At 36.7% G+C, this 70602-nt stretch overlaps 9 protein-coding genes across 11 annotated transcripts in view; 1 reads left to right on the forward strand and 8 right to left on the reverse strand.

Moving 5' to 3' along the window:
• The window catches only part of LOC116193504 (serine carboxypeptidase-like 18), a 3376-nt gene extending 648 nt beyond the window's left edge, over positions 1-2728 (forward strand). Inside the window, exons 3-14 of the mRNA XM_031522229.1 lie at positions 165-241; positions 328-450; positions 581-683; positions 790-827; positions 937-1038; positions 1161-1247; positions 1344-1496; positions 1591-1662; positions 1762-1880; positions 2033-2146; positions 2220-2274; positions 2367-2728. Coding sequence (XP_031378089.1) covers positions 165-241; positions 328-450; positions 581-683; positions 790-827; positions 937-1038; positions 1161-1247; positions 1344-1496; positions 1591-1662; positions 1762-1880; positions 2033-2146; positions 2220-2274; positions 2367-2450 — 1127 coding nt within the window. The 3' untranslated portion in view covers positions 2451-2728. The remainder of the gene's footprint in view (positions 1-164; positions 242-327; positions 451-580; positions 684-789; positions 828-936; positions 1039-1160; positions 1248-1343; positions 1497-1590; positions 1663-1761; positions 1881-2032; positions 2147-2219; positions 2275-2366) is intronic.
• A 1676-nt stretch (positions 2729-4404) lies between these two features.
• Positions 4405-10941, reverse strand: LOC116196026 (serine carboxypeptidase-like 10). The gene is made up of 14 exons (XM_031525533.1): positions 10722-10941; positions 10272-10417; positions 9017-9093; positions 8727-8849; positions 8474-8576; positions 8293-8330; positions 8053-8154; positions 7768-7854; positions 7430-7597; positions 5725-5796; positions 5502-5620; positions 5156-5269; positions 4952-5006; positions 4405-4715 (listed from the first exon to the last, which is right to left on the reverse strand). Exons 1-14 carry the CDS (start codon positions 10871-10873, stop codon positions 4632-4634), a joined length of 1440 nt encoding a protein of 479 aa, XP_031381393.1. The 5' UTR covers positions 10874-10941; the 3' UTR covers positions 4405-4631.
• Positions 10942-27444: 16503 nt separating this feature from the next.
• Positions 27445-31392, reverse strand: LOC116196027 (serine carboxypeptidase-like 18). The gene is made up of 14 exons (XM_031525534.1): positions 30962-31392; positions 30279-30424; positions 30108-30184; positions 29887-30009; positions 29636-29738; positions 29471-29508; positions 29265-29366; positions 29078-29164; positions 28817-28978; positions 28645-28716; positions 28347-28468; positions 28045-28158; positions 27861-27915; positions 27445-27694 (listed from the first exon to the last, which is right to left on the reverse strand). Exons 1-14 carry the CDS (start codon positions 31138-31140, stop codon positions 27611-27613), a joined length of 1464 nt encoding a protein of 487 aa, XP_031381394.1. The 5' UTR covers positions 31141-31392; the 3' UTR covers positions 27445-27610.
• Positions 31393-37100: 5708 nt separating this feature from the next.
• On the reverse strand, positions 37101-41870 carry LOC116197666 (serine carboxypeptidase-like 7). The gene is made up of 14 exons (XM_031527860.1): positions 41671-41870; positions 41294-41430; positions 41012-41088; positions 40752-40874; positions 40491-40593; positions 40325-40362; positions 40119-40220; positions 39900-39980; positions 39130-39303; positions 38830-38901; positions 38560-38681; positions 38311-38424; positions 37904-37958; positions 37101-37517 (listed from the first exon to the last, which is right to left on the reverse strand). Exons 1-14 carry the CDS (start codon positions 41823-41825, stop codon positions 37434-37436), a joined length of 1437 nt encoding a protein of 478 aa, XP_031383720.1. The 5' UTR covers positions 41826-41870; the 3' UTR covers positions 37101-37433.
• Positions 41871-46648: 4778 nt separating this feature from the next.
• Positions 46649-47110, reverse strand: LOC116193968. Its single transcript, XM_031522706.1, has one exon. The coding sequence runs from the start codon at positions 47108-47110 to the stop codon at positions 46649-46651; it is 462 nt and encodes a 153-aa protein (XP_031378566.1).
• Positions 47111-50136: 3026 nt separating this feature from the next.
• Positions 50137-50867, reverse strand: LOC116194305. The gene has a single exon (XM_031523087.1). It carries the CDS (start codon positions 50700-50702, stop codon positions 50493-50495), a length of 210 nt encoding a protein of 69 aa, XP_031378947.1. The 5' UTR covers positions 50703-50867; the 3' UTR covers positions 50137-50492.
• Positions 50868-52429: 1562 nt separating this feature from the next.
• LOC116198125 (ribosomal RNA small subunit methyltransferase E) lies at positions 52430-56799 on the reverse strand. 3 transcript variants are annotated; one of them, XR_004155152.1, is made up of 10 exons: positions 56403-56799; positions 56109-56182; positions 55388-55530; positions 55210-55256; positions 54951-55059; positions 54614-54675; positions 54222-54336; positions 53913-54081; positions 53101-53155; positions 52430-52893 (listed from the first exon to the last, which is right to left on the reverse strand). XR_004155152.1 is itself a non-coding variant. In XM_031528470.1 (9 exons), the coding sequence occupies exons 2-8, from the start codon at positions 56113-56115 to the stop codon at positions 53936-53938; spliced, it is 624 nt and encodes a 207-aa protein (XP_031384330.1). In that variant the 5' UTR covers positions 56116-56182; positions 56403-56799; the 3' UTR covers positions 52430-53155; positions 53913-53935. The 3 variants fall into 3 exon arrangements, 2 of the variants coding, with proteins under 2 accessions (XP_031384330.1, XP_031384329.1); XM_031528470.1 differs by having other exon boundaries at positions 52430-53155; positions 55388-55525; XM_031528469.1 differs by having other exon boundaries at positions 52430-53155.
• Positions 56800-57381: 582 nt separating this feature from the next.
• LOC116194573 (thymocyte nuclear protein 1) lies at positions 57382-58400 on the reverse strand. Its single transcript, XM_031523421.1, has one exon. The coding sequence runs from the start codon at positions 58223-58225 to the stop codon at positions 57641-57643; it is 585 nt and encodes a 194-aa protein (XP_031379281.1). The 5' UTR covers positions 58226-58400; the 3' UTR covers positions 57382-57640.
• A 5687-nt stretch (positions 58401-64087) lies between these two features.
• On the reverse strand, positions 64088-65439 carry LOC116194381 (phytosulfokines-like). The gene is made up of 2 exons (XM_031523193.1): positions 65250-65439; positions 64088-64516 (listed from the first exon to the last, which is right to left on the reverse strand). Exons 1-2 carry the CDS (start codon positions 65361-65363, stop codon positions 64388-64390), a joined length of 243 nt encoding a protein of 80 aa, XP_031379053.1. The 5' UTR covers positions 65364-65439; the 3' UTR covers positions 64088-64387.
• Positions 65440-70602: the final 5163 nt, after the last annotated feature.

The following is a 70602-nucleotide window of genomic DNA, read 5'->3' on the forward strand; positions in this document are numbered from 1 at the left end:
TGCATTCCTGTACAAATTTCATCTTGTCGCTTGCTACATGGTATATCAACACTCGAACATGAACTACCCCTGTTTTGCATCTCTCTTTTGGCGGAACATGTAACGGCTTGGCATGCTTGAAGTGGTTTATATGCCAAATCACTCTGACTGGTTGCCTGTTGCAGGTCCAATGGAGTTTGACATCGAAAACTATGCGGGAGGACTACCAAGGCTGCGACCTTACGAGTACGCATGGACAAAGGTAACGTACTCTGTATGATGATCTAACTGCGTTGCATGCATACAAGAGAGATGATTTATGATTAATTACGACAATGAATTCTTCAGACAGCTAGCATCATATTTCTCGATTCACCAGTGGGTACTGGCTTTTCCTATTCGACTACTGCTGAAGGTTGGTACTCTTCAGACTCAAAATCGGCATTACAAGCATATCAGTTTCTGAGAAAGGTATGTATGCACTAACCAATACATTAAAAGATATTGAACTTCCCTGCACAACTGTTTAAGTATTTACCCATAGCCATCTGGTCTGATGCCCAGTTTGGTTTCTGAAATCCTTCTCTTTGCTATATGATAGTGGATGGTAGCGCACCCTCAATACCTCGCATTACAGTTATTCATTGGAGGAGATTCGTATTCAGGAATGATAGTTCCACTCGTAACCAAATATGTTGTCGATGGTAAATTCTTATGCGGAAATATTTGCATGCTTATTCTGGTAGGTTAAGGTTCACATTTTGCTATTATTACTTACTATGATGGTTGTCTGGTGTATTGGATTATTAGGTAACAAGGATGGAGTGGATCCACATTTCAATCTCAAGGTATAGCATTAAGATATAGAGCATCAGTGACTTGATTTTATTCAATATGACTCTATATAGAAAGGTCACTATAACCTTTCTTGAGCAAATTCTGCGTCTAACATCTCAGGGATATCTTGTTGGAAGTCCGAGAACAGACTCGGTTATTGATGAGAACTCGAAGATTGTCTTTGCCCATCAAATGGCACTTATATCTGATGAACTCTATGAGGTAGTTTGATTCTCCTGTCTTTGCTTTCATATTTAGCTCTCCTGTTCAGATTGCTGAGGAGGGAATGTGAATATGCCGCCTCTTGATTTAATGGTGTGCTAAATCAAACAATCTGCTTTTAGGCAGCCAAAACAAGTTGCCATGAGAACTATGTGAGTGTCGATCCATTGAACACAAAATGCAATGCCACTCTTGCAATCATCGACAGGGTAAGTAGAAGAATTAAACACTTCCAATATTGATACAGCGCCTTCCATCAACATTCCCCAGAAGCAGAACTTAAAAGTAGTTGAGTGAATCCCCAGTGTGTCAAGGATATATTCAAGAATGACATCTTGGAACCAAAGTGTGTATTTGCATCCCCGAAGATGAATCCTGAAGTGGGCCGTCGATCAGTGCTAGAGAAGCCCGAAGATTTCATTCTTTCGCCTCCTAGAATTCCTGACTTGTGGTGTCGGGTAAGAACTTACAATGAGCCCAACTCAATTAGTTAGAATTCTACTATATTACCAGGCTTCGGCTTTCCAAGAGATTTTTCTCTTGTCTATGCAGACTTTTAACTATGCTATGTCCTACTGGTGGTCAAACGATATTCAAGTTCAAAAGGCTTTGAACGTCCGACCGGTTGGTTTATCATTGCTTCATTAATTCAGTTTAGTAGTTTTTTGGTTAATAATGGAATACTCTTTGATGAACTTGCTGGATTCGCTCGAGCGGTAACAGGGGACCGTACTGGATTGGAAGAGGTGTAACAAAAGCTTAGCATACACCAAAGATATACTAAGCGTCGTTTATGTTCACAAGGAGCTCAGCACGCTCGGGCTGGAAGTATTAGTCGAGTGGTAATTCAATGCAACCCATTCAATCTCAAAGGCTCATTTTCATTTTCTGAAATATACTTTCACACTAGAACAAACTTTCATGAAAGATTATTAGCTACCCGAATTTGACATCAAATTGCCTTTGCTTCTCGTTGATGGTTACTTTTGTTCAGTGGCGACCGTGACATGGTTGTTCCGTATGTTGGTACCGTAAATTGGATCACGTCTCTCAACCTGACCGTTGTAAATGACTGGAGGCCATGGTTTGTTGATGGACAGATTGCAGGGTGAGGGGCAGGTTTGCTTACTTCTGATCATTGCTTCTAGTTCTAAGATTCTGATCTTGATATCTAAATGCAGATATACAAAGAAGTACTCGGAACATGGGTTTCGTTTAACTTACACGACAATCAAGGCAAGTTGCGCAGTCCTCTCAATAGTTATTCTTAGCGGGGGCGACAATCTGAGGTGATGACATATAAATCTGTTCCTTGTGGTGCGATACAGGGTGCAGGGCATACTGCTCCGGAGTATTATCGAAGGGAATGTTACGAAATGTTCGATAGGTGGATCCACTACTATCCTATATGAGACCGACTTCTCTGTCCTTCGATCTCGAACATGTCGCAAGGCTTCATAGGTTATCATGTACCAGCTTGATGACGATGAGGAGGATTTCGCTGCATGTAAAATAAAATATTTCGCTTCATAAGAATGTAACCTGATCCAGTAAGTAAAAAGAAAAAGGAGCCACGGCCACTTGGTCATTTCCATCGAGAAAAACTTGGATCAGTGTCACATAAATTTCAAATCTATGTAATTATCCTTTTCGAGAAAAATGGAAAACGAAACGGTTTTCAAATCGGAAATAAATTAACTTTTACCATTTTTGGGTATGTTACGTAGATTTCAAATCTATGTTACACTCATATAAGAATTTCTCCATTTCCATCAACGGCTAATTTGTCAAATTCAAATTCAAAAGTGTACCTAGTTGCAAGCCGATGCGAAGTGGGGATAATCTCAGAACACCTTGTGGTATAATTAAAAGAAAAAAATTATCATTAACCATTTATCAGTCATTTACCTCAAAACTTCATGGACTGAATAAAAGAAATAAGAGGGTAAATAGAAGACAACGTAAAATTCCATTAACGAGAATTAAACCTGAAATTTCATGATTTCTAAGTAAGAACGCGTCATCAATACCGCAATCTTTCTCGATATTCTTGTATTTATATGAAAAAAGGATGATTATTAGCCTACACAATGTATATAAGCTTTTCTCCATACCTCGAATATGGTGGTATTTTTTTTTTCTTTCACAAACAAATTGGAGGAAATAGCCGAAAATGTACGTAAATTGATGAATGGAGGGTTAGAGGGGGTAATGAGCACGCCATCTATATGGGCCACACCTTGCATAAGGACAAATGGGCCTTTAATTGTGGGCTTGAGCCCATTAACCTGAACTAGCAGATTTTACTTTTTTTTTTCGGTGTGCACAGCAGCACATGGATAATCATAAGTCAAATAGGTCATAACTAATTCAGTTCGAGCCGAGTCGACCTACTAAAGGATAAAACTCTCACAACATAGATTTTCTCTATTCATAATACTCGACCCCATATTATTTTGGAATAATCTTTAATGAACTTTCTGATTTCTTTTGAGTAGTAGTGGGCTTACTATACTGGATTGAAAGAGGGGTAACAAAAGCTTAGCTCTGGTGATTATAGACTATTGATATGGTCAGTCGGGCGGCGACCGCTAAGTCACTTATTTTGAGTTATATGGGAACACAAGGCCTTCGCGTCCCCGTAGATTGTGTGATTTCTACTATACACAAAAATATATCCAGAGCATCGTATATGTTAGCAAGGAACTCAGTACACACTCGGGTTGGAAGCATTGTTCGAGTGGTAATTCATCACAACCCATTCGAAGTCGGAAAAGCTCATTTCGCTGATTGCGAAATGAGCTTCGTATATTCGCTGAAATATTCGCTGATTGCGACTTCTCATCGATGGTTACTCTGTTCAGTGGGGACGCTGACATGGTTGCTTCGTATGTTGTTGGTGCTGCCATACCTAAGTTGAATAACGTCGTCTCTGAACCTAACAGTCGTAAATGACTGGAGACCGTGGCTTGTTGATGGACCGGTTGCAATAAGGGACCGATTGTCACTATACTGATCCTTAAGTTTTCATGTTCGCCCATGGTTGAGGATGACGATGAGCTTCACTTATTTTTCAAAAATAAATTATTAAAAATGGATTTAAGTATGAAAGGCTAAAATGGAGAAATTCTTCGGCGCGCGGACACACATATGGAGCTACGACCACTTGAACATTTCCATCAATGCCTAATTTATAAAATATTAATTAATTAAAAGAACCAAGTGCGAAACTGCGTGATCTCAACGAAAAAAATAAAAAAAATCCCGAGCATACCTAAATGTTTATGATCATAATATCATATGATATAATTGAACCATCCTTTAGTCATTTGTCGCAAAATTTCAATTCCTGGTGCAACCAATCCATATGCAATTTGTAAATCTTTACTGTTTAGTTTTCTTGCGTTTATTGAAGAAAGGTTTTTTATTAGCAAAAATAAAAATAAAATACAACGTATATAAACCTTTTTCCCACACCTGAAATATGGTGGTCATTTTATTTCTTTTTCTTTTATTGCGGTGCAAATTATAAATTGGAGAAAATAGCTCAACTGATGTATAGATTGATTGATAGGTAGACTAGCTAGCAGGTGTTAGAGAGGGTAATAAGCAAGCCATCTATCAATCATTGCGAGGCATTCCTTCGGTTTGTACTCTGGAGCTGTATGCCCTCCTCCCTGCATCAAAATTAATTAATTAATTAGAAGAATGTCAAGCACCTTCGATCAGCTCGTCCATAAAAAAAATTAAAAAAATTAATTACAATCGAACCACATCGATCGTGATCGTTTAGTGATGTAAAGAGAAAGAAAACTTTCGGATTCGCTCTTCCCAAGATGTGATAGTTAATAAGAGCACGAAGTTTACAGTACTAGAAGAATCGACTTCGATGGATCAGGGCTACAGGACTTGCCTTGATTGTCGTAAATGTTAAGTCATAGTTGGTATTCTCGAACAACGTAGAGTATCTACAAAAAACATTAATTCATTTGAATTCCAATACGATATATTACGAAACAAAACCAAGAAATGATTTTTGTGAAGATACGACGTCTCTGATTATGCAAACGTTAAAATCGGAGAAGTGAAAGATTTTTTGATTTTTTTTTCCCCTCACCCGGCGATTTGGCCTTCCACGAACCACGGCGCCCAACTACCAAAAACGGTTAAGTTGAGGGACTTGATCCATTCCATGGTGCCAATATATGGAATTGCAAAGTCATGATCTCCACTGCACCACCGACACATATATACATTCATAAGTGACTAAAATAAGGAAACCTTTGTTTAGCAGCGCGTAAACGTACATAAGAGAGAGATAATTGAATGATAAATTAAATATGTATGTATATTTTTGGTTATCATAGTCAGTTGAAATGTATCGATCGAGCGAATGATAATTTGCTCGGATGAAGTTAAGAATTTATGCTAAACATGTACGGATGTATAGTGAAGAATGGAACCTGTAAATTAGGACACGCAGGGATGTCTTGGTGAGGTTGTAGTGATAAGGCACAGTGCTCAATACATTCTTCGTGTAAGACAAGCTCTTGTTGCATCTCTGCCACTCCTCCTTCGTCCCCTAGTTAATTCGATCCACTCACAATAGAATCATTAGTATAATACATCGAAAAAAGATTAACAAAATTTAGTGATTACAATAGAATTTATTAAAAAGAAAATTACCTCTCTTACGTGAAGTGCTCTTTGAACTGTTTTATCGTTTGCCCAAATGTAAGAGTAGAGGTAGTTATAACTCTGCAAAGAAAATTAAAGAAAATTGATTTTTAAGTTTTCGTGAAAACATATATATGAAAGTCCTTCTCGTGGTGGGACTTCATAGAAATGAAAAGATAAATAAGGGCATGTAAAGAAAAGAAATACAGTGGAGTGATACAATCTCTCGACTTTAGAGGGTCCGAATTCAATTCTTGTAGTGGAATTATATGTGCCTTTTTATTACGGATTTTTTTTAATACTAAATTCATGAGTCACTCGTGTAATCAAAGAATAAATTTAGTAGCAAGACTTTTTGTTTCCTGCTGAGACTTCCTAATCTATTGGTGCCGTTATTTGTCCTCGATTATACGGCTTTCTTTTTATAAAGAAACAAGGAAAAAGATTGGCTTTAGTCCTCAACCTTTGCATTTTTTTTTTTTTTTTTAAAAATTTTAAATGTGTTTTAAGTTAAAACTTATCCTCAGCTTTTTCAGAATAGTTGTTTTAGTCCCCATCAATTTTTTTTTTATCTTTTCCCATAGAAAAAGTATTTTTCAACAAAAATATGTTCAAAATAAAACAATGAAATTTTTTTATTTACAAAAAGAACAAAATGGAGAAGCGGGGAACGGGAGCAGTGGGCTCACCAGCAACCACCCTTCAATCAAGGTGACCGGCCATCCCACTAAGGCGGTGGTGACTAAGTAATGGTGATTGCCGGAGAGGCCACAAAGCCCCCTTCTTGTCTCCTCCCCTTTCTCGATTATATATATTATTTCTTTATTCTAGGTAGTGGAGGCCTTGTTGGCAGCCACCACTGCCGCAGTGGGGTCATCACGCAACCCTAATTAGGATGGAGGTGGCCGCTGGCGAGACATTCACTTCTTTGAAATCGAGATCAAAGTTGATCTCAATTTTAGAGTGGGGCCCTCATTGGTGACTAGCCGCTTCCTTGATTGAGTTCGCCGGAGTCGTTGCCAAGATCAATCGCCCTCTCTTCCTCCCAACTTAATTTTTTGGAGTTTCTTTATATATATATATATAATTTATTTTTAAATATTCTTTTCAATTAGAAAGATGGTTTTTGGATTGAAAAAGTCAAAAATTTGATGGAAAAAAATTAGTAGAGCACTAGAAAATAACCCTATTGGAGAAAGTTTAGGATAAGTTTCAGTTGAGTTAGAGGTTTAGAATAAAAATTTAAAAAATATATATATAAAAGGTTGAGAACTGAATATGATCTTTTTTTTCCCAAGAAATAATAACGCATAATTCAAATAAAAAGGTATTAGTATAGTGACACACGCATTCGTTTGATAATAAAAAGTTTTCGAATCTGAAACTCGTTGTGAAACTACCTTTACCCATTTATAATAGCGGCTAGAATTTTTATTTCATTATATTAGGCCAAAGACCTCCTTCTTACAGAAAAATTATGCAGAGTTCATGTCTAGTGAAATTTATGACAAGACATCGATTCATGTATAATATGTCCGTCAACATACTTGATGCTTAAATTAGCTCTCCCCATTGGATTAGGAAGTCAAGATATCTTGCTTATACGTAAGGAGAACTCATTCGGTGGTGATTAGGACTTCAGATACTGTACCCTTTCTAACCACGGGAAATTTCAATCAACATTTGAGAGGAACGAAAGTGAAATCGTACGTACCCGGCACCATTGTTTTGAAAGAGATCGCAGAGGGGATAAAACGATGTCAATATTATCATCCCCAACTAGCCTTCTGTTCCACATAGAAGTACGACTCGAATTTGGTTGTGGAGACAGCAGGGCACACGTCGGTTCGAGTATATGACCTGGGTATATCTTGTCAGTGCACTGCAAATTAGCAATATCATCAAAGACACATTAGTTATATCAATTTGTGGGTTCGGATGTATATATGTTACGTATAAGTTGGCATAAGTTGTGCAACTGTGACACGAAATCGCTCTTTCATTGAGATAACTGAATAGAAATGATCATATTTCCAGTTAAAGTGCGCTTACTATCGATATGTTCTGCAGGGCGGCGAGACAGGCAGCGTTACTCGGATCCACGTCCATGTAATCTCCTTTGCAATTTATTCTTGCTGACTGATAAATTAGGCAATGCCAAACGCCACAAAATAAATAAATAAATAAATAAATATAAATATAAATAAAAAATGAAAACAACCATCATTAGTAGTTTGATAATTAATCATGTTATAGTGCAATATTCACGATTGTACCAAATCATGGAGTTGCTAGTACTTATTTTGAATCGTACTACATTTCTTAACTTTACTTCACCTGGTAAAGTTCATCGGATATAAGTGCCACGAGGTGGGCATACGGAACTCTCATACTAATGTCTTTCGCTTCATAGGTTACCGGGTTCCCGATCACATAACCCTGTCAAAACATTTTCAAAAGGCAAAAACCAAGACGTGATGTACACATAGGTTTAATCATTGAGACCAACGATCGATACAGGCTCCTAGCTTAGTTCACTTGGTTTCCATGTGTCAAACACAACCACACGTGACGTACCCTTAGATTCATTTCGGGATCGAGGCCAACTTTGTTCCCTGCCACCACAGAAAATCAAGTGATATCGAGCAGATAAGTCAATTAATGATGATAACAATGTCAATGATTTCGACACTTAACAAACCTTCAAGAAAATGAAATTATCATCATCACAAAAGAGAACATCTAAAAGGATAATTACCATTGTATATTTCCTCGACGAGCATTGGAATAATCTTGCCGGAATAAGAATCACCGGTGATATAGAGCGGATTATCTTGAAATTGTGGGTGAGACAGGAACCACTGAAAAATTTTAATTTGTCAAGAAAATGAATTAATTTACCTCGATTGTAACTTTATGTGAAAAAATTATATTCTCCCCCCACCTATATTGTCAAGCAGTCGACCCAAAGTTCTTTAATTATAACTGAAATTTAACATTTTTAGTTCCACCTTCCGCAAAAATTCATAAAGCAAAGCGGTTTGCGAGGTATCGCTATTTTCGAATCCGGTCCAACTCTTTGCGTACGAAAATCCAGTCCCAACAGGCGAGTCCACAAAAATAATATTTGCGACCTGAAAAATTTGCACTTTCATTACACACCGTCACGATTTTCATATGAACTAGATCGCAAGTAATATATATGAATAGAATGAGAAAATACCTAAACATGAAATTTAAAAACATATTCAAAGGCAGTAACATATTTCAAGTAGGCAAGAGGATGATGTGTGTATTGCACCTTTGTCCATGAATAAGGGTTCAACTTTAATACTGCTCTCTTCCCTCTAGATTTCGAGTAGTCAAAGAGTAACGGACCTGCAGAAAGGCATATTAGTGAAGGACCTTTACAGTTCATTCGTATTAGTTTTCATATTTCTTTTATCTTTCCTCAATAATACAATTCTCATTTATCATCACTATTTTGTATGAAATTACATCAAGTTATTATAACAATGGAATGATGTTAAATTAATAAAATCAACATTTTATTCAAAATATATAGAAAGGGAGAATTGTAAAAATGACCATTATTTTCCGGGCATAGGCCCCGTATCTTACCCAAAAAACAAAAGACCATTACAAAAAATCAAATAAAAAATTACATGGAAATAAAATTATGTGAATGTAGGTAGCACATAAATTATTAAATTATGAAGAATTACGAATAAAATATGATGTCCAGTCGAGTTTCTTGGCAGAATTATACCTAATATATTCTAGTAGTAATTTGTGAAAGAAAAAGTTAGAAAAAAAAAATTCTTAAAAGAAAAAGGAGAGAAGTGGTCCCTATTGGGCCATTTGTCAAATTAAAGCCTATTAAGAAGTAAAATTTTGCTCAATCGTGAATTTTCTGCATTTATAAAATACGAATATGAGGATTAGTCGGGATTTATTGGATTTTCGGATATCATGGTTCATATAAAAAAAGAAAAATTTATAAAATATGAATATGAGGATTAGTCGGGATTTATTAGATTTTCGAAAATCACGGTTCATACAAAAAAAAATACGAAGATGAAAGATATGCTGAACCACCTGCATTAATCAGCGCGAGCTGTAACTCTTATCTAGCTATATCTGGTAGTTGATATCAAAGTCCTCTCCTCTTTTTTTTTTTGGTTGCTTGTGGATATTAAAGTCTTCTCTGTGCTCATTAAATTGCCAATTAGTGACTTCCGTTTGGATAAACATTATTGGGCTTCCATGGAGGACTCCAGTCTCTAATTTAAGACATGCTGTCTGAAAATGGCAATCACAAACACATGTTCAAAACATAATATCAAACCCATCGATCAGATCCCGACGTTCAACATTTCCTCATTTTTTTAGTCTTAAGAAGCAGGTGATCTAATCAATTCTGAATGCCACAAGTAACTAGAAAATGATACAGTTACAAGATTATAATAAGTAAACAAAATGATAACCGGAAGAATATTACCGAAAAAAATGATTCTCGGAAGAAAGCGATCGGTCAGAGAGGAAAAGCACGTTACCGATTTCATAAATGAGGCCAGAGAAAGCGGAGCAACCAGGGCCACCGGTCAGCCAGAGAAAGAGGGCGTCGTCCTTTGGGCTCCTCTCCGATTCAATGAAGTAGTAGAATAGCTGAACCTGCTCTAATTCTCCCACTCCAATGTACCTGCGTACATATATATATCATCACTTGTATTCAATTTGATACGCACGGTATACAAAGGCAGCATCTCTTTTTTCTTTACGAAAGAAAGAACATGCAGTATGTCCATCTTTTTTGCTGCGGTATATGTAAGCAGATGTTTGTGCAGATCAGGTGGTGTATATATATATATATATATATATATTAATTATAGTGATGGCGAACCAGAAAATGCAATGAAACATAGCAAGTAGAGAAAAATGTAAGGAGGAAAGGCGCTAAGGCTAGAGTAAGCTCTGAAGGAAATTAAACTCGTGTACGTATGTACCCGGTTTCAAGCTGGAAGGGAAGATCACCCGGAAACCCCGGTAGGGTCTTTATGATGGAGTGAGACGATGGAACCACGTCGGAGACGCACAACAGCATCAGTGAGATAATAGTACTCAGGGTAATAGTTGCTGTGCTCCTTGTCATTCTCATTCGATTGCCCAATCGAGAGAGGGGAGTTTTCGTATTAGTTAGTAATTGGCTCACTCTGGGCCCGGACATCTGCATGTTTAATTTATACAGAGGACAGAAAGACCGATCCCCAATCACGTCTAATCCTTCGGCAAAAGGAAAATAAAAAAAAATTTAAAAGATAAACATGAAGAATAAACACAAAAAGTTGTACGTCCCAACTAATTGTGTATGATCTCTTTGTCGGGGCATATACGCCCCTCAAACTCGAAGTGATTTTGTAGGTTCATCCATCGTTTTCCTTTATCCGTCCCGAGTGTGACGAGGTTGCTCTTCGAGAATTGTTCGTCTCTGACGACATGAAACTAAATGTGACTCATAAATTGGTTTTGTCATGACAGGAAATTTTACCAATATATATATATATATATATATATATTAATCTACACTAATTTCACGAGAGTTCTCCATTCGTTCGATGAGAGCTTTTCATACATTTCCTTAGTGTAACGAGTTCTAAACTTTTTCTATGGCGATTTTTTTTGGGTAAAATCATGAGTGCTATTAGTGTATATTGGCTAAGATTAATCATGTTCAAGCGTCAGTTTAGCCATAATTTCTTAATTACATGTGTATGATTTGAGGATGAGGGTCGCTTTAAAAGAAGTCGGAAGATAAGACTTGAAATTTTAGCATCAGAATGCATGCATGGTCGAATTCACAAGCATCTAACATATATCCCTATAAAGGCTCTTTTAAAAAAAAATGGTAATAATGAATGATTCCGGCTTCGGCGACTAACCCCAGAGACTACATAAATACCTTGTAAGTCCATAAGATATGTTAGTTTGATATATCATGCATGATACCTTGTAAGTCCATGGGACATGTTAGTTTGATATATCACTCCGGCTGCACAGATGGCCTGTTAAAAAATAAAAAAAAACAAAGAAAATCTACCAACGTGGCAAGTGGTTTGGCTCTTATTTCGCTTAAGCAAGGTTTCAAATTCGAGTCATTGTGAATGTAGAAAATCTATACTGAGAAAGTTTTACCTCTCGATCCGGCTTAACTGGATTAGTTGGGCCTAATTGAGTTTCCGAATACTATGATTCACACTGAAAAAAATAAATAAATCTAGTTTTATTTATTTTCTAAATTACAAAAAGAAGAATTAAATCGAAAAAGGAAGATTTAGAAGCTAAACACCAATGAAGGCCGACGCCGGCTAACAATAACATGATCGATCAAGCCAAGTGCCAGCTAAATTCGACTTCGTAGTCCCATAAATGATGGATCAATCCGTAAAGTAATCCCCTCCCAAGTTGTCACATGAATCCACTTATTCTATCAGTTAATTATTAATATTATAGAGAGTGACATGTATGATCATCTAGAGCTGAGAAGAAATTAGTTTCAACCTTGAATTTACTGGTATAAATTAAAAACTAAAGGAACTCCTTTAAACTACCGAGATGATGAATCCAATTAATAGTTCAATTTGATCTACGTAAGGAAAAGAATAGAAGTTTGAAATCTGGAAAGCACAATTTTTCGAATGTTGAATGAGTAATATTAACTGCTCAATCTCCCGATCGTGAGAGTAATGCTTTCCACGATTTTTCTATCGAAAAAGGCGCCTGTCTGGAAAAGGTTATAATTGATCGATCATTAACCTTCTCGTATATAAAACGTGTCCAGAAAGTGAATTTTCGCTTTACTGAAAAGCCAAAATTCACCTTTTTAAAAATTTTTTTCGGTGGAAGCAAAATTCACATTTAGTTTTTACCAATGGGACGACTTTCGGAAGTCATACATATAAAAGCTATTCTTAATCCGAAAATTGCAATTCAACGACTAGCCAAAGGCGGATTGGTAATTTCATATCACTTGCTGCAAACGTACCTACAACATCAACAACACCCCCCACCGGACAGTCGTCTCTTCCACAAAAAATAAAATAATAATAATAAAAATAAATAAATCTTATGATTATCTCATCCGGCCTCTCTTTCCATTTTTTGTTGCAATAAGTGATGAATTTCATTAGTATGAATCGAAATCCCAAAGAATATATACATATAAGCTCAAGCCCCGTCAATTATCAAAGTGTAAAATGAAGATTCAAAAACAGACTCGCAAAAACATCCATAGACACGTATTCTTCTTGTTCTTGGATAAGTTTATATTCCTTTTTTTTTTCTCAAACCGAGCTATCAGTATATTTATCTTTTCTCTGCAATCAGCAGATCTTCTCAAATCTTTTCTAATATATCCGCGATTGTACGCATGCGTAGAAACAAGCACAAAATGCTGTAACTACGGGAAACGCATGACATATTATTTAAGATGATGGGCAGTCAAAATATTAATTATTTCTCTAACAAGGTATATTAAAAATTGCAATAATATTTATATGAATATTCCTTTAATATTGACAAAATTATACCAGTCACAATTATGAGTCGTATTATTGCAAATTATCAAGAGAATTTTTTAGGACGGATCGCTTTAATTTTCTTGGGGTCGGGAAAAATCCAGTCTTAGACACGTGCCTCCCTAGTGCATCTCACGAACCTCGCAAAAAGGGAGATCGAGAGGGAATATTGATTTCCCTCTCTGATTTTTAAATGACAGAGTGTACAAGTAAATAGAGAGAATTTAACTTAGGTTTAAAGGTACCTGGACGGTATTTGTAGAAGTTGCGAGTTATCTCTACCAAGATACCATAATCTGATATGAATATGTACTATCCCATGAAGATATCCACTAGGTTTAACGAAGATATTGCTAGAATATTGATAGATATCACCGAATATATTCATAGTGAGGTTTCCTGATAGGAGAGATGTTATCATAATGGGGAGGATTGAGGTGGACACGATCCAGTAAATAGGGCCAATATTTTTTGGTCCCTAACAAATTTAAAGCCATAAATGATATATTCACCCAAAAAAAACCATAAATAATATCAAAGAGAAATGAGTAACATAATGGCATGCGCTTTCACTAGCAATCAAGAGGTTCTATATTAGATACCCATCATGGGACTGTCTATGTCCTTTTATACTAATTATCAAGATTAAGATTTATATTTTATTATATTACGTCCTTGATCTTCCCCAGTAACCGTATATATATATATATATATATATATATATATAAATGATCATAACATTATAGAGATACGATAGTACAGAGTCTCATCCGAAATCTAGAGATTTCGAATTTGATTCTTATTAAATCAAAATCTCATGCCCCGTCTCTATCAAAAGAGAGGGTATTACAGTGACAGACGTTTTCGCCTTATAACTAGGAGCTTCTAAGTTGAACACCCAATTAACTACTTGTATTACTTTATTAGTTATTAGGATTTTTATTCATTGTACTAGACTCACGGGTCTCTCTTATAATCGAAAATAATGAAATTATGTCTTTCTCTTTGTGGAAATTTATCCAATCCAAAGAGAGGGCCGATCGAGGAATGTCCAAAATGAACATAGTATACTGCAAAATGAACATAATCGACTGGAGCTAAAGTACAGTCTATTCTGTTGAATTTTGTAGCTAACTATATGCATTTGAGAAATCTGAATTAGTCTCGCTCGGGACCGGATAAGCTCCCCTTTCTCTTTGTTAGGATACGCACTCTTTTTAAAAAAAAAAAAATGGTTGTAAGATGTTGGGGAGGACAATCACCGAACAATATGATTGCATGGCAGTGATTTACTTTGTTTATATTCCGCTGATAGATCATGGATAGTAATCGACTCTGATTAGCCGAAATTGCAGAACGTGCTGGAAAACAAAGTCAAGAATTAATAAAAATTGGAGACGACTGTTAGCTCGTGATGGGGCGTGCTTAACAACTGCACCTTTTAAATGGTGGATGAGTGAATGTTATTCTATCTAGCAACTACGCTGCATACTAACACGAGGCTGTACGTGTGTGTATTCTAAGAAAATTTTATCACGTAGCGTGAGGAAATGAAGATGACTTAAAACTGTAAAATTGCAGATTTTAATAGTTCTTTTCGGCTATTTTATTGCAACGAAAGATACTTTAAAATTTTATTGTGTTTGATTCTTTCTTTGGTGTGAATCACCTCGTATCCGAAAATCTAATAGCCCCGAACTAGTTCATGTTCAAATAAAGTTGGTCCATCATGGAGTAAAACTCTTCCGATCATTATTTTATACAATTTATAAGACTCGAACATGACACTTTATTAAAGAGAAAGAAACATCGAATCAGTATTTGATTTCCATCATAAACAAAAGGATTTTCCCTTTACTTTCGTCACCAGGCCCCTTCATTTTTCCTTTTTCTCATCATATATATTGTTGTGGAAAATGCCGAATTCGAGAAATTCAGACCAAGAAGAGAGAAGAAATAATGAATATCGGGATATACGTGGTAAAACTCTCCGTGTGAGAAAAACGTCCACGGACAAAGCAAGAGTTTCCATTAGATTGATAAACTGGAGATTACAATCTCGAGATCACAGTCATGTTTCCCAGCCCTCGTTACAAGACCCAACTTAGAATAGCTACACAATCCTCTCAATTTTCACCACTCTCTCACTCTATGAACTCTAGAGACTCCAAGAGAGGAAACTCGAGAATTCTCAAGAAGATTACCCATGATTCTCACACAACGTGTTATCATGACACAAGACACTCTCCTCTTTAAATAGATACAATATCCTCTCGATATCTCAAAGATATCCAAATATAATCTTAGAATATTTCTCACTTTGAAATATTCTATAGATATTCTAAAGTTATCTCTAATATCCCCAAGAGATAATTTCTCTATTTAAAGATCTAAGAGATACAATGAAATTCCTACAAAATAGGAGATGTATCTCAGACGAATCAGATCTCGCCCTTTCCTTTTTCGTCGGATCTCGATATCGGTCTTTGGGTCTTCGTGTTCTCCACCGAATACGAGAAATATGTTCAACAATCTCCACCTTGGCTCGTATTCTACAAAGTCCACATCAATCTAGACTCAATCTGCTCTGTCACAGCCCTTCACGAGCTCCACCTCATCCTATGCGATCACTCAAGTCCAAGCCACCTTTGGACTCCTCCGAGGTGCTGGGCTTCCTCAACTTCAGTATGGTGCACCCTCCGAAACTGACCTTGCGCTAGTCGTATTCCTGACTTCAACATCACATGAGACCACCAACTCCGTAAGCCCACAACGTTCCCGCGGTCTCAACTACTCATTTTATATATTTCCCGCTTGCAAGCTATTCCACTGTAGAGATTTTGGTCTCCATTCAGATCCACCCTGAATAATCTCCACTCCAGGCTGAGTTACTGGAGCTTTGGACCTAAGTTCCACATTCATCCCAGGTTTCTCTACCTGTCCTCGACATGTGCTCTTGATATGCTTGACTATAGCATGAACATCAAAAGCCACATTACTGATAAGGAATTTCGAGGCCTTACCACGCGTGTACAATCGGTGTTTTTCCACCTTATCAGTCTCGAGCAAGTCACCTCCATCCCCAAGTGACTCCAAGTACTTTTTCCAGGAGCTGAACACTCGAATTCTGTGGTTGAAGCCATTCCTTACAGAACATAGAGGCCTTTCTGTAACAATCCCTTCATCACCACGAGAGCGCCCTTCGAGATTCTTACGGCTCCACCTTAGCACCTGTACTTATAGCCAAGCTTGTTAAATCTACCCAACGAGATCAAATTTTTCTTTAATCTCGGGGCATGCCTAACATCCGCTTGTGCGCACCCAAATTTCATCTCGTCGGGGCACGCGTGCGCGCGCCTATGCAACGCGGCTTAGGAGTGTCCACCTTCCCGGGGACGCGCGACGGACGCACGTGAGAAGGAGTCGCCACTTGCCATTTTACGACCCGAAAGGTCGAGGGCCGGCAAGTTACCCGGGTCTAGGGGTACAGGGTACACCTAATTGCTAAGGCATATGGTCTGCGGAACCCGAGATTCCGAATTCGGGGGTTCTGTTACATGCGAGCCTATATCTCGCATGCCCTATCGGTACTCTAGCTTGTCTAGGCTTGCCATTTTTATTTAATTACCGCTTAATTAAGTTCCGCTCATCTTACGCGTTTTGACACCGTAAATTCGAAGGAACACTCCGACCGTCCACTCTCCGACCGGAATTCTTACATGAATGAATGCACAATATAAATCCTTACATTGTCCTCTCAAATAAATAAAATACAAGTTACAACAACTGAATCCCGGTCGAATCGCGTTCGGTTATTATTCCACTCGTGCTCACCGTGTGGTTTGAAAAGACTGGAATTGAAATTAAGATGCGCGCTCAGTGTTAGGGGGTTAGACCCCGTGATCTACGGTGGGGCGTTGGACCCCATATGGATCGCATCCTAAGGGATCGAGCTCGATCCGCGTAACAAAACAAGTGCAAGAATGTAACAAAACGGGCATAAATAAGCAAACAATGGGGTTTTGTTATTGCCGAATTTACGTGAATTAACCGATTTTTAACCGGGGTATCTTGGCATGCAAATCCTACCCTAAAACAGACAAAATGGGTACAAGGTGCGAATCGATCAGGGATCGCCTCGGGAAGGTATTTCGCATTTGGCATTATTTTCCGAGGGCTTGACGTACGTGACGTCTGTTATCAAGTCTTGTGTTTGTGGGTTATTTTTAGGATTGTTCTATGTCGTGACACTACGGTTGTTACAGGTTATTACCGAACATTGATTCCGCCTGTACATCCTGGAACCTAGTGCCTATCCCGCTATTGCCCATTTTTGTCTTAGCTAAGTACACAATTAGTCCGGTATTTGTATTTTGAGCCAATCCACCCGAACTAACTACCCGAGACTAAACTCATCGATCGGATAGAGCGGGCTATGCAGATGAAACCGCGCCTAGACAGGTAGCCCATCCCTACCCTGATACCGTAGTGTTTCTATTATTCTAACCATAGGGGTGTCGCTAAGTTGCAAACAGACGATTTTGCCCTTGAGGTGAAAATTATTTTCGGAAAAGAAGGATTACGCGGTACGGGCCGCCTCGGCCTGTGACCGGCGCTAATCGATCCCCTGGACCTTCCAGGGTTGTCAAGAACCCTAGAAAACCCAAAGATCGGTTAATCTATCCGGAAGTGATCTAAGAAGAACTTCCACGTCCCGACCTGAGTTTCCTGAAATCAGGTGATGCCTCGAGTCAAGACGCGCAAGTCCTTCCTAGACATCCATGTCACATCGAACCACGTGTCTCGAGTTTTATAAAATTTTGCAAGTTGAGAAGGGCACCAACACATGTTTGCAACCCATCGACGCGTGTTATCGGTTTATTACCGATTCGTACAAAATTATTAGGGCCAAGTGAATTAATTAATCGCATGAACGTCCAATTACCCGTTAGTGAAATTATTGATTAAATTAATTAATGTTTTGCCAAATGCTCTAAATATTCGGGTTTCAGACCGTCGAGCCGATCATTGATGGACCGGCCGATGCGAATCCTAATTCCCGACCACCTTAGGATTTAAAAATTAATTTTAGGTCGAATTTTTGCATGATTAATCCGATTCATGTGAGGTTCGATTAAAACGAGAAAATAAAGCATTTAAACATGGATCAAGAGCATATTACCGCATCAAGCACGACGAACATACAAATTTACATAACCGGTGCCGCCATGATCATGATAAATACATACAAACATACACACAAAACGTGATATCAACGAAATCGATAAAACGGCACCGATTCATGGGGAGCGAAACATCATACAAAACACACACGTCATGCCGTATGCATATAATTACAGGAATAAAATATTTAAACATGGAAAATGTTCAGGACTGATTTGAAAATTCCAAAAAGTTCAGGGACTAATGTGAAAATTCCGAAAAATTCAGGGACTGATTTAAAATTGCAAACAGTTTAGGGACTAATGTGAACTTTTCGGAAAGTTAAGGACTGATTTGAAAATTGCAAAAAAGTTCAGGGACTTATGTGAAAATTCCGAAAAATTCAGGGACTGATTTAAAATTTCCGAAAAGTTCAGGACTGATCTGGAGATATTAAAATGACCGGGACTTGATTGGAAACCATTTTAAAATTCGGGGCAAATCTGAAAAAATAAAAATACGGGACTGAAATGAGACAAAATGAAAAGTTCGTAAAATCGAGTTCGGGACGAATCCAATCACCCACACGACTCAATAACGCTCATTTCACATCATATTCATCAAGCAAACATTAATATTTAGAAAATGGAGCCCTAATCATGCCACTAAGTCAAGGATTTACCTAATTCGGAAAGTTGAGGGGTGGTTCTGTAAAATAAAAAATTAGAAAAAATATCAGAAAATTTCGTTGGGGAGCTGGGCCGCTGGGTTGATGGGCCGAATTGGGCTGAATGGGCCGGACTGGGCCGAATGGACCGCTGGGCTTCTGGACGCGGCTGGGCCGGGCCGAACGCTAACGGGCTGCCGCTGCTGGATTGGGACGAACTGGGCCGAGCTGGGCCGACTGAGCCACTGGACACGGGCTGAGCCGGCGTGTGTCCGTTCCGCGTTACCTGTGCGACCCGGATAGAAAAATGGACCGACCCGGTTAGTGCCGAAAATGGAAATCGAAGAGAAGGGATGCAATTGGGGTGGCGGTGGGCCGTGCGTGAGGACCGTCCAGAGGGGGTGTCGGTCGAGCTAAGGGATCGGTGAGCCGAGGGAGCCGAGGTGAGGGAAGGCCGGGAGAGCGAGCTGTGGGGTGGCGAGCTGCGGGACGAGCTCGGAGGTCACGAGCCGAGGGTCTCCCGTCCGGAGAAAGTGGGCGAGCTACGGGCCGAGCGTGAGGGCGAAATGGGAGCCGTGAGGACGAGACGAGTAAGAGAGAGCCGGGGAGTCGAGCTGTCCGAGGAATTACGGGTTCGACCCAGGAGTTAATCGCGAGCTGGAGAAAAAAGGAGCTGGGGGGCCTTCGGGTCTGAGAGATTTTTCGAGAAAATTGTCGAGCTGTGGATTTCTCGGCCGTAGGCGAGCTGGAGGTTTCCGGCCGTGGGTGAGCTGTAGGGGAAATATCCGGGTGAACTGAGGGATTTTTTTCGTGAACTCCCGGCCGAACTGTGAGTTGCCGAGAGAGAGGGAGGATCCGAGCTGAGGGGTCCGTGTCCGGGAGCTGAGGGCGGATAGTCCGAACGAGCTGAGGGAGAGAATCGGTGAGCTGAGAGTTTCCGGGGGTTGTTCGTCTGTGAGCTCTCTCCAAATTTTTTGTGAGCTTCGGTTTTTTCCCGAAAAAACCGAGAGAGAGAGAGAGAGAGAGAGAGCGAGAGAGAGTCGGCGTTCGCGTGTCGGAAATCGTTGGCGTGTGCAGAGAAGTCGCGTGCGCAGAGGAGTTGGCAGGCTTGGGTTCAATCGGCACAGAGGTCACGGGTCGGGAGACGTCCCTGCAAGGAAGAAGAAGAAGAAGAAAAGAAAAGAAAAAGAAAATGAAGAAAAGAGGAAGAAGAAGAACAGGAAAAGAAATGATGAAGGAGAAGCAGCGGTCAGAAGTCACTGACTTCTGACCGTGACCATCTTTTTTTTTTTTTCTTTTTTTTCTTTTTTTTTTTCGAAATTGACGCGTGTACAAATTGAAAATTCCGTCTTCTCGATCGAACGTCGGAAAAATAATTCGAGACCGCCATCACGTTCAGAAAAATTCAATGATCGATATCATGCGATGAAATTATTTTCAATCTCGAATTTTGTCCCGAATTTTGAAAATTGACGTCAACGTACGCGAAATTCGAAAACGTCCCAAATAGCATTATTTTTGAAAAAATCATAAAATTGGGGTTAAAATAAGAAAATTTGCTATTTGCAAAAGGTGGTGAATACTCGAGTAATTAATCGAAAATACTTCCCTCACGGGTGGCAAAATGACGAATTTGCCCCTCTGGAACCGGTGGACCAAAATTGGGTGCTGACACCGCTAACAACATTTCACTACTAGTATGCAACTTGATCCGCAGTTCACCCATCCCGATATCATTACACATGTCACCATTAGCCATAACGAACTTTCTCTCCTTCTGTCGAAACAAAGTGAGGGAGAAGGGAGGACCACATCGAGGGCTCCCCTTCTGGCCCCGATTCCCTCCAAGCAAGGTCACCGAGGACCCAGATGCCCTTGGCCACCTCTCTGGGAGGGAATTGTGGCACGACGGGTGATCATAAAGTTCAGAGCTACGGTAGCAATAAATAACCACTTTCTCATTTGAATTTTCTCCTTAATCTTTGTGTCCGAACTTCATTTTTCTTTGTCATTATTACATATATTACATATAGTTTGATATTGATATGGTTATTGTTGGACCGAATCAAGGATGATTGATATCATTATAATTGATATGATTTAGGATATTGTTATGAGATCTTATATATCAAGCATTAATATTTACCATATTTGATATAATCTTACCAATTCTCTCTATTCTTTATAGTATCAGAGCTCAGGTAACGCGTATGAGCACTAACACCATGACAAGCCCAATATGTCCGAGTCAGCCAAGAGTGCGCCTCATGTAAGTCCCCTCTCATCCGAGCCTGACTCGAGGTTAATTATTAAGGGTGAGTATTTAAAAACATGTGACAACGTGTAGGCAGAAATAAATCAGACATTGCACGTGAGGGCGAATGTTGAGTAAAATGGGATAAATCTCACATCGAAAAAAAAGAAGGAAAATTCATGTGTTAATGTATGACTTGGGTATCATCAGTTATCAGCTTGAGTTTTTAAGTGAAAATGAGCCCAAGTCCGTATGAGCCTAGTGGAAATTCAATAGATATATACGTTAATTTTACTATTATACTAGTTTTTTTTGTCCCGTATGAGTTCATGTTCATATATCTCTATATTATTTTATCGTAGTTATTTATATTTTTAAACATGAATTATCTTATACAAAATAATAATAATTTTCAACTTTTAATTTTAATATAAATAATAATCTTCAATTATTTTTCAATGAAACTTATTATATTAATAATTTTTATTCAATTAATATGCATCACATTTTAAAATTAACCGTTACTATAAATTTATCACATATATTAAGTTTTGTAAAAACAATATAATTTTGTGCTTTTAAAACATTGTTTATAGCATCCTTATCTTTATATTTTTTTCCATCAATTAATAGCATTATGTTATAAATTTGTTCTTTTATAGGATCATGATAATTTTAGAAATTCTATATATCATCAATTTTTTTATAGTGTTTATATCATTTGGTGTTTTATATATATGTTCGTTTGTAACACACATAGATATGTATCCTTTCTTATAACAATTATTTTGATTTTTGAAGCATATATTTGCTCTTTAACACAATAAAATATGTTGAAAGTTAATTTGAAGTTTCATTCGATAATCAATTAATAAAATTAAACTAATTTTGAATGGTTCGATAAATATTTTTTAACTAATGGTCTCAGTGCATTACATATTTATCTAATCGATGAATGTATAGTATGCATATTTTTATAGATATTCAAATAAAATTGGCTACATACTTTTTAAATACAAAATTTGATGATATTCTTATTTCAAATATATATTTTTTATTTTGAATATTACAATAAGTTCACATATTAAATAATTTTACCCTTCTAATAAAATATGCTCATAGTTAATTTGCAGTGTCATTCTATAATTTAATAAAATTAGACTAATTTTCAGTGGTTCTACAAATATTTTCCCACTAGTGGTCTCAATGCAATATATATTTATCTAGTAGTTGTATAATATACATATTTCAATATATATTCACACAAAACTAGTTACGTTTATAAATAAAAAATTTGATGACAATATTTATTCTTTTATTTTTATATTACAATAATTGCCCTTATAATAATGTAAATTATGTTAATATCTAATTGAATAATTAATTGTTAGTATAGTTAATTGTCACTTAATTTTTGAATTGGGCCTTTCTAATAAGCCGGAAAGATTCTATTTTCATAATTGGCATGATTTGATTAAATCCATTCTCTTAATTTTTTAATATATTATTTAAATATTTTTTCTATTAACAAGAGAGAATTTATTACAATGGGATACAATTATATAATATATGGATTCCCAAACCCACCCCAAAAAAAAAGGATATTTATTGGCTCCATACCTGCATCAAATCATATTGTAGAGCATATACATTTATTTTCCGAAATAAATGAAAAGCAAGAAGAGGGAAAATAATTGCTTGTACGTTATATTTCATATTGATATATTTTCAGGAAACAGTTAATTAAGTCACGAAAATGGAAAACACTTCAAGAATATTCACAATCAAAGAAAAACGCAAAGTGCTAATTTTTTAGGTTACGAAGGAAAATATGAGAATGGTAGGGAATAGAGGAAGAGAGGATATAACATGACAAGAGATATGAATTGATAATAATCTGACTCTGAATCTCTTGATTTCAATCAAATTGATGTCAAATGCCACTCATGTGCCAAAGCCTCTTGTAAGTAGTTGTTGAAAAATGCTATACCACAGCCATCGCCCCCAACAGATTACAGTCAAATTCCTTGCTTAAGGAGAATAAGCTCTCAATTGATTGAACCAATCCATATTAATTATTTACCTTTTCTTTTATTTGACTGATGAAATTCATTTATAAAAAAAAAAAGTGCTAGCACATGATCAAACATATATGTACCGATTTCCTAAACAAGGCCGGAGAAAGCCGAGCAACCGGGCCCACCGTTGAGACAGTAAAGGACGGCATCGTCCTTTGGGCTCCGCTTAGATTGAATGAAATAGTAGAATAGCTGCACCTGTTCCAAGTCTTCCACACCAATGTACCTATTATTTATGTACATATATATATCACCACTAATTTCGTCAAGGAAGGAATTACATCAAGAACTGGTAAAACAGTCCAACAATGTAGGGAAATAACAGCTAAAAGAAAACTAAGTCTTCTCTATAATAGCTACATCACGTTACACTATATAGCAAAACTCGAATAAATTGCATAAAAAATAATGAACTATGCATGAAATTTCAAATTTACTAGGAAGTTCAATAAGTAACATCAAAATACATGAACTATTAGTTAAGTTTCACATCTATTATCGACTAGTTTTTCCATCTAACTTTCTGACGTGACACGCCCACGTGGCAACTAACAGTAGTTGACCGTGCCACATGACAAGCAGAGATTGACTGAGTAGGTACCATGTATATTTTTTTTTATTAAAATCATTTTGAAAAATAAAAAGAAAATTGAAAAGAAAAGCATAAGAGAGGAAGGGGGCAGCGGGGGCCTCACCTTACAAGGTATTACGTTAACTGTTAATTAATAGTTGATTGTTGTAATTAAAGCAGTTGCTGTCATGAGGTGAAATTATATGATCAAACTAATATTATACCACATGTGTTACACGGGTTCATTATCGTATACCTATTAATATTTTTATGAGAACTATTCACATTTTTAACAATAATTTTTCTTATTAATAAAAATAGATGATTTATTTTTAAAAATAAATTATCAAAACAATAATCTTAAATCATATTTATAAATGATTCAATAAAAATTTTGTAACTAAGTTTCTTATACATTATGAATTATACATCGATCAATGATCAATATACTGATTCATCACAAATATCTTATAATTTTGCTCTAAAAATATTGTTTTGTGAGATTATAATTTTCAAATGTTAGTTTTTTTTAATGAATCATAAGCTTATAGAATTTGTGATAAATTTTAATTTTTCAAATAACCTTAATTTCATTAAATTAGTGGCTTGTAATAATCTTCATCTTTTTTGAAAATTACATAAATAAAAATTAATTGTTTCTTTTAGAGTCCTATCTTTGTTATCATAAATTACATGATTTTATTTAGATTTTTTAAATAAAAAACTCTCTTTAAACTCATTTAATTAATTAATTAATTAATTATCCCGTTGGTAATTTGAACATTTTAAATTTGAATTTTTTATATTTATGAAATTATGCAATTGTCATTTATATATACCAACTCCTAACTCATATATATATATATATGTATATATAATCTATATATTAAATTCTATATAGAAACTGATTTTTACGTTTACTATCACTTCTTATAAGATAATTTTCTAAATTACATCAGTCTGAGAAGCTTTCTCATATATATTTTACTATATATAGATAAATGGATATATGAATACTATAATTAAAATATATTTTATAATTAAATAAATAATCTCAAATTATATCAGAATCTTGACCTTAATTGAAGAAAAATGTACGGTGGTTAAAATAATGGAAACATATCATTTTTTTGGCATTTTATGTTTCAAATTTAATAAGAATAAGAAAATTTTATGAAAATTAATTGATAAATAAAGTAAATTGATATTTCTAACTCTATTAAATATGGGCCTACTAATTACTTGTAGGAGTCAATTTTACTATATACTAGTATTATATCCCTCGCGTTGCACAAGTTAATTATCGTACACATATTAATATATTTTATGAGAACTATTCACATTTTTAACAATAATTTTTCTTATTAGTAAAAATAAATAATTAACTTGAAACTTGAAACTTAAAACAATAATCTTCAATAATTTCAGATTAAAATAAATGATTAAATAAAAATTTTGTAACTAATTTTATTATACAATATGAATTACATTTCTTTATATTTCTAATTATGAAAAATAATTGATAAGTAAAACAAATTGGTATTTCAAACCATATTAAATATAGGCTTATTAATTACTCGTAAGAGTCAATTTTACTATATATATGGATTTCCTTATACAATATGAATTATATTTCTTGATATTTCTAATTATGAAAAATAATTGATAAGTAAAGCAAATTGATATTTCTAACCATATTAATTGCTTGTAGGAGTCAATTTTACTATATATATGGATATGGGTTGTGAAAAATAACTAATTTACTTCTTGTTATGAAAAATAATTGATAAGTAGAGCAAATTGATATTTCTAACCATACCAAATATAGGTCGATTAATTGTTTGTAGGAGTCAATTTTACTATATATATGTGTGTGTGTGTGGATGGATGGATGGATGTCTTGAGAGTATACTAAAATGCAATGCCCTTGCCCAGTAATCAAGAAATTCTAGATTCGATATTTGTTGAGACTACTCATACCCCGTTTATTAGTAATTATGTTTTTTATTTCATTGTATTTTTCTCATGAGTCTCCCTTGTAATTGAATATCTAGAGGGCCGTGCAGGCCACAAATTATGATGCAACAGTAAATTAGAGCCGAAAAGAATAACGAGGGCATATGTGATCTCATCGAAAAGAATAACGAGGCACTTGTGATTGGTTAAGAGAAATATGAGAAATAAAAAAATTTAGCATTCAATTTAATATGAATATGAACCAGGTTTGAATCTGCACTTCACAGAGGCAAAATATTAAATTTATTATGTTAAATTTCTAATGCAACCATGTTTTGATCCAATTATATGTTTATATATGTTTTCAAATATGCACGCCATTTATACGACTATAATTATTATTTATATTCAATCTTATTTAGTAAATGTAATTGTTACATTTTTCCATGTCCATATCTTCTTCATGTGTCGTCAAAATATTTTATTAAATTATATGCTATACTTTTATAAGCACGTTCTTATGTTTTATTGAGATATGAAATCTTACCCACTTAATATAATTATGCTAAGGCGAAAATAGACCAAATGAAAAAGTTATGGGGAAAAAAAAAAGAAAGAAAGAACAAGAATCAGAGTTGACTGTTAGCCAAACAGATACGTGCTTAATAATTGCACATTTTGAATGATAAATGAAATATTTTTCCTATCTTTGCATATCTTCAGCATGCTCATATTATCAGACATATATATTCCTTGTCCCAAAAGAAATATGCATATTATTATATTATATGACTTTATTTAGTAAGGAAAAGGACTTCCCTTGATTCTCTAACATCATTGCCCAACATTTTTCCTGCTTGGCATGCCGGAAGAAATACTAAACGATTAACATCCATCGTTACGACATTTTCTCTTTATCGTTTTTCTTCTAATGCTTTAAGATAATTAATATTATAAGATTTTGATTCTTATAGTTATTAAAAAAAAGTTTATTACTATATAGGGGGTGCGTATTTGAGTTTTTAATGAGTTCCTGGAGACAATAATGAGTTCCAGGAGATTTCAAAAAAGAAAGAAGCAAGGATTTTGGATCAAACATATGTAATAATCGGGGAACTCGAGGCCCAGTAAATAAAACTAGGAGCTCTACAAGTAATATATAGCTGTGCGGATCTCCATGGTCGCCACCTGCAGAACTTGTCATAGGAATCAATGTTCGGTCACCCGAACATGGGATTAGTTATCCCCATTAGTTTTCCAATTATCATCTGTGATAGTAGCAGTACCTATAACTTGAAGACTCAAGTTAGAAGTTCCCATCTTTGAATGGAGCCGTAATGTACACAGTGTAAGTGGGTGTTAACAGTTGCGCTATCGGATAACGATGCCGTGGGAATAAGCTAATACAATATCGAACAACTTGAAGTCAAACATCCACTGAATGCGTCATTACTGAGATGGTGTGATGAGTGCGTAACTTCGAAGAATTCGTGTTAATGGACTTGATTCAATAAAGTACTGTCTCTGTTTATGTAGTAACATAAAAGACATTATTATCCGATTCAAACATAAATTGCTTCACCTCATCATAATAATCAAAAGCCAAGTATGCTTTCCGGTACTGATCCAAGCTTAAATGGGGTAACGAGCGAGGAATCTGTCAAACATTGCCAGCGTTTGCTTGGGCTTGTACTCCGGCGCCGTGTGCCCAGCACCCTGCAATGCAGAACATAAACCATACAGCACATTCGATCATATTTGAGATCTGTTTGGAAAGTCTCCAGCAAATCTTGTGTCAAATCGAACTATCCCTTCCATAATTTTCAGCAGGGCAATTCAGGAGGTAAGTCAGTCAAGCAAAATAGGGCGTCGGTTTTCTTACCTTGACGGTCACGTAGGTCAGCCGGAAATGGTCGTTCATGAACTTCACTTGGTAGCTACGTAACAGAAGAATTACATAAAAGTTAATTAGGTCAATTGTGAATGTAAGAACTGCGAGTCTGCGTGAGGTCCATGAGATCATCATACAGTATATGAGGGATCATTTATAGTGATTCTTTACATACCCTGCAATTTGTCCATCTAGGTACCACGCCCTCCACTGATCGAACACAGCCACACCCAGGGACTTTATCCAGCCCAGCGTACCAATCCACGGACGAGATATGTCATGATCACCACTGCAAGTAAAGATTAAGAACGAACTTCTTTTGGTATCTTGCTGAAATGTCCAAGTAAGTTTTGACCATCCACGCAATGTTGGCCTAATTGTTCGTACTGAATTTTTTTTGTGTTTGTATGAACCGACTAATTGAATCACAAAGACGAACCAGTCAAGAGTAAGTGATTGGACGGTAAACTGTGTTACCTATATACAAGAGCACGGAGACCCGTAGCAGAGAGATTCCTATGGTATGAAACAACACTGCTCAGCTCTTGTGTATAGTATGGAAAGGATCTGGGGCACCTGCTCCAGTTCTCCACAGTCCCCTGATTAGAGTAGTTTCTTGAATGGTTAGTATTTTCAACAGATGTCGGAATGATCAGATATATATCGAATATGATGACCAATCAATTCCCAAGGCTCCTCGTTTCATTTTTCCATGTCCCATTCTAGTTCTGCAAAAATCTATTGACCGTCACATCGAGGAGTAGTGAAAACTTACCGGTCGAACATTAAGAGCATCTTGGACAGTTTTGTCATTCATCCACTTGTATGAAAACACATAATGGTAGCCCTGCATAAGTTCGATCAGAGTTCAGATTTGTATAGGGGAAAATTGGGAATGTGGAAGAGAACGATGAGGCTGCAACGGAGGAGTTGAACAATAATCTTACCCGGCATTTCAACGGCGGGGGTGGAAGATCATTTGACTGGAGGTGGGTCACAATTTCAGCTTCTTGAACCCTCATGTCCCATTCCAATTTTTCCGGCTTCTTAGGCGTCGCGAATGCACATTGTGGTTCCAAGATCTGGCAGAGGTTTATTTGAAGAAGGCACTGCAGCAACAACAGACGATGATGAACAGGTCGGTCGATCCTTTTATAAACTAAACGAAAACTATATGGAACGAAACCGGGAAAAAATTGTCCCCGTACATCCATGATGGTGGAAATCGTGGTCACACACTCCGTGTTGTTCTCATTTATATCTACGTAGTTGCCTCCACAGTACTCTTTGGCATCCTGAGGAAGGATAAAATATATTCAGGGACCGAACATATGACCAACGAATTATAACATTTGAGATCATTAGCCGCAAAAAACTGGAAGATATATATCGTACCCTATAGTATTCATCGGAGATGAGGTTCACTCGATGAACATATGGGATCCTTGAATTCTGATCGGTGTAGTCATCGGTCACTGGGTTCCCAAGGATGTATCCCTAGATTGAAATAATAACGCGATCTGAGTTCAAATAATTATAAATTTTCCCCCCTTTTTGTTGATATGAGCTATGGAATTAGAGAATGTCACGAATACATATACCTGGAGTGCAATCTTGGGCGTCAAACCAGCCTCCAAGCCTGCAAATAAGGACCACATTTTTCGCCATATTAGAATTTTTCAATTAAAAGCAAAAAAAGATTTATTAAGATAAAAATTGGAAAAAGTTCCAAGTGATCAAGATTAGAGTAATAGACTGTGTGTTACCTTCCAAAATGTGTGTTACAACAAGAGGAACGATGATACCGGAATACGAATCACCCCCAATGTAAAGTTCATTCCCGAGGAATTGCGGGTGATTGATCAGCCACTGTGCCACGAATTAAGCGCAAAATGATCATCTTACTAAGCAATTGATTTCAATGAGACTTGATGATACATGAAACCGACTGGCTCGACCCAAGGAATTCTATATGTTCAGCCGCTTTTCTTTAGATAAATGGGTGCTACTGACTGACCTTTCTGAGGAAAGTATAAGCATCCTTTGCTGCCTTAGTATCAGAGGAGTTTCTTGCCTCGAGCGTAGTTGCATACGAGAATCCCGCTTCAACGGGTTGATCGATGAAAATTATATTTGCAACCTTAAAAACAAAGAGACGTCATATTTTTCTCTTCAGGGATATAAATAGCAGCAGCATAGCAGCTTGTAAAATCAAGAATATGAATTTTATGTGTTTACCTCGGTCCATGCGTACTTGTTTATGACAAGTGATGGTAAGCCTCCGGTGTAGTGCGTGTAATTGAACGTGAGCGGACCTGCAATGGAGTTTAAAGGGCACACATTTTCGAGCCTACGAGTCCATTGATAATGAAAGCCCAGTGAAAGGGGAGGAAAACGAATGGTACTGACCGATCTCATAAGCGAGGGCGGAGAAGCCGGAGCAACCAGGGCCGCCGGTGAACCAGAGCATCAGCGGATCAGCAGTAGGGTCCCTCTGCGACTCTATGAAGTAGTAAAAAAGCTCCACATCCTCCATATCCCCGACCGAGATATATCTGCCAACAAAATAAAAAAGCAGCACCAAAGTTTTAGATTGATCTGGACATGATTTGATTTGAGTAGTCTAGCTATTAATTTCTGCCAGGTTAATATTAGACGGTCTCAATAGAATTCATATGTTGTCGGTCTGATACGGGTCCAGGACAAGTAATTCCACCGTCATCCTATATTGACATAAATGTACATTCTTCTCCCGCTGGAAAAGAAAAATGAGCATTTTGTTCAGCGAGAAAACCATATGGTCACCCCGAAGAGTCGAAGACCGGACACTTCGAAGATCAAATGGTTCAAGGAGAAAGACTAGCTCTACGACCAAGCCACTTCGAAGACAATTCCTAGTCAGGCTTGGAGATTCTGTCAATGAACAGAGGACCTCCACTTTCCAGAATTTCACCGTTCGCGGTTGGGGGAAGTGACCCGGCAGACTGCCCCGACCCGGTTGAAGAACGGATCTCATAAACTTCCATATATGATAGTCTATAATAAAATCTAGACAAGGAAGGAAGATAGGTGACTGGTGACTAGTTACTTACCCAGTCTCCAGTTTAAAGGGCAGCTTCCCAGGGTACCCGGGAAGAGTCTCCACAATGGACTGGGAAGACGAAGAGGCGGCTGCAACTCCGGCAAAGACCACGATCATAGCGAGAAGACCCATGCATGCGGCGATGATGCACATTCTCGGCCCGAAGCTCTTCCTTGCAGTGAACCCCATTTCTCCTTCCTCAGGTCCCACTCTCTGGGCTTCCGTTGCTTCTCAGAAGATAACCAACGGATAGGAAGACAATTCCCCCCCACGCCCTTCCCGAAAAAACAAAATTCTCGAATTTTATTCTTATGGTGCTGAACCGTTAAATATTGCAGGACTTTATGGCATATTATACGGCTTAAGGATTTTAGGAAACAAAATAGACTGGGAGGCACGCAAGAGTTTGAATCGAAGCAGGTGGGGATTGGCATTCCATTGGCTGGGACTGAAAGTTAGGTGTAGTATTCAGTGTTTGGTTTGGTCCTCACCTCAACTTCAAAGCCATGAAGGGGCATGCAGTTTTCTCTTCTGTTTCTTATCATATTTCCGGCTGGTATCTAGAACCCTATCGGCCCCTACTAAAATCTTGGTTTGAGCCGCACAGGTTCACTAGCGGTAAAACTCTCTCAATTATGGATTTTCTCTATTTACAATACTCGAACTCGAAACCTTATTCAAGAGGAACATATATCGAATCACCTAAACCAAGCTACGTTGGTTATTTCTTGTTAAAATTATGTTAGTTTTCCATCTGATATTGATGCAATTTGAAAGCCTCAAGACATGTTTTTCACGCCCGTGCATCGGTTTCAACGACCATTCTTGAATTAATTACCTTCAGTTATATAGATGTGAGTCAGGTGCTAGCGAGCTACTTTAGCCAGTATTGGAGACGACCAAACAGTATCGCATTGTAGTATTAGTTATCCGAAACCCGGTTCATTTCGCTCATGCCGTACTTCAATTATTGTTGTTGTCCTTGCTTGCGAAATCCATCGCAGCTGCTTTTTATCAATCAAAATTGATGGTTGCTTCCCAACATGGAGCCTCTTTTGCCAACATTTTGCATTGGAGCCAATGGACCAGTTGGTCGGGGTGAAAGGTCGTGTATTCAATGCGAGGATATGTGAGTTGTCACTGACATTGTAAACCGAAAATATTCTCCCGCATGGCTTTGCAGGGATTCGAATTTAGTTCTCTAGCAAAAGATTCGTGCTGTTCAACCTCTAGATCAACCCTATCAGGTTGAATTAACGAATGTGATGAAGTTTAAGAGCACGGGCCACCCAATGATCTATGAGATGGTATTGACCTTCTTGTTGTCGCCACCAGTCTTTCTATGCGTGTTTTGGAGGGGAGAAAATAGTGATTAGATGATACTGATGACAAATTATTACATTATTAATTACGAGAAATTAAATAATTGTAAATGTGACTTTATCACTTCTAATTACTATTATTGAAATATTTCGTCTTATTTAATATATATGGGGTATGGACCCAAGTCCTACCAATCCTTCTCCAAGCAGAAACATTATAGACCATCTGGGAGTACAGATTTAGGTATAACTTAATATAATTAAAGCTAATTCTTGCCATGATTAGGTAATGTGATTTGAGAAGTGCCTCGATACTGTTCTAGTTATTTTAGTCGGACGTGGTCTGGCCGCACATGATCATGATGTTTCTTGCAGACGGCTATATTACAATTATCCATTACCTTTCACGGGGAAAAATATCTACCAGCCTAATTAATAGCCGGGAACGTTTTGGATAAACATTACAAAACATAACTTCAGATTGATTGATTGATCGATCAATTTTTTTTTTTTAATTTGGTGAATCGATTGATCAATTGTTAACTTGAAACTTGAAAGCAGAAATGGGGAGAGAGATTAGCGTTATAGTAATCCTCATGTTCACGTGATTCAAAGAAATGGCGGGACAAATGTAAGTTAGTTTAAAGCGGTTTGATGCTTATTTCCTTAAATAAAGTCTCGACTTTAAGTTTTGTGAATGGAGAATATTCATTCATGTTGGGAGAGCTTTTTCCCCGTACCGATCAGACTCGAATTGAATTAGTTGGGAGCCATTGGACTTCGGATAGTGATACCACGGCACACATTAAAAAAAAAAAAGGAAAGAAAGAAAGAAATGAATGGAAAATCCAACGAGCGTTGAACTGATACTCAAGAGGGGGGACTCTTTTTTTTTTTTTTGGGTGAAAACTAAAGTTCAGTCATAAAAGAATCATGCAACAAAATATCCAATATCTCTATATAAGTCATTTTACACGCTCCGCATTAGCGAATTAATCTGTCTCTTGAATTTATAAGGAATTTATTTGGACAAACTCTGAACACCCCTCATATTATATTTAAGAAAAGGCTCGATATACCAATGTGCCATTATTCACCATCACTGACATGTAATCTTTTATTTATCATAATAGACATATAGTTCTTTTTTAAAAATGGCTGTTTTATTTTAACCTACATTTAAGACATATCTATAATATTACATTATATAGTCTTCTCTGCACATCCAAAAACAAATATTTAATATTACTATGTTTAACTCTAAATACTTAGTTAATTTTTTATGACGAAAGATTCATGTGGATTTGATTGTGCATAGAAAAAAACGAATTGATAGAACATAACAACCCATTAACAGGATTTAATAAGATCTGGTGCAAGCATTCATCTAGCTATTCATGTTAAGAAATCAACACAAACTCTTCAATAAGGAAATGCCTAGAACGATCTAGAAAAGTCTAGGATATAGGACTAGATATTTCTAGGAGAATAGTATAAGGATCATTATGTAATTATTTAGAAATATCTAGGGAGAAATAAAAAGAAAAATCTGGAGGATAGGAGAAATAGGAAGCAATTGAGGCGGTGAACAGGTTGCGGTGGAAATCCACCGACCTATACATGTTTGTGTGTGTGTGTGTGTGTGTAGGATATGCATGTATGTGTATAAGCACACACACATCTGCACATAATATAAGCAATCAAGCATACACGCGAGAGAGTGGCAGTGAGTGAGAGTAAGAGTGAGGTGAGTGATTGTCCTCCAAGTGAGTAAAAGAGTGTGTGTGGGTGAGTGTGTGTACATTTGTGTAAGTATATTTCGAGATTAATAAAAGTTTGTTGTTCGGTCCATCACCCCCGAGCCAAAGTATACTAGTTAGCACTCGGGGGAGCTCATACAATTGGTATTGGAGCACCTACAAGTCATTCTTCATAAGGTATGATCAATAGCATGTATGTACAGTGCCATACACTGAATGTATAAATTAATTTTTTCAACATTTTTTCCATAATTAGTTATCGATAATTTATATTTTAAAGATAATAGAAACAAAAACTTATGCCCGAAACGAAGTGCGGGCCCTTCCACTAGAAAATGTATTTTATTCATGTGTAAGGGCGGCCCCCCAATCCTTCATTCCAGAAAATTTTGCTTGTGGGTCAATAATTTGCAGCGCTTTGAAATGAAGGTTTATCTACCAAATGGAAGAGGGTGCATCTACTGTATCACAGGTGTACCTATTATCAGGATTTATTTAAGAAACACGTTGTATGATTTAATGTTCGTTTATTCATTTGCTGAAAAAAATAATACCAATTGTAACTAATTCACTTTAATCTCCACCGAAAGTCTAGCTATGAACAGAAATCCGCGCTTCCTTTCTCATAGAAAACTTGCTTTTTATGAATATAAACATAAGCTTCTCGTGAAATTTATGCCGATAGAAGTCAACTCATGATAAAATTGAGAAAATATTAGATGGCTGTGACTCATCGGGGTGACGCCATCAACTTCCTATCTCAAGTAAAGATCGAGAATAGGCGAGCTTATGAACACCAGAAATGGTGTGCCATATATGCTCCGGCTAAAAATCTCAGATGAGTTAAATGTTTATTCCCGATAGGAATGGCTCATATATCTCAATATCATTCTTGCAAATTTCTAATTTTAAAGAGCTTTCGTTTCAGGACGTGAATGTATTTGAAGAACGCTAAAGTGCCATGAGCAATAATATGAAAAAAAAAAATTTGAAGCTTTCTGAAGAAATTGTTGGAAAATAATATGATTGAGTGCGCGCGTGAACACTCGGACTGTGGGCGTAAATAATAATATATGATTGAGTGAGTGCTTAAATAATATGAAATTATTTATTAGGCGGTGGGCCGCCAGGAACAATTGACGGCTTCCTGTTGGCCGTCGTTTGACGGTTAGCTCGTGCGACGCGGAAATTTAGCCGGACAACTAATAATATATTTTTTTTGGGTCGAGTTTTAGATTTTTCCCCCAAGAAAAAAAATATATTAATTTCCATTCAGCAATCCCTATATATATATTACGGACCGCGTGGTAAACATAATTCTGAATCAAATGAGTAAAATGTAAAATTGGTCGAACTCATTATATCATCCTATCCCTATTAGCTTATAATTGAAAAAAGAAAATTAGGAAAAAGGAAATGAAAATTGGACGGATGAAAGTTCGAAGGGGACCAACATAAGTTAGTTTGAATGGTTCGAAACTTGTTTTCTTAAATAAGATCTTGTGTTTCAGTCTTGTGAATGGAGAAACATTCTTGATTGGAAGAACTTTAACTCCTAATGGGTTGATCCAGCTCGGATTGAATTAATTGGGGTTAGTTGGATTTTCGAATATTATAATACACACCGAAGAAAAAAAAAAGAATGTTGGAAGGGAGAGTGTGTGAGAGGAAATAGGGTAAACTGTGTATTTATATTGATGCAATTTCAATTATAACCCTGATCATGTGGCTATTATTAAAAATGATCACTAAGTTAAGAATTTAAGATTATTAAATCATCTGAATAAATTTTAAATTTTACCTAAACTAAATTTACTTTAGTTTATTGAATTATAATTATAATCTTAATTTTTTTTAAAAAAAGGTATGCTTTCTCTAACCTTATATTCGACAAGTACATCTTCTTATTATATGTAATTAGATATTTGGCATAAATACCGATATCCTAATATCGATCTCCCATGAACCTCAATAAATACCGATCCAGATACCCCTAAATCCAAAGTTCCATTATCTCTACTTTTCCTATACACTCTCTCATTTAAGTATTGGAGAGCGTCATTGGGATTCCCTCCCCTTCTTCACTTTTTTGCAGGTCGATCATGGAAGCTCTAGGCTCGTGGCTTGCACGTGATTATTACCAAAATTTTCAGATCTCAACAAAATCCATAGTAATTAATTAAACTAGTGCCCGCCCTGCGTGATGCTGCGAGCTAGAAACTTTTCTTCAATTTTTTGATTCATCATATTGATTTTGTGTAATAATCAATACAATGCGTAACTGAAACTAATAATAAAAATATGACCTCTCGTTAATAGTAAATAATCTTTATTTTCAAGATGTTATCATGTTATCATATTGATACGTATATCATATTGGACAAAAGAGGAAAATAAGAAAAAGGGAGACTGCACTCATAAATTAAAATTTTAAAAAATTACATATATTGTAATTTGTGTATCTAGTCCTTCTAGTACAAGGTTTTTTTAAAAAAATTTCTCTATTAAAGTTGGGACAAAAGTATTTTTTGGAATTAGTTGGCTATAACGATCAAATCAATTTGGCCTAACATGTCAATCGGATTTACATGGTACCTTATTCGGATCATATTTGAAACACTAAAAGTCGTAACTTTTGGCCTAACGATCAGATACTTTGGCGTAATGCATTGATTGAATTACATTGACTCTATTGGGGTCAGACCTAAAAATGCTAAAAGGGCATAACGCATCGACCTTACGATCAATAACATGTGATCAGATTACGTGGTATCTTATTCATATACGATTTGGAAGCCCTAAAAGGGGAGGGGATTTTAAAAATGAAAATTACAAAAAATGATTAAAAAAAAAAGATTATGATCGGATCATTTAGTGTTACACATCAACCGAATAACGTGGTACCTTATTCGTTGTAGCTAGACATGGTAATTCATGTATTCGAATTATTTGTTGGCGTGGGAAATAACAAGATCCTCTCTGTTGTCATTCATTAGCCACCAGTCTTGCGTAAACGCAACATATCATAATGAGGTAGCGAGGTAGCTGCCTAGCAAATGCGAGTAGATAAAGTAAAGCGTAAAATATCACAGAAAATTCAGAACAAATAGTTGAGAAAATCCTCCTACGATTCCATGCGAATACAACATATATGCTTATCGAGGAAAAATTATTGCCTCAATTAATCGTTCTCATCTTCTGATCGAAACTTATTACCGACCGCCAATGACTATATCAATGGATATCACCGATCGAACAAGGGTTTGCTATAAATAGCCCTTCGAAGTACATCAGATTATTTTCCTCAATCTCATCAATTCCGAGAAATTATAAATCAAAATTACCGGCTATGATGAGACCATAGCTAGAGGGCTGATCTATCTCAAAACTTCCTTTGAGTTTACAAAGGATAGTAGTGAATCCAACGGTCGTACATCATGTAGCATTCCTTGCGTTTGTACTCCGGCGGTGAGTGACCAGATCCCTTTTTTCACCAAAAAAAAATGATAATTAGCTATGGAATATCTAAAATTTATTAATTAAAATGAATTATTAGCAGAAGAAAAGGGCGTTACATAATCGAAAATTCATCCAAATATGTTTGTTCCCCCCCCCCCCCCCCCCCCCCCCCCCCCCCCCCCCCCCCCCCCTGAATTCATCCAAATATGTGCGTACATACATATGTGCTTTCGAATTTCATGATAATACATATAGTCCTATTTTTCTCAAACATACGCCAAACATAAGCACAGACTAATTATTACTCAAAAAAAAAAGAGAGAGTAGAAAATAAAAGCTCGTGTTAGTATTTTGCTAAACTTAATAATAATGTCATCTATGACATAGAGTGATAAAATTCCATGTTCTTACCTTGAGAGTTGCATATGTAAGCCGAGCTCCTTCGTTTGTGTACTTGACCGTGTACCTAATTAATGGAAGTCAATCAATGAAATATTATCATGCAAGTATATCAATATACAAGAAAACTCAATTTTCTCTTCTTTTTTTTTTTAAAGAACCATTATGAAAGACATTGTTAACCTAATTTGGGTGATTAAGCATTTAAAATTACTGTCTCTCCCAATAAGTGCAGTTCGTAAGATTTAAAACTTGTGTTCCCCTTATTACGGAAATTAATACTGCTTATTCAATCAATAGGTTGTTAGTAAAAAATAAAAAAATCAAGGTGAAAATTAAATATTGAGAAAAGAATCGCAATAATGTTCAGATAAAAGCAATTTCGTTTTGAAAATTACTGCATATGGATATGAACTCACCCTGCGACTTGACCGTCAACAAACCATGGCCTCCAGCTGAAGTCGGTCGTAAGATTGAGACGTTTTATCCAGGTTTCGACAGCAAGGTGCGGTATAACCATGTCGTGATCACCACTGTCGTGAAAAAACAAAAAAAAACAAAATAACAAAATAAGCAAAAGTCAGGTTTAGCGACCGAAATTTACCCCTAGCACGTAGCTGGGGAGTCGGCATTTATCCATAAATGTTGAACGTAAGGGAAACTCATACCTGAAAACCAGGACTTGCATGCCTCTGGCCATGAGGTTCTTATGGTATTCCACGACAGTGTTTACGTTAACTGTGTAATCTAAGGTCACATTGCACCTGAAAACTTCTCCAACAATTGTTCCCTAAAACATTCCGATAGATGGGGCAAAAAAAATTACTTTCACCTAATGAAATTGATGTTAATTAAAAAATGAAATTCCCATCTAATTAATATAAACAATTTAATTGATCACAATTTTCCTTCGAGTCTTGAGAGATCAATTTGCTTACAGGGCGAACATGAAGAGCTGCTTGCACGCTTGGATAAGTGAGCCATATATCAATGAGCAAATAATTGAAATTCTGCCCAATTTAAATCAGCAGAAAAATCAGAAAGAAGGCCCAGTAATTAATAATTATAAATAACTATACAGCATAATAATACGTAACAAAAGTGGCTGATTAAGAATCATAAGGTCCTGAAATCAATTTTCGTCAGTGAAATTTCCGTTCCTTTTATTTAGCTTTCGTTATTGTATCAGACCATAAATTTCTCGGTATAACCAGAAAAGAAGAAAAAATGATACTTGCCCTGCACCATAGATCACGAGGCCTGGGGAAAGAGACAAGGTAATCCTTGGTGAATTCCTGGAGGGCTCGCCGGTGCTTTGCGCTCGCCGCGGACTTGAAGGCTTCATGCGACTCCGGCGACAGGAACGCACAGTATGGCTCTAGTATGTTCTGCCGGTTGATCAGCTCAATGCACTGCCCAAATTTCCCACATACAATCAAAAAATTGAAACCAAAGTTATGTAATAAGAAATTAATCAATTTGGTAGCGGGGCGACTAATTCATGATTTAAGATTATCATTAATTAATTAATCAACTAATGTATATCGAATCACATTTTGGCTCGGTAGCATATCCAAACTCGTCACTCTTTGTATGTCTTTTTTTTCCTGAATAAAAGGTTGGGTCGGGTTATTAGTCCGCTATGGCTTCACAACTAAGGGAACTTAACCGTCACGGAATGTTCCTTTCACTATAACTCGATGAAACTTTAGCCCAACTTAGTCACCGCAGTCCCACCAACACACTAATGGATTAAGTCCAAGGCTCACTGGATCAATGATTATGGGCCAGCCACCGCCATCCCACAATACATCCACATAATGGCGAGCTCTACGTCCTCAGTAACGTTCAAACTCGTGATGTTCAAGTGAAATGCTTGGAGCTTAACCACTAGATCACCGTGTTGGTGGTAGTCGCTCTTTGTATGTCATAACATGCAACAGAATGCCGCTGCGAAATGTATATGCATGTCAGAAGGGTAGAATTTCGTCTGTGAATTACTGCATACCTCGTTTACGGCAGCGAGATCCTCTGTGCAATTTGCGCTCGTCGACTCCACATAATAATCATTGCAGCTCGTTTTCACAGCCTAAAACCATTATTATTATACACAAAAATGCAATAAGCGCCCCCTTGTAACCAAAATAAAACATTATTATCTATCAAAATTTTGAATGGATTTTTTAATAATTCGAAATAAACTAAATAAATTATATATATGTTTAACCTTGTACAATGCGTCTGATATGAGAGTCATCCGGTGAGCGAACGGAATCTTCGAATTGGTTTCGACGTCTGTGTCGGTGTGGGGGCAGCTAAGTACATATCCCTGAAATTATCCGATCATTAATCAAACGTAATTATTACAATTAGAAAAAGATAATAACTTCCTAAAATTGATTGAACTGAGCAATTATATCATATAAATCTTACTTTAAGACGTACGAGCGGTGTGATTAAGGCTTCATTTCCTGCAAAATCCAAAAAGATTTTTTTTTTTCCCTTAACCTTGTTTAATGATATATATATATATATAATAATCAGGAGAAATTAAATTGAATCATCTCTTATTAGCCTTAGAAGAGCAGGACCAACTCACCCTGCAGAATGTTTTGGGCGAGCATCGGAGTGATTATACCGGCATACGAATCGCTCGCGATAAAGAAGGGGTTTGACTGGAAGCTCGGGTATTCAATCAGCCACTGCATTACAAAGCGAAAGTATGTACAGACATGTCAAAACCAGTATGTGCAAGTACTTAGGCCGTAGCACAATCGAGCCCGATGGACTCTTCATAATAATTTATCAAAACATACGGTTACGGTTTCCGATACTTATTACTAATTATGAGATCACTCACCTTTCTTACGAAGATATGGATTTGCTGAGCTGTTAATGAATCATCGGAGCTGTAAGATGCTGCTGTTGTTGCATAACTGAACCCGGCGCCGACTGGTGCATCCAAGTATATAATGTTGGATGTCTAAAACAAATAAACAAAAAATAAATTCAAAAATCGTTAATTAGCCAATAAATAAAATGAAACAAAAAAGGCGGCATTTTAATGGAATTTAAAAAAAATATTGTAATTAGAGAGCTAATTAATTAAATTTCGATTACCTTGGTCCATGCATTAGGCTCATTGAGTAAAGTGGGCAATCCTCCAGTGTAATCGGAGAGATTAAATTTCAATGGCCCTGGGAAGAAACGCGCATATAAATAAATATTAGCATGCAACCGGCTACTGCCCCGTATTCACCCAAAATAAATAATAAATAATAAATAATAAAAAGAGCATACAACCGATCGCGTGCGTGCATTTAAACATGGCATCAATGTACGATTTCACAAACTTATAAGTTTCATCATTGTTGATGAGTGTATTCAGGGATGTTAATGTACCAGTTTGGAATATGAAACCATTCAGGCCTGTGCAACCCGGGCCTCCATTCATGTACAGCAGAACCGGGTCGGATGCTGGCTTCCCTTGCGAGTGAACGAAGTAGTAGAAAAACTCGACCTCTCCCACACTTATGTACCTATAGGTAGGATTTCATAGTGAAATCATCATGAACTTCATTGCCCAAAATGTCGGAGTGTGAGAAAGAATCCACTGAACCAATAAAGAGCCGAGGGATTTCAAGAAAATGAATGTGTCGAGCTGTCTTAGCATAATGCCCAACTTGCATCGTTTCATGAAGTAAGGAACATCTAACATTTATCTAAAATTTCTGGTTTTTTCGAGTATTACAAGTAATGAACAGTGTGCACGCATTTACCCGGTCTCGAGAGTGAAAGGCAGTGGACCGGGGTACCCCGGGAGTGTCTTGACGATGTTGCCCGCAAATGCAGACCCGAAAAGTGAAAGAAGAAGCAGAGGAAAGAAGGAGAGGGCGGTGTTTCGTTTGGCTGAAGAAGAAGAAGAAGAAGCCATTGTCTTCCGAGGAAAGACTGGAGTCTAAATTAGGAAATAACCAAGTGCAAGGAAAAATGTGTGTGTATATATACACACATATACAGACGCACTCTCACAAACAAAATTATTCTAATTAATTAAATTTTTAAAGGTGGGATCTACCGAAAAAATAAAAATAGGAAAATCTACCGATCGAAAAAATTAAGTGGGGATTGAAAGTTAGGAGAAGTAGAAGAGAGGATAACGGACAAAGGAGGAAGATGGAGTAGGACATACAGGGAAGGAATGTAGTTGGATCACGAACGTTAGATATGTGGGTTGGATGGTAGTTTGAATTAATCAATTCTCCCTCGTGATAAAAGTGTTCATACATATTCTACACAACAATGGAGTTATATATCTTACATTTGGTCTCCCTAGACTTCTGTTCGAGTTTCTTTAATCGGATACATTTATGCCACGGTTGAATACTGTAAAATTTCTGCTGATAAAATAGTAAATTCAATCGTCCTATATACCCTTATATTCTTTTTCTCTAATTTTTTCGATGTGGGTTAACAGTTCTCAACATCCACCCCGATGTGAATCTATAGAACCGATTGGGACCAAATTCATTCCAAAACTCAAACTGAAAAGTATACATAAGATTTTATTTGTACTTTTTTAATGTGGACTAATTGCTCCCAACACATATTTCACTTACTACTTTATTGAGATTCTCGATATCTATAAAAGGATTTAATCGTTATACTTATTAGTTTTGGTTATAGGTGCGAGACGGAAAAGGCAATATCAAGTCTCTCGTCTAACCGCATGCCTGTCCAGCCCATGTAATCACAAGGTAGAGACAATCGGGAGGGGGGGAACACCGAGTGATGCCCGAAGCAACGGTGGTCGCCTAACGTTATAAACTTGGTCATAGCGTAGCACATGTTAGGTGATTGACCGATGTGGAAAGTGAGTTAGAAGTCCATGACCACACGTGGGCAATTGGCGAAGTAAAAGGACTTATTACAAAATATTTAATTAAGCGGGCCACCTCGGGGGAAGATATCGGGTCGGGAATTAAACAAGAAAGCGTCCCATTTCCCATAAATAATAATGGGACTAGTAGCAGACCTGAGGAGAAAAACATTAGCTGAGACTAATATATAAAGGTGACAATTGCAAATTGTAATTAAATGTCGAGAATATTTTCCGTTTCGATACAAACCATATTTCGGAAACTCTAATAATGAATTAAAAAATACAATTATGAGAAAATATAATTAATTCCTTTACCAAGTGATTATCATTATTATGAATATATGTATTTTCAATTTGTATCAAACATGTTTTCACAAGTGAACCAATTACCATATAATTATATTTTTTTACTTTTTATAAATATTCTCATAATTAATTATTTAATGTCGCGTAAAAATATAAAAATATATTTGTTCATTTTCAATTTCTTTAAACTATAAGAATGAAAATATTAATTATAGTATATAATAATTCTTTATTAGTACATTATCAATATTAAATACATGTACATATACTTACTCGCTGCAATTATAAAATAAAAGCAAAAAGCGGAGTTACAAAATTTATCTTAAACATTTTTTTAGTTTTTATCATGGCAGAAAAGTTTTAAGATAATTTATTTGAAGTATGTTCTTGAAAATAAAAATAAATTTGGTTCAATGGTCTTAGAAAATAAAATTAACTAATTACACTAAAATTAATATTTAATGCGTAATAACGTACCAACACATTTATTATCCAATGAACATTTCTCAAGTGGCACCAACACATCTTCGACCAACAAAATTAGATCAAACCTACAAGGTTCGAATCAACGGTGCCGACGGGGATTAAAAGTTCAAAGATATGCAAGTTGGACAAATTCTAAATGCGAGGACTACTAGGACGAGTTTGCAACAGTTGATAATCTGGTGAAATCCAGAAGCCTCTCGGCCCAATGGGCCTTCCCTTCCGTCATGAGATCCAATCTAGGCCCAAAGAGTCATTACATAATCAAAGGCCTCTCCACTGAAAATGAATTCTTTTTGGGGTCTAATAAATCATCCACGGGCGAATAATACTTCTGCTCTGTGCATGTCGATACAGCAACAGGTGGTATCCGGGACAAGTTTACGTGCATCTCGACCGATTCACCTCCCGAGACACGTAGATCGACTTTCATCAATTATTCTACGTTATATTCTTTGTTGATCTTGCATAAATTGAATGACCTCATCAGAAAACCAGTCAAAATCTTAGAATATAAACAAATTCATATTTCTTTTTTGGGCTTCGGCCCCATTCAGCCAAAAAAAATTATATTCCTTTTTTCTTTTCTTTTTTTTGCTTTCTTTATGGGACCCATAACTACAGCATTTATTTTTTACCAAAGATAAAATACACATTCATTTACATATTTGTGAAGTGGGCATCGAATTCCGCTCTCTCTCTAACAAGGCGTTTGATATATAGGATTCTATGTTGATTCTTATTAAAGTCGATTTAAAATTCCTTAGATTCACATGATTTTCATGTTTAGTTCAGTCATGGTAATTCACATTTTCACTCGCATATTTCCACTAACACATTTCAACTTAAATGATATTGCACATTCCCACTTAAATGATATTGTAAATTATCACTAAAGGGGTGGAAATATGAATTCTCATCTTGGTATAGTAAAATAAAATACAATAAAGTAAGATTCCTAGTAATGTTAATTGAGATAACATATGTGGTAATGCGGATGACTGGCAATTTAATTGGTGGGAATTTATTTCGAGGTAATGTTGATTACTAGTAATTACATTACCGGCAATCCCCAAACTTCGCCTAAATAATTTTCGAGACTTGACCCCTAGAGATCAATCATCAAGACTTGACCTGCCCTTGTTTCCACACATGCATATTGTCAAAACCAAAACCCGTTTTCAAACATATTTTTCTCAATCTGCCGAAAAAAAAAAACTTATTTTTCTCAATGATTATTTGGGATGCAATAAACATTATCGTATGGAAGCACATAGTCAATCCAGCAATAAAAGGAAGCACATTAGTCAAATACGCAGAGATCATGCGGGTGGCCTCAATTTTTTTTTTCCCCTCATCCTTCTTCATTTTCATTCTATTCCATTCCATTAGTCGACGTTACTGCAATTGCTATTGTTACTTCTAGTGGCTAGTCTTGTGAAGTAGACCAGTCAATACCTTGATGTGATAAAGTCCGTAGATAACATATCCAAGGATGGACTTAAGATTTGCAGTAAAGAGCGAGGTCCTTAAGAGCGCGAATAAGAAGACATTCTTTTCAAATTGAAGGGGAAAATACAACGAATTTCATAAAAAATTAAAGGATAATATATAAATTTTCTTTAAACATCAAAATAATATGGAGAAATAGTTGTTTCCCTCGATGCATTCCTGAATTCTAATCACATGTCAAGCCAAAACATATGTATTCCTCATCAAAACTTACAAGGTTCGCGCTTCACGTCTTTGATAAAATTAGACTTTTCTTTTGGGTAATGGAATCAACATACCTGAATGTTGAGGTTTTAGAAAATTCTCTACAACTTCAACCCCAAAAATTTGAGAAACTCTATTAGAAGGGCATAGAATAGCTGCATAGTATATACCTTTAAAAAAAAAATTGTAATGATACATACCATTACATCACATTACGCAAAAATTTGGCAGCTGCCTGCCTTCCAACACTGCACCATAATTAATTGCTAGAATCAGAAGCTGCGGTCTTGCTCTGGAGTTGCCTAATTTGATTGACCAATATCATGTGCTTATTAGAAAAGGAAAATGGACAAGTTATCCCCCAATTCTTTTTTTTTTCCGGTAGAATTATCATCTAGTCAATTGTTTATTATTTTCATCATAAGTATTAAACATGTATTTCCTCTCGTGGACCATGGAGATCATATGAAATCAGGCCTGACGTCTTATATTGATAGCTTTAGCAACCCATATATACACATAGGCCTAAACTAATATGTATCTCAAAATTGTAATAATCTATCACCGAAAAAAAAATAGTAGCAACCTTGGTTTATATTTGGACAAGGTTATAATAATGTGACAATCTCTCCAGTTGGCATTTTAAGTCGTCCAAGCCGGCTATTTTATGTGAATTTGAAAACTGTGACCAGCTAACTATTAGAATGTGTACATGGGCAAGCTGGGCTCTCAGTAGGTGAACATTGTTTATAATGTAGAGGTTCAAAATGAAACTAACTGGAAGCATCCCGTGGACATAATTAAGCCGATAACTTTATGGGGATCAGTTTCAACCAATAGAATATGAGAAATTCTTGTGGTTTTATCAGAGAAGGGGTTGAGAACTGCATAGACCTGATACCTTCTTTCCTGAAAATAATATTATGACCAACTAAGAAAAGCGATTAAGTTCGTCTAAAAATTAATCTGAATGATTATCTCAATTGTTTAATTTATACCTCAATTTTCATATGGATTAGATAAATTTAATTGGATCTCCTCCTTTTTCTTCCCACTCCGCTCTGAAGAGCAACTAAGATCAGTTTAGTTCCGTTTTCATGATCCAATTAGACGTGTATACTGAATCCTCATATAAACCTAAAGCTAAAAAAAACCTCAACGGTAGCGGAAATATTGAACAAACTAGGTTTCCATTTTGATATATAACACATTTCATCACCAAACAGCATGCACAAAGCAGCCAGCTAAACACATCAAATGATATTTTTCTTTCATTCGCTCCATTTCATCAACCTATCAGACTAAATCTTGACAAGATCCTATGGTTTCTGATCGACAATCAGTTTTCTTAACTGAAAAATCGATCTTCGTTAGTAAAACATGGCGTTTCTCCTGCCAACAGCTTGGCTTCTGCTCCTAGGGTACAGTGACTCCGCCCTCGGAGGAACTTCCTCGAACTTGCAAGGCGTCTCCTCATCGATCCTCCCGATCTTCCCTATCCCAACACTGTAACTCCTCATCCCTCCCATGCCAGTCACACCACTAGGGGGTCCCGTTACTCCCATCGCCTGCTGCCTCTCGGCGTTCCTCTTGGAGACTGACCGGAGAAGCTCCCGGTAATCCTCATCATCATCCTCATTCCTCTTGGAGAAGCTCCTTGGCACGGTCGGGACCTGAGCCGCCCCAGGCCCGCTAACTCCTCCCCCTTGGCTCACCCGGCCGGCAAAGTCTTCCATGCCCTTCATATAAAAGTTCTTGGCTTTGCACATGATCCTAAAGGGCGCCAAGATCACATGCTTGAACTTGTTCTGCCTTCTCACCTTGCCTCCCATTTCGAGATCACCGAAAAGTTAAGATAGCGCTCCAAACACGGGCAACCGAAAGAATTAATCAGACGTAAACCGGATGGGAATATGAGTGATGGTTTAGCAACTGAGGTTCTCTTAGTTTTTTGGCTGTGGATATCTCTGCCGCCCATGGCTATGTATATATATATGGATGAGTGAGGGGTTGAAAGGCTTTGCTTCCAAGAAGCACCAATGATGAAATGTTTGACGAGAAATATATTAATTAATGTCTGGTCTCAGGGGACGAAATTGGCAAATTTTTGGAGGTAGGGAGGTGCGTGTGGACTTTTTCAAACACAGTGTTCTAATGAACGAAGGGTGTTGGTATGTCCGCATGATTGGTGGACCGATTGCTTGAATATTTAATGCAGGAGTTTGCAGGCAAAATTGACTAGGAAAATGGATAATTCAAGGACCTGATTCGAAAAGTGGAAGGACGGATATGCCCTTTTGGATGTTGTGGAGGGAAAGACCATCCATTATGTTTGGATGTCGTATGTAGGGTCTAATATGCCTATAAGAACTAACGTGGGTTTATTCAAATAATTTAACGCTTATTTCTTTTAAATATAATATTTGATTTAAGTTTTATGAATGGAAAAACTCAAATTAAGAGAGTTTTGCCTCTTATATAGCTAACCTAACTCGGACTGAATTAGTCGAATCCATTAAATTTCCGAATATCAGAATGTTGCATCGAAAAAAAGAAATGTATATCCTAAGAGCTCATGGGTAGGTCCACTTTAGCAAATCCATATGTGTCTAAGCCCATTGAAGGGAGCTCTGACGTCAGGTGGCCGGCCCAATTGCTTGGAGCCCAACCCATGGACCAGCTCGACTTTCTTCTCTGAAGCCCAAACGGGCCCGTTCTTTCCCTATCGATGATCATGTATCCCGATCCGCAAAGTCGACCAGCTGCAGGACGAAAACATGTTGAAATAAATGGATATTGATTCGCCATGTGAAGCTTCTCGACATTTTCTCTCGTCCGTAAGTGATCACGATTCACACATTAGGCTGCTGTTGTACAGTTGTAGTACCACACTTTGTTAGCTTTTCTTCTTTAGAAGCATTGACAACCCTTCGCTTATGGGTTTTTGCCAATCGACGTAAGTGTCGGGTACTCTTGCGATGCTAAAATAACTACAGTGAAAGTCGAAAAAACGGTCCTCGAACACCCCCTTTTTCTCTAGCTTCACTAGTTCTGCCTGCCATGCATTTTTTTTCATACATATTAGGAATTAAAAAGAAATCGGAATTCTCTTTTAGAAAAAAAAATGACAATGTGAAAGGTGTATGTAGGCACCCTATCATTTCAACTCCTATCCAAATTGTTTGATAGGAATAAGGAACTTATTTCATTGGTTATTTTGGATTTGGAGCATATTTTCTTCAACAACGTGGGCACAGGGCTGACTTGAAGCGCCTGAAAGGAGCGAATGATAGATGAGAACGATGGAAGAAATTAAAAAAAAAAAAAAAAAAAAAATTTATCATCCATATCAAGTTATCGACTTCGAATTCTTTAACAGATGGAATGAGTTATGAATAATGAAATATATACTCACGTCACTTGGTTTTCAAAATTAAGATGATTCTATCGGATACTTCAGTGAAATTTAAATATACGAGTTAAATTAGCATGAAGTCATGATGCTTTTTAATCATTTGCCTGGTAATACGAAAGAGATGCCTAACGAAGGCAACTGCGAATTGATTCTGCCATCACTGGTGATGTCAAAATAGAGACAAAATGTTCCTACGAACCGACAAAAAATGATTGAATAATTGGAGATTCGGTTTCACATATACTCCTTTCTTTAGCTGAATAGATAACAAATTTGGTTTCATACTTCTTTTGGGTTCCTATCATGTTATCTTTTTCAATTGTTTATGGACTGCCTTATTTTATTCAGAATCTCTACAAAATGAACATATTTCCGATTAGGACTTTATCTAAAATATATCGGCCTACGTAATTTCAAACCATAATCACACGAAGATCACAGATCTTTGCTCCCCCGTCAACCTCTGTGTTTGGTGCATTGCCATTTAATATTTACTAACTAATAATCTAAATTCACATTAAGATAGATTCTCGTTTTTAAAATTACTAGCAATATTCATTATACCATGTTTGGTAAAAAAAAAAAATTGGTATTATATATTATTACCGTATTTCAACCAAACATGATAATTTAGTGGGCTCAGAAAATTTAAAATCAAACTTCCAGTAATCTACATGGAATATCTTATATTAAATGCCTTAGGAAAATCTTTTATAATCTGGCTTATTACATCATCATGTATTCTCTGTAGTAAAATTGTGTGAGACATTACTATAATAATTCCATAAATGAAACATTAAATATTATTTTATGTCTCAACAAGTGTATTTTTTGAAATTCAAATTCGTGCACTCCTTCTAGATTGTTGGTATCACCGTGTGTTTTCTAAAGTCACAGGAATAATTTCTTGCGTTCTCGGATGGATATGTATTTCAAATTGAATCGATTCAATCCAGTCACATTTTCAATTAATCTCCAACTGCTTTCAAATCTCCTCCTTGCCCACCAGACAAAACCCCACCATTAATGGCTTGGCTATACGTTCTCTATCTCCAAAACCTTAATAAATTTTTCTTTGACTTTTTGTTCCATCTGCAACTCTTTTCCACCCTCATTCAGTAACCCATTTTTCCTAGGCCGTACATATGTATTTTTCTCTATTTCAATTTGAACCCATTTTTATATTATAGTTTGAAATTAATCTCACCATCGAAATTGGAAGATGCGAAAGCATGCTTTGAATATAGAAAATAAAATACAGTGTCGTACATGCAGAGAGAGAGAGAGAGAGAGCCATGGATGATGGAAGTCTTTCCTTGCCACGAGTTTGAATTAAAATCGAAAATGAGTTAACAAAATTTCATAATAATTAACGAAAAGAAACATATCTAAGGTCAGACACCTATGGGACTCTCCACTGTGAATGGTAAATCACAATCAAAGTCGAACAAAGAGCCTTATTTAATTTGTCGGCGTACTTTTATTGATTCGGCATCTCATATATACAATGTCTATAAGATAACCCGTTTGGCTGAAATTTTTCATGATGAACATATCCAACTGAAGTTTCTCAATTCTTTCAGCTGAAATCATCAGATGCACATATTCGCAACACAAACAAGCACACCTTTACATAGCTTTCTTCGAATATATATTTGCGAGAATTTACATTCCCATCACGATCGATGTCGATGCTGCGATGAAAAAAGCGGGCATGTATATGCAAAATCTACCCTAACAAGAAGAGAAAAGCAAGAGAGACCAGTGCAAGAAAGGCGAACTGGATGGTAAGTGGATGATCAAGAGAGGCTATGCTTGCCGGGTTGGTCGGCGGCCTTGAGGGTCTTGTCGATGAGCTTGCGGGCCTTGCGGCTGCGGATCTCCACCTTCACGCTCGAGCTTTTGGCCATCTTAACGTACGGCTTACTGCCGCTCTTGGTCTTCTTCTTCAACGCCCTCACCTTTGACTTTATCGACTCCACCAAGCTCTCAATCGCTGGATTCGCCATTGAAGACTGCGTCTTGGTATCGATATCGATCCCGATCCCGATCTCAATATCAAGTGTCAATAGATATTGTCAATCTAGTGCTGGTGGGGCGGCGTCCCATATGGGAGTTCTTAGGGGCTGACTAGTTTTACCGAGAGACATAACCTCACTTCTGCACTTTCTCAGTTTCAGTGACTCTTTTTAAATAAGGTATTCATCGATAATAACCCCCGGAGTTTGGGCAAAATTACGACTCCACCACCAGCGAAACGCATACTTTTTTTTCCGTTGACTATGAGCAGTTTGGACCTATCCTTTCCTGGATACTGCATCATGCCACATTATCGCCAAGAAGTTGACATTTTTTTATTTTTATTTTTTATAATTTTCGATAACCACGTCACGTGTTCAATTTTCGCTTAGGTATTGATTTGATTTTGACCACGAAATTTCTAGTGAGCATCAAACACTCATATACAAAAGGTCAAATCCGCCCATACGAAACTCTGTTTGTCAACCCGATCATAACTCGTAGATAAATGCATTGGTCCTATGAATGGGTCATCTCCGTGAGTAGTGTAAATCGTGCAAGAGGTTGAGGGCTCTTTGGTAATTAGACAGCTGAAAATTGGATTGGCCGGTGCGAGTCATGCTCTCAGTTCTCTCTTGACCGGAGTTTCATCAACTTATTGTTACTCGGGCTGACTAGTCATTAATTAATTAATTAATTAAATTCTCATTTTTGTACATATATAACTTGTGTTCAAAATCAAATTATTTTAAATTAATTAATTAGTTAATTATTTCCAGATTGCTGGAATTGTCAGATGTGTGGGTTGCCCTTCAGTTAAGTTTGGAGCATGTGGGACGCGCCACATAATTAATTATGAGCAAAATATGAAGCATACGAGTGTTAGATTTACATTTTTTTTTCCATGGAAACATTCAATGCTGGATTTGCCCATACAGATTGCATTTTAAATGCTGAAGAGGTGCGTCCCTGCATATGCGGGGTCGTTTTTATGATACTCGGGCCGTAATGGCATTGTCTCTGTCATTTTTTAATCAGCACGCAGTCGTTGCTCTTCCGCAGGTGCAATAATCTCCAACCCGAAATCTTGGTTTTAATTAAGGACTACATGAGTTTATTGACAGGGGAGTAGCCGTGTGGATGCGAAACAAGAAAAGTACGCAGGACTTCAATGTGCGTAATCGTCTTCTGCCGTCCCTTTCCCTTTCCCTCCGGTCCGAGTAGGCCATTTAGAGCGTTATTTATTCTCACACGACATTCAGCTGATGGATCTTCGATGAGTTCACATGACGGTAATTTTTCTGTCTGCGTGCATTCTTCCGGGTGATGCAAACAAACCCTTGCATGGATTGATTTGATGCCCAATTCCACACTACTCTATTCTGGTAGTCACACGAAATCAAGCCTAATTAAGTTTGGCTCATAGATCTTTCTTCACAATAAATCGATAAGTTCGGCGTGTACGATTCTGTTTATTTATGTGGCAGGCAGGTTTGTGTATCAGGAGGACATCGATTTTTCATTTCTTCAGAGTCCCATGGAAGTCTATAACCCCTCAGACCGTGAGAACAACTTATTCGAACATTAGATGAGAAACGGCTCAAGTAGTTCACCCGCTTTGGGATGTCCGATCCCAACTTCAGGAAATCAATGAATCAGCAATATTCCTAAAGGCGAAGGCGTCAGTACATTTAAGTCGAGGTTTGGAACAGTCATCGAGCCTAAGCTGCTTCATCGCACCGAAAATACTCAATAGATATGGAATTGTGCCAGTCGAAGTGAACCCAATCAGTTAGCATCAATGGCGAAAGCAGCATTTACACTCACGGCATGAATGGCAAAACCTAACTTTGACCCGTTTGTTTAGCCACGTGTAACTGCTTGCGACTTCCCTTCAATCACCAAATTTCATACCGTACACACGTCTAACTACTTCTCGAGACATGTGCAGTCCCGTAATCCCTACAGTGAAGTTTATGGTGAGATTATCCCGTACGTAGTCGACTTTCTCATGGTCCAACAAGTTGACTATCAGGACCTTCTCTAACCTAACAGGTTATATTACGAACAACATCAAATTTTCTAAGCCAGAAGAAGGAAAAATGACAAAATTGGAGTCTATTTTCCTCCGAGGAACAAAGCAACAGCCCACCGCAGAAAATTCTGCTTTGACATTTGCACCTAAAAGTCAACACAAACACGCATGAGAGATTGTTCGTGTTGTTTCCGTTCCATTCCATAAGATTAGTGCTGCGAGGCCGTTAAATAATCTCAGACACGGGTGAGGTCGATGTGAAAGCACGGATAATATGTCGAATGATGAGAGGGGATTGTACTCAGTAGAGGAACTTGCATCAGTATCGAACAGTAGAAGTAGAGAATGCATACCGGAGTCGGTTATGCGGAAGGAGGCAAAGCCAAGTTCATCAACGAAACCGGACAGCTGCAAAGTTCACACAGAAGATTCAGAGACAAAGACTATCAGAATCCGTATGCCAAAGCTGACTAATGAAGTCGGTGAAAGAGATGACTCCATATAGATTCTTATCATCATTATATATACATTGCTAATGATAGACTTCAAAGACTGTTGGGTGTTGAAAAGAATTCCAGCAAAAGAAAAGGACGTGTGAAGTCGTACTTTGAGTGGAATACTGATGCCACTTTTGACAAAATGGCAATAAGGCAAAATGGGACTGCAATAAAATGACTACTGTCTGTTCTGTGATGGTTTCATTACATGATGCTTTCGTCCAACCGTGGCCTGATATCTTTTGGTTCTTCCAAGCTTAGAGAAATGCGTTGGACCCTATTTGACCTTTACATAAGAAAGTTGCCGAGTGAAGGAAGGTATTCATCTAGCAGGTCTACTATGGTGCAAAATCAATCATCATGGCCACAGATATTGACGATTTCACAGCTCCCATGTCAATATTGGCACTTCAAAGTATCAGCAAGCTCTACCCACCAGCATAGTAGTCATGTTAATATGTTTCACTTTATGATAAGATATATATAAACAACATTCCATGATTGCCGTTTAATGTCCAACCTTTTTGCAATGAAACATGCGTACTGTGAAGATGTTACTGCTCAATGCAAACATTCAGCCAAACATGGGAAGGCAATCAAAGGCACTTCCACCATTCTAAGCAGGCAATTTTTGTAAGTGTTGAAAACTGACAGTTATTCTCCTCTACCTGACAAAGCAATCAAGCCAAAGTCATGTTGTTTGCTGAGCATCAGACGATAACATCAGAGCAGCCAAAAGTGCAATTGTCGCAGTTTCTACACGAAGGCGATTTGGCCCAAGGCCAATTGCAGTGGCCCCTGCTTCTGTAAGTTGCTTCAATTCTTTCGCGGTGAAATCTGCAAAATTTTAAGCGTGCCCGAAGGCAATATTCAGGCTCCGATATGCAGAAAAAATAGCCATAAAGATGAAAGAGGAGCTCCAATATTATTAAAGCAACACTTCAATGGCAAAGTAAAGAATGAGTTCTTATACTAACCCCCTTCAGGTCCGACTATTAATAGACCATCAGATTTGAGTTCCAATGAAGTCAGTGCACTCATAAGAGGAGGGGCTTCTGCAACGGCCAGAAATGATAGCTTTGACTGGGAAACCTATGAAATGGAAGATATGATGCAACTCAGTCAAGGACGGTAAGCAACAAAAAGGCGAAGAAAAGAATGCAATTACAAAGAAATCATGAACCACATATATCAGCCATTGATCATTCATACTGGACTCAAATGCACATCCTCGGCTTCCCAGATTGCTTTCGCATACTGCACTAACTTCTATGAATATAGCTTACATAGCTTAAACTACACTGATGTTCAAACAACTGCAACGAAGAAGCAATTTGTTGCTTTAACAGTACAGAGATGAAAGACTCACTTTAGGTAGAACATCACTGATTTTTGTTGGAGGATGTACTACCATTTCATGCAGCCTTTGGCCTATTCACCATGAAGCCAAAAAACAAATGAAGAAACAAAAATTATATAAGTTCTCCTGCCACACATGTAACAAAACAGAAAGGAAAAAGCATATGTTTCAGCACATATAAAGTAGCAATGAATCAACTATTCTGATACTCAACCACCCAAAGCAGAAATGTACCAACAAACAGGCAAGATATCACATTCCAATCTATCAAGTCAGTTTTTCTGAGATGGAAAGAGGTGGTTCCTTCAACTAGAATGCACATTGACAATGTCGAAACTGGACTTACATTGCTTTGACGCAGCCAAGATAACACGTTCCAACCTATCGACTCGATTTTCTGAGATAGAAGGAGATCGTTCAGTCAACAGCGCGGTTACGCTACTAGCCCCAAGTTCCTGAGAGAGCCCAACAGAATGGGGAAAAATAATTAGAAATCTGAACTAACAGAAAAGAAAAGAGTTTTACTTACCCAGAAAAAAAAAAAAAGAAAAGAAGAGTTACAGGTCAAAATAAATAAGTTAAAATTCTAATTAGCATGTACATACGGCACATTTCTCCACAAGCCAGTCAGCTCGACCACCCTTTAATGTTCCTAGACAAAGGTAATCATCAAATTGATAAAATGATTTATCAGTGCCATAGCATGTTAGTAACACTGAAAAGTGCACTTTCTAAAAAAAATTAAAGCACTAAATTGACTGCTCAATGCTTGGAATAACTCACCTAAAGCAGCAACTACATGCCATTGGGGACTAGGAGGACTGACCAATTTTGGGTCCTCCAGAGCAACAAAGTCCACACCTGCACGGTCAATGCACTGAATGCACCCGCTCACTAAGCCTCCTTTTCCATTGAAGAGCTCTACCCTTGCATAGGGATCATGAGGAAATTCAGAGACAAAATTATTCTTGAAATTGTCCTCTCTGACACTAGGTCTACTCATTCCAAGTATATTAACAAATCTGACGTTGGTCTTGGAAAGGTGTTGTTACTGGAATTACAGGAATCAGGTGGGGAAGAAATAAGGATCCCTAACAGGTCTCATTGACTCCATGAAAAACATATAACACCCTGGATTAGCTATTAAGTAATCATGAGAGACAGGGTGCGCCCTGATGGTCAACAACTACCTCAGTGACGAAACAAATGATATTTGATCAAAAACCAACTCACGCAGCCATTAAAATGGGGGGCACACAAGGATCAAAATTATCAAGAAATATATAATAAACAAGCACTCCCCCAACAAAGTGATCCTCTGACGTAGGTACAAGAGTAGGCGAGTTGCAAGTGACAACAAGAGGACTCAAGAATAAGTCTATATCTTCATGAAGCGACACAGACACAGACAAGATGCACCAGAGAAGACTAAGAATAGGAGTCATAAGCACAGGAACCACATTCTTAAGTCCTTCTAATCAAGCAAAATTCCTGCCGGAATTACCTGTCATTTGTTGTTAATCTTAAGACTCTGGTCATATGAAAGAACTCATCACCTTGCACACGGACCACTCCACCCTGCATTTTCATCCAAAGAAGAGAAACCACATTGACATTCACTCGAAGATTTTTCAAGTCGGAAACTATGAAATCAGAGGAATAAACCGAACCGGTGAAGTGATAAAGAAGAAAAATGCAGCAAAAAGAACACTTTTTTTCTTATCATACGAGGAAGAGATATCTCCAGAATTCAATATAAGTGCAGCTAGAGAAGCTCAGACAGAGAGCGAGAGAGTGCCTTAGAACGAGGGAGAACTTCGGAGAAGAAGCGAGGGAGACCACCGCGAGACTGGTCCCATAAATCCGATGAGCTCGAGAATGCTCGAACTGGGAGCGTCCTTGAGCTGAACCGCCGCCAACAGTCGGCAATAGCTGCCAGACGAGGCCGTATGGGCGGGAGAACTTGCATCTGAGACTCGAATCACGAGATTCTAGAGCTGAATTTCAGTTTCTCCGTACTTTCTCCCACTTGGGCTCGGCCGGGAAGCTCTTGCGGCACGGATTTTCCCGGGGAGTTGAACCCTGCAACGGTGACGGCGCGCTCCCCGGCGGCCGACTTATGGAAATGGAACTTCTTTGGGCGGAAGCTGAAAGAGCTTAACGCTGTCGTTTCATGGCTTTTCTTTCTCTCTGTATTTTTTTCCCCTTTTGGGATAAGTATTTGATGTTACGAGTACCATGGTATCCGGAAATACAACGAACCTCAGTTAATCCAGTTTGAGCCGACTCAGCCAAATAGGAATTAAACTCTTCCGGCATATATTTTCTTCATTCACGTGACTCGAGCTCGAAATTTTACTTCGTCGAGCAATTTAAATCGATCTATGTGAGTTGCCTTATTTCCCTTATCGCTCTTTGACATTTACGGCGGACTATTTCTTCACAATATCGATTAAATTAAGAAAAATAATTGAATGAGAAAGAAAGTGTAGTACGAATTACAATATATTTTTTTTCTTGTGAAAATTAAGAAGTTTTTTAAGTGATTTCACCTTCGATTTTAATAAGTTTAATTTTAGTCTAATTTTAGGTAAGTATTGTATTAAAAGTATTTCTCGACACTACGCTTTTACAATTCCTTTCCTTTCTAGATATTATAATCTACTTCGTTTTATTTCAAACTTTTCACGACGTAATCCTATTCGATTGAGTAATTTAATGAACAAACTTCACCGTATCATTTTACCAAAAAAAATTATGGGAAAAAAAAAAGAATATATGTTGCAGCGATAACGAAAGTTCATTCACTAAAAAGCATTAGCGGGCCTAACAACAAAATCGTTGGAGGGAATGGCCCTTTCCCTCTCCCTCCTTTTTTCCTAATTACAAACGATTCGACAGTCATTTCTCCGCTTCATTGAGGGCATATTTACAAAACTACTAAGTTCCTCGAGGGCAACACCGTCATTTCACAAAAGAAAACATCCTCCCTTAAGCATTTTAGCAAACACTTTGACTTCGCGGCTACTGGCCACTTCACTCCGCCTCCCCATCGCGGCTGACCTCCCGCCCGTCCCCTTCGTAGCCGCCGCCCATCTCGCAGATCCGCTCCCACACTTCCGGCAACACGGGCACCACCGACAGCCTGGGCTGCTTCAGGAGCTGGAAACCCCCCTTCCTCAGCCCCTCGTCCCGCTTCAGCTCCTCCAACTCTACGGGACGCCTCATCTCCCCCACCGCCCTCACGTCCACGGCCCCTCCTCCCACTTCCGCGTCCTGGTACCACTCGCGGGTGACCGTCACGACGCCCACGATGCGGCGGGACTTCTGGCCGGAGTGGTAGAAGAAGCAGAGGTCGTCGAGGGACATGGCCTTGAGGTTGTTCTGAGCCTGCCTGTTCCGGACGCCATCCCACTTGGTAGCGCCGCCGTTGGCCGCCTGGTCCTCCCACGACCACTCCCCGGGCTCGGTCTTCAGGAGCCAGTACTGCTTGTCCTTGGCCTTCTTGCCCATTCCGGCCGGTGCGCGGAGGAGACGAATTTTGCTTGGGGGCTGAGGATTTTGGGTTTTGGGGAGGCGGAGAGGAGGGGAAGAGGGAGGAAGCTTAGGTAGGGAGTTCATTAATGGCGGGAAACTAGAAGGATTTTCCCGCCAAATAACAGCCCGTTAATAATTATGCTTAGCAAAAAATTCCATTCACATATAGAAGATTACATTAAATAATCTCTTTTTTCCCCCTTTATGTGGAACAAATCGCTTCGATTTCAATAACGAGTTTGTGTCATTCCGAGTTGATCATATTCCTCCCTCAGCCTTTACATCGGATTAAATTCGTCTTATATGAAGTATTTGAAAACCGAAGCTGGATGAAGAGTTTTCATGTAGAATGAGACGATATTATTCCGAGTAAAGAAGCTTGCACAAAATTTGCTTGCTAATCGACTACATTTGGTTAGGATAACAAAAAATGTGGACTTTATTTGGTTTTGAAATAATAATTTTACTATACTCAATCCTACTTTATATTTTCCTTCATTCAACAATATAATCATTACTTTTTTATATTTTTTTCTCTAATTTAATAATAATTTCTCTCACATATTTTTTTTAACCATTATTATAACTAACTCCTTTATACTAAAATTTCTCATATCATTATTTTTTCATTTTTCTCTAATTTTATAATAAATCATCTCATATATTTTTTCTTAACAATTATTATAACTATTTTAAAACAATAAATTTCCTCAACTAATAATAATTCTACTCCGAAACCAAACGTAAATGCAGTTATTAAGTTACTTCTGTTAAAAAAATCCTAAGAAACTCTACGCCCTTTTATACCTATGATTCAATTTCTTATATAATTGAAATTTTGTCATTAACAATCATCTGCTCATTCAACTAATAACTAAAGTCTAGTAAAAGCAGTAATCATTTCGAGGACCATAAATCAACCACTTAACATTTTAATGCTATGTACCATCTAAGTTTTTTTAGTGCCCAAGGTCAAATGGTCACTCAAAGTCCCATTATTACATGCTGAATGTATCGGATACATATTTGAAGAATGTTCAAAGTTCGTTATCATTGTGATGAATAATAGTATGAATACAACTCAAAGGTCTTCAATTAGAAAACGGTGCAACTTGAACTCAACCCATCACTGTCAACTCCAACTCATTGTTGATTATGATGCTCATCTTGTATTCACCCAAATATTACTATGTATTTTGTGTTTATAAGTTTAAATATCATATAGGGATATGGATCACGAGACCTAATGTGCTCCGATTAAACTAAACTACAAGGAAAAGTACCAAGGGCGACCTTTTTTAGGCGACGCTTTCAAAAGTGTCGTAAAAGGTACGACAAATGTACTTTGGGCGACGCTTTCAAAAAGCGTCACCATAGATCCTACCTGCTGTCACAAAAAAGTCAGCATATGGGTGTCTAAAGCAATGCTTCCCAAAAACATCGACATAGGGGAGATTTATGGTGACGCTTTAAAAAAATTGAATATATGAGGTCTATGGCGATGCTTTGAAAATCGTCGGCCAAGAGTACTTTTGCAGACACATGGAGGCGTCACCTAAGGTAACCTTATGGTGACGCTTTCTTAAAACGTCGATAAAAAAGGGTCCTTGACAACGGTTTTGAAAGCATCACCATTGGGGGTACCTTGGGCGACGCTTGGAAGGATCACCTAAGGTACCCGAGCCAACCCTTTCAAAAGTGTCGCATAAGGCACCCATTTGCTTGTGCATTTTAGAAGTTGGTAGCTACTGACAACAAGCTGGTAACTTGTTGATAGTAGCTTATATAAATGAGTAGGACCTCTAGTTAGATCTACCGACAAATTGCCAACATGCTATCGGTGCTCCAAAAAAGTATTATGTGTGTTAAAAGAATTTTAAAAAATCGTTCGTATTACGTAATACAATCGATTTTTTGAGTATGGATATACCCATACTCGTATCCATCTTTTTGCAGAGAATCCAGTCGATGACGTACTTCACAAGTAGCTTGTCTCAAGTATTATGTCCCGAGGAATATTCCTCTTAACATCGAATCGATTCCCTCGAAATGGGTGTTAGAATAATTCATAATATATACATACATACACACAAACATATATGAGCGTGTAATACATATATACATGTACACATAACTAGAATACAGATCATAAAAAATACTACTTTTAAGAATATTTGATGGATACTAGAAAATAAATATGAAAGTTGATAAAGTAATTATTCTTGTGTTGTCGGGCTATCAAGGGCAAAGTTTTGTTTTCAATCACTTATATAAAAGAGCGAATTAAATTTACTAACAACATATCGTCAATATGTTGTCACATGTCCCCTTTATTTGCTTTGAGTCGAGTCGAATCGCAAATAAGTAATGAGTAGTTTGTGTCACTTGAACATATTTGATATTTCATTCAAGTTCAAGCTCAAGCTCAATCGCTTATATAGTTGTTAAAAATACGATAATTGAGATTGGCGGAACCGAGCAACGGAGGATATTGCACTGGTTGAGGGTTGATCGCTTGAACACGTGAAATTGAGTTAAGGTTTTGAATGGATTCGGTATTTTTTTTTTTTCCCATATTACTCATATTATCGAGTGCTTCGGTTGAGTTGACTTGATGACTTTGTTCAAATGCTTCCGAGGTATTATAACCATTCGGTAATGAATGATTGACTTTAAGTCTTATTGGATGCCTGTAACTTTTAAAACAAGTGGCAAATATATGTCATGTAAGCACATGCCTTGAAGGGTGTAACATGATAATGTTGGTGGGAAAGATACATTGAAGAAAATCAATCGAATTTTGTAGTTATATTAAGATTTTTTATTCCTTACAATATGATTTATGGTTTAAGGAGAAAGAATGCATTTTTGCGTTTGTCGCCATCTACGGACTTAACATGTTGAGGCTTCGATTGGGTCAAAATACGTTCGGAATCGAAATTAGAATGCTTAATTCTAATTGTCAATATTTAGTTTGAGGGAAATCGAAATTCCATTCCCCTTAACATCGGAACCAATTCCCCCAAAATGGGGAATGAGAATTATTATAATTATACGTATTATATATATACATTACAGGTACTTTTTGTTGGTATATATATATATATATATATATATATATATATATGAACGTGTAATATTATAATATATATACAAGAATACTGATTGTAAAAACAATATATTAATATATACAATACTACTTTTAAGGATATATGATGGATACTACAAATATAAATTTATTTTTTTATAAAAATTATTCAAAGTGTTTAAAAGATAAAAAATGTACTAATTAAAAGAAATAAAAATTTGTTAATAAGTATCAATATAATTAAATGTAGAAGATCGACGAATGTGGAAGGATAGCATAGATGGTAACACGCGTGGGCGCTCGGGGGGACAACTCAAGTTTGATTCTCACAATGCACAGGTCTATGGGGAATTCTTCGACAGGGAGGTGGAGAGCACATTCTCCCGTCATGTGGAGCGCAACCGCTCGGGCCTGTGCACTGAAAAACGTCGCCATAGGGGGGGGTCTAGGGCGAAGTTTTCAGAAAACTTCGCAAGGACTTCAAATGACTGGACAAGCGGGAACGTTTTTCGAAAATGTCGCGAACCCTATGGTGATGGAAAAAAGAGTCACCCCAGGTTCGAAAAACCATCGTCCTATGTCATGTTTTTAGTAGTATAAGTTTGAGCATAGTCAATTTATTAAAGAATAAAACTCAATATTTATAAAATTCGAACTCGATATCTTATATAAAGGAATATAAATTGTATCGTCTTATTATGCATGTCTTATTGTCAATATCCCACTAACAATTATCGCAAATATTAGTGAAAATTCAGAAAAAGAGAATCAAATTCATAACCATTGTGTGTAGACAACTAATATATCACATCAACCTTATTTGTGCATGGACTTCTAAATTCTAATTTGCAGTTGGAGGATGTCATAAAATATTAATGGGTTCCTACTCATATATGCTGTCCCTTCTTGTCGTGGTCCCCCATTTTCACTGAGATTGTTCATCATCAAGCACATAAGCAACGTCATCCGTATGCCCCGTAAGATCTCTCATGTTCGTACAGTGTTTCTTTGTTCTTATCTTATGTGTTAATTGTTATAATGGAGCTTCTTTTAATCTCTATATATATTTAAAATTGGCATGAACTAATCTGACATCTGTTTTGTTTTTCGACTTAATTCACAAGAAATAATATTAATAAATAGGTCGTCTAACAATTATGCGTGAAGAAAAATGGAAAATCTCAATCACAATAAAAAAAAAAGGAGGAAGAAAAGCTTAAAAAATGTAAAATAATAACTAAATCAAAGACTCCACTGTCTCCCGATTTTGTTAATCAGTCTGCAAAATTGTTTGATTTTTCTCTGATGAACATTTTCTTATATTATTTGACACCGTGATATATATGATCACACTATACACAGATTTAAACGAATTTGGCTGTCATTGATCATTATTTTAGGGGGAACATCAGGAGAGCATAATTGATTGCAATGCACATGCTCAAGCAAAATTTTCATTGTTCCATTCAACAAATACCTTCGAAGTTGACGAGAAGGAATAAATATAAAAGATCAATTAATAATATAAGCAGATAGGAATTACATTTTGAATCTCCATTAGCTGTTTGGGATCAGGGCCCGTCGTTGACCATGCCAAATGCACACGTAAAAATCTAAAAAGTTAAAAAAATAATCACAAATCAATTATAATTTATTATAATATGTAAAAACTGGAGAGGGATATAAGCCATGCACGGCACCACTTTTTTTGCAAATTTGAGCTCGTAATTGTTGCTTAGAGAATTTAATATCAATAATGAAATTATGATCATTTTTAATAATTATATTGCAAAAAAACTTCTCGAGTTCTAAGAATATTAAATATTTTCTCAAGAAATTGAAGAATTTTATCAATTCACGAATATATGTTCAAAACAGTCTTTTAAAAAGAAGTTTTTCGATAAATTAGTAGGTTTTTCTACCTAGCTAGTTATACCATAATATATATATTTTTTTTGCTGCTTGGAATACCATAAATTTGTGGGGAGATTGGAATTTCAGATGCTGCATGAAATATAAAGTCGTATAGAATCTTTCTGACTTCCTCCAAGACCTAGCAAAATGAAATTTATAAAAACGAAATAAATAAATATTTTATGAGCTAAGCAAACCATATGAATTACGTAAGATGCATGCGATGAGTGCTTTATGCATCGACCAGGCTACATATATAAAGATATATACAGATAAATTAATTAATTGCAATTTGACTTCGATTTTATAGCCAAAAAGACATTTTTTTTTCCATTGGAACAGAAAGAGACAAAATTACGGAAAATAGTTGGTTTGGTTAAAATCCAATCAGATATATATGACTGGTTAACCTCTTCAAAATTATATGCCTAATATTTATTGGCAAACTAGCATTTCTTTTTTTAAGGTAATCTTCATGACATGGATATTTATGTATAAAAAAGAAATGTCAACTTCATCTAAGTTATACATATACGAAAACTAATTTTTTTTGGGGAGATATACAGAATATTTTTCTATTAAGGGATTAGAAGAGAATATAATTAGCTTTCATTGTGTTTTAGGTGGACACGCTACATGTAAATTAAGCATGTGACAACATATAATTTGTCCATTGCGCTCAAGCTTGCATGGCGTTGTCTTAGATATACTTGTGATAATGATCACGTTAGACCTTTACTAGAAAATTTAATAATAATATTCCTTGTTGAGTTTATGCTAGAAACTTTTCACCCTAACTTTGCAAGGCCAAGAGTTGTAGTTTGACTTTATATGTTAACTTCGAACAAAAGAAGGCTAGAGTTCTAGAAGCAACACGATCTCGCATTACTTAGGTTCATATGAACTCATATCATTCCATAGCTATAACAATATAACACGAAAAGTTCGATAATACAAACATATATGTAATACCATTAATTTTTCATGAACCGATACATGCGAAACTCATACGTGTGAGACCTTCAAAATGTGACAGGTATCACGTATATGAATGTATTACAGACTTCCCCAGATCCAATAGCGCCTGACGAAAAGCGGAGAAAATATACTTGCTCTAGTAAAATCTCAGTGAACAGATTCTGATATAGACGAACCAGTGAAACTCTATATTTTGTATATATGAAAAGTAAAAAATATAGAAAAAAAAGTGTACCACAAATTTATTTTCCTAGAGTATATATCTATTAATGCTTCTGTTTCTGGGTGTAGAGGTAATCAATGTGAGCTGCAAGTGTCCTTCTCATCAAGCATTCATCTTCTCCAATTCCCTCACATGAGTCATCGATCTCCATAGCCTTCTCATTTTCAACACCCTGCGGAATTTCCAACACCACGCACATGTGAAAAACATCAATATATATGTATTATATCTTCTTGCACGAAGTAATAACAAAACACGGTATGAGTTAATTTCGACAAAATAGACGTTTCTGGTTATTATTATCTTTAATTTGTTTTCGGGTGTGCTATGCGCTACGGTAGACCCCATTGTTTTTTACCTCGTCGTTTCATTTTTTAGGATGTCTCGCTTTCCAATTCTGTAAAAATGGAAAATAATTTGGGCAAGAAATGGTTTTATCATATGAATGATTACGATTTACGAGCCCTTTCGTCAAATCCAGTTGCAGGAACAAATTAAGTGAAATGGAAAACACCGTACGAGTTAACAATCATCAATAGAAGGCGTCTTTTGATACATTAAACTTTTCTGGCTTTATTGTCCTTTTTTCTCATGTTTGGTACGTGGGCGTAAGTAGAGCTCGTTGTTTTCATCTTTCTTTCGGGATATCGAACAACTTTTCGAGTATTTCTCGTTTTTCATTTCTGGTAAAAACAGAAAGAACTGGGAAAAGAATGGTTGTATCATATGGATGATTGCGAGTCTTTTCGTTCCATTTCACAATCACAAATTCTTTGTGGGAACAATTAATATATACTAACATCAATGTTATCCCAAATAGCTACGCGCTCATAAAACACGTTCTCTTTTCTATAACCGGGTTTTTGAGTGAAAAGACGAATTGCGATCATCGGAAATCAACATACCTCGTGCTGAGAATCGACTTCACGGAAAGCAGGTTCGGGTCGGGACGCAGCATGGGATATGGTGGAGAAGAGGATGAGAGCAACCATGAAGAAGGTGATAAGCTTCGGAAACATCTCTTTTAGCTTTGCTCTCTCTTTCTCTCTCTCTAGAATTGCTACGGCAGACGCAGATAGAGTTTGACGAAGAGAAAGGGCGACTTGGTAGTCAAATATATAGAGAGATTGAGATAGAGGAAACTTCATGGAAGGGGTAAATTTGGAATTTTATGTTTATCTGGAAAAATAGGCGAATAAATTTCTTTTTTTCTGGAAGATGCTCAACCACCGGTTAGGAATTATTTTAGAAAAAAAATATTACATATGATAAAAACAAATTAAAGATGAGATCAGAAGTCGATAGAGAGCACGAAATGGTACGGCACATAGGTTTGCATACATATGTCTCATGCTTAATTAGCCGATCGTTGCCATTGAAATCATTCAACTTTTCTAGAAGCCTATTAACGATATCGTTGAGACCAAAAGGAATTTCGTTGGACCACATAAGTTCCCTTTCTAATTAATTAAGGATATTAACTTTGAAAGAAACGGATCGTAGAATTTTAGATCTCAAAATTATGTTCCGAACGCTTTCCAATTAGCGAATTGTTTTTCAAACTAAATACTATTTCGGATTCACATTATGATTAGTAGTGTATTTCTCTATCTGGACTTTTTTCGAGCATGCAACTATATACAGTTATTGCACGACCCCGAAAGAATCGCACCCGTGGAAAAACGTACCTATTGGTTCATGAGAGACCCCGTCCACTTGAAATTTAGTCTCTTTTTCATGTGCTTATGCAGTGCCTAGCTATATGCGTATCTATATATATGATCCCTCTAACATCTTCGGAGTTTCCGAAAAAAAAGACTACTTTTAGCACGAGACACTAAATAATATCCTATGGTGGGACACTAATCTTATCTATTAGATATTCCAACATGAAATCTTGGCTATTCATAAATTACATATTTTGCCCTTCAAATTGTAGTCATTCAACTATTAATTTAGCGGTTTTTGCCGACAATAATTTGTACTCGTCCCTCACTCATCCGACAAATGGCCCAATTACATCGTCACACATGTTCACACTCGAAAACAAATGCAATCGGGTAATAGGCGAGACCCGACCCTAATTAATCGAACTAATACCGAACTGATAATCTGGTTTTTTGCAAATCCGATTTGATGTTATTTATTCAATCGGTTTGCTCGGTTTTTCATTGGTTCATTCTATCATTTTTCTAATCAGTTTCTTTTGTTTCTCGTTGGTTCATTCTACCGTTTTTTTATTCCGATCACCACGTTCGATCATCATCTAGCAATTGATACGGAGATTTCGGCCTTTTCGATCATCAAATTTTTTCCACAAACAACCAGTTTTTGTATTTTTTTTGTACCTAATTGAAAATTTTATTCACCGGAATTGAAACTTCAACTCCCTCATCAATTTTACGATGCTTTCAATATGAAAAAAGTCCCATGCCGGATGTCCCGTCGTTGCAACGAGAAACTAGTTTCGATTACTATGGCCAATTCCTATCGATATGTTTTGCTTCACTTTGTCAAACAGCGCCATGGCTAAAGGCTTCCAGTTGTATTTTGAAAGAGTTTGTCGGAGGCCAGACATATTGATCTTGCTCTTTTTTTTTCCCAACTTCCGATCAATTTTTTGTTTTGGCAACGATAGTTTCCTTATATTATTCCCTAATATTGAGGGATATTTTGCAATTTCTTTTTGGTAAGTTGATATTTTTCAAGGATATTTTGTTCGTTACTTGTGTTAATTTTTCTTCCTAAAACTATTTTGTATTATTGGTTCGAGCTAGTTGTCTTGTATGCTAGAGCTCATTTGTGTTATAAATAGTCGTACAAATATAAATGTCTTTAGAAGGGAAAATGAAAGTATCAGTGAAGATGATCCTAATAAAAAAAACTAATAATTTCTTATATTTATACATTGGCATAAGCCAATTTTATAATTTGTTTAAGCAAAATCCAACTAAAGGGATAACATCGAGTAATTATTAAAGACTTCGAGCAATAATTATTTTGGTCGATTGAATGACTTGCCAAGGCTGACCTTCATATTATATTCTTATTTATAGTCTCGACTATTGATGAATGCAGCCATGATGACGACCATTTTATAGAAACAAATATTTGGAATATAGTTAACATTTATTTTGTGTATTTATGTTGGCACAAACTAATTGCAATGTATGTCAGAGCTCATTTGTGCTATAAATAATCTTAGGGATATAAATTTCTTTAGGAAGAAAAACAAAAATATCAGTGAAAAGGACCTTGATGAAAAACTAATAAGTTCATATATTTATATATTGGCCTATACCAATTCTATAATTCGCTTAAACAAATATAACTAAAGAAATAGCATTGAGTAATTGTTAAAAACTTAGATCAATACTGAATTTGGTTGATTAAATGACTTGCTAAGGGCGGCCTCAAATTATATTCCTATTTATTGTCTCAATGGTTGATGAATGTAGCAATGATAAAGATCATCTGATAGAACAAATATTTGGAACAAAACTAACTTTTATTTTGCTTCTTTATATTGGCTTAAGCTAATTGTCATGTTTGCCAGAACTCATTTGTGCTATAAATCAGTGTTATTAGAACCAGATCGGATGGTGAACCGGAAGGGGTATGGGTTTATGGGTCCAACTGAGGGTTCGATGGATCGGACTGCATGTTTAATTAAAATAAAATAGATATTCATATTATTAAAACAATTATGATAATTAAAATAGAAATATGATGATTTCAAAGAAATATAATGATAGTATAAAAAAATGTCTATATTTAATATTTCTTACTCGAAAATAAATATTGGATTTTAATAAGTATTTAAAAGTAAAGTTAAAAAAACAAGAAAATAGTGGTGGCTTGATTGGTAGCATGCTAGTACGGGAAGCTAGAGGTCATGGGTTCAAATCTTTACACAGCCTAGCAAATTTTTATACTAAATAGGAAACCCATAGAATCAGCCGATTCAATGGTCTTGGCCAATTATATATTGATCTTGGCCAATTCTATGATCCGTTTAAGCAAATCTAACTAAAAGGATAATGGCGAAGTTATTATACGGTTAAAAGTAAATGGCGGTTAGATGAATCGTGTTTTTCATATGCTTTACTTATTTTTCTAAATTTAATTTACCTTTTTAATTCCATAATTTTAGGGATAGTGATCCCATAAAAACTAATATTCCATAATTATTTTTTTCCAGATTTTTTTGGGACAACTGAAAAGAAAAGGCAGCCATTCGTTTAGCGAAAGCTGCCATCGACGACGGCATTCATAATCTTTAAAATATATTGAGCCTTATTGCAACAATCTCGTTTTCTTTCCACAATCTTGTTGTGATTTCATAAATTTGCATACCGCCATGCTATGTTCGTCCAACTCCGATCTTCGTCCAATTGCACAACAAAACCACCACTAGTGGTCATCTTTAACACGTCAGAGCATGGCCGTACATAAATCGTTCATGAAATTTAATCATAAGTTGACTAAATTCATTTGTTTGATTCACTTGATTATGTATTGTTTCATCTGGTTGTAATTCACCAAATGAAAACCTAAGTTCGTGTTTCTATTCTCTGGCGATGATGGATGCCATGGCCGACGATGCTGTTTCAGAAGAATAATTAAATGTTTAAATCGAGTTTACGAATCAAACCGATAAATCCGAGCTGATTTAATTATGAATAGCTTTGTATTATGCCGATTTCTTAAAAAACCGTTTAGTTCAAAAAAATCTGGTCAGATTTGTCATGGTTCAGGTAGGAACTGTTAAAGGGTCGGATAGTAATTGTGACATGTGTCGCCGTCTACCTGCGATAATCAATCAAACATATTTGATTGTTTTAGAATGTGACATGATGATATTGTAATAAGATTGAAAAAATTACGGGTTAAAATGTAAGTTTTAATACTTAAAGGGTGAAATAAGTATATGTCTCACCAAGAGACATTATTTAGTGTCCCATGTTAGAATTTTCCCCCAAAAAATGGTTGTGGTCTAATCCGAAAAACAATAATTACTATAATAGCTTTTTAATAATAGAAAATATATTGAGTTATTGGCATTTGGATGAGAATATTTAGGTTTCGTCAACGCGTTTGCTTTACCATCATATCACATTTAACGGTCCCTCTGGGCCTCAGGATGGAAAAATATAAAGCGGCGCCCGCGTTTCTAAAAGCTTTGTGTTTTGAGTTCGTTCACATGAATCGATATATGGTACTGCACATTATTACCATATATATATATATATATAATTTAATTAGGTGGTCCCTTCTTATATAATTTACACTCTATATATATATATATGTCTCCATCTATATATATGTATATATATGTGACATACATACATACAAATATCCGCTAGCTCATGCAACTATACAAATTTTACACAAAATTAGATACATATAATTATATCAATATGTACTAGACAGATATATATATGTCCGTCAGTGCGTGTAACTTCAGTATACATATACACAAACGCCCATATAAATTAGGTATTAAGATATATAGGAGTTGACCATTGAAGAACTGCCCATTTTTATAATTAAAGTCAGATGTCGGCAAGCATGACGTGAGTTGGGAGTCGGCATGAAACTAAGCGGGGGGTGGGCAAATTTCCATTATTCCTAACATGCATGTGATTTGATTTCCGATTTTCGTCTCCAGTTTTATATTTTAATTATCAGTTTGTACAGATAATACGCCCATAGTTGCGGGAACTTCATGTTCATGTAAAAGAAAAAATTAGCTTATTATATATTGACCGCATGCTGGTCCAAATGACAAAATATGCAGGATTGATATATATATATATATGTATGTATGTATATATATTTCTTGGTTCTGCAATTGAAGAGTTCTCTGGGGCCATAAGTTTTGCAATTGTGTATTCAATAGTGTGGCATGTTGGTGGGTTGGTTGGTTTAGAACAAAAGGTAAAAGAATCAATACATGTGTGTGCGCGCGCGTATGTATTCAATTCATGAGGTTTTCATTTGTTGAATAAAATGTTAAAAAAGAAGGTTCTAATTTGGTCAGAATATTTTGTGGTAACTTCACTGCCAAGTTATCGTATAATATATAAATAAAGGATTAATTGCACCGATGGTCCAAAAGGTTTTATAAATGTTTCAAGTTGGTCCAAAATATTTTTTTGGTAACTTGATGGTACATTAAGTTTCAAAACCATTTCAATATGGTACATTCTGTCATCTTACGCTTGACGCTTTTATACTCCAAACTTTTTAAAATTG

This window comes from Punica granatum, chromosome 2, assembly GCF_007655135.1.
Source record: "Punica granatum isolate Tunisia-2019 chromosome 2, ASM765513v2, whole genome shotgun sequence".
NCBI classification, from domain to species: domain Eukaryota; kingdom Viridiplantae; phylum Streptophyta; class Magnoliopsida; order Myrtales; family Lythraceae; genus Punica; species Punica granatum.

Excerpts from the sequence above, each read along its gene's own strand:
- LOC116196026 (XM_031525533.1), bottom strand. The coding sequence starts at position 10,873 with ATGAGAATGACAAGGAGCACAGCAACTATTACCCTGAGTACTATTATC. Across the intron at positions 8,850-9,016 it reads ACCCTTATTCATGGACAAAG|GTCGCAAATATTATTTTTGT; the intron begins GTGCAATACACA and ends CAAATTTTTCAG. Across the intron at positions 5,270-5,501 it reads CTGCGTGTCCTAATTTACAG|TGGAGATCATGACTTTGCAA; the intron begins GTTCCATTCTTC and ends TCGGTGGTGCAG.
- LOC116196027 (XM_031525534.1), bottom strand. The coding sequence starts at position 31,140 with ATGGGGTTCACTGCAAGGAAGAGCTTCGGGCCGAGAATGTGCATCATC. Across the intron at positions 30,010-30,107 it reads ACAAGTACGCATGGACCGAG|GTTGCAAATATAATTTTCAT; the intron begins GTAAACACATAA and ends TTTGTTTTTAAG. Across the intron at positions 27,695-27,860 it reads TGACCTACGTGACCGTCAAG|GGTGCTGGGCACACGGCGCC; the intron begins GTAAGAAAACCG and ends TCTGCATTGCAG.
- LOC116197666 (XM_031527860.1), bottom strand. The coding sequence starts at position 41,825 with ATGGCTTCTTCTTCTTCTTCTTCAGCCAAACGAAACACCGCCCTCTCC. Across the intron at positions 40,875-41,011 it reads AGCCTAATGCATGGACCAAG|ACATCCAACATTATATACTT; the intron begins GTAATCGAAATT and ends TATTTGTTTTAG. Across the intron at positions 40,363-40,490 it reads CGCCCAAAACATTCTGCAGG|GAAATGAAGCCTTAATCACA; the intron begins GTGAGTTGGTCC and ends TGGATTTTGCAG.
- LOC116193968 (XM_031522706.1), bottom strand. The coding sequence starts at position 47,110 with ATGGGAGGCAAGGTGAGAAGGCAGAACAAGTTCAAGCATGTGATCTTG.
- LOC116194305 (XM_031523087.1), bottom strand. The coding sequence starts at position 50,702 with ATGGCGAATCCAGCGATTGAGAGCTTGGTGGAGTCGATAAAGTCAAAG.
- LOC116198125 (XM_031528469.1), bottom strand. The coding sequence starts at position 56,573 with ATGCAAGTTCTCCCGCCCATACGGCCTCGTCTGGCAGCTATTGCCGAC. Across the intron at positions 56,183-56,402 it reads AAGTTCTCCCTCGTTCTAAG|GGTGGAGTGGTCCGTGTGCA; the intron begins GCACTCTCTCGC and ends ATGAAAATGCAG. Across the intron at positions 55,257-55,387 it reads GCATGTAGTTGCTGCTTTAG|GAACATTAAAGGGTGGTCGA; the intron begins GTGAGTTATTCC and ends ACCTTTGTCTAG.
- LOC116194573 (XM_031523421.1), bottom strand. The coding sequence starts at position 58,225 with ATGAACTCCCTACCTAAGCTTCCTCCCTCTTCCCCTCCTCTCCGCCTC.
- LOC116194381 (XM_031523193.1), bottom strand. The coding sequence starts at position 65,363 with ATGTTTCCGAAGCTTATCACCTTCTTCATGGTTGCTCTCATCCTCTTC. Across the intron at positions 64,517-65,249 it reads AAGTCGATTCTCAGCACGAG|GGTGTTGAAAATGAGAAGGC; the intron begins GTATGTTGATTT and ends GAAATTCCGCAG.